This window comes from Pinus tabuliformis, chromosome 4_2 (assembly GCF_031772625.1).
Source record: "Pinus tabuliformis cultivar Carrire ecotype Pingquan chromosome 4_2, CPIR1, whole genome shotgun sequence".
NCBI lineage: Eukaryota > Viridiplantae > Streptophyta > Pinopsida > Pinales > Pinaceae > Pinus > Pinus tabuliformis.
The window spans coordinates 837,967,622-838,039,710 of NC_142304.1; the positions used below are offsets into that span (position 1 = coordinate 837,967,622).

At 40.4% G+C, this 72,089-nt stretch overlaps 1 pseudogene; it reads right to left on the minus strand.

Moving 5' to 3' along the window:
* Window positions 1–3,552: 3,552 nt before the first annotated feature.
* LOC149172281 (uncharacterized) lies at window positions 3,553–40,183 on the minus strand (annotated as a pseudogene).
* Between the last annotated feature and the right edge of the window lie 31,906 nt (window positions 40,184–72,089).

Consider the following 72,089-nt stretch of genomic DNA (forward strand, 5'->3'; position numbering starts at 1 on the left):
TTAGCTTAGGGCCTAGTGATTCGAGTTTGGATTGCGGTAAATCTTGAGAGACAGGGAGACGAAAAATTCCTCAAGGATAGTGATGGATTCCGGATGGAATTCCAAGTTATGTTCGGTTGTGATTGGAGCACCGGTTTTGGTGTGATCATGGTTTGGTGAGAGTGGAGGTGGTTTAACCTTTAGATTCCCTTGGTTGTTCTTGGATTGGTTGTTCTATGAGATCCCACATTCATGCTTGGAATATGGCAAAAAGGTGACTAACTAAAAGAGAGATTTGGTTCAACTATGTCTATGGTCCGGTGGTACATGGAAGTCTCGAACCTGGTCATATTTGCCTATTATTAATAAGAGTTAAGTTATCTTAATTTTGCACTGATTTATATGTGGATTTAATGGGTATCATATCTATGATATTTATATGGTTTTATGCTGGTTATAAGCATGGTTGAATGACTGGTTCATGTCATGGTTATTTCATGTATTTACTTATAACTGTTAAATGGATGGATGCAAGACCTAATTGATGATATAGTTCAATGGAGAAAGAGGTGATCCTTCTGGTTATGTTTCATAAGTTGTTTAAGTCGTTTATGCTCTGTCTTGTATCCTAGACCAGTAGGTTGCATTGATGCCAAGTGTTTGATAGAATGTTAGTACCGGTCGAGGAGGCTCAAGCCTAGTCCTAAGGGTGATTTTTGATTAATCAACGTTGTTATTATGTTTTTAATGAATTCTAAAATTACAAGTTTTGGGCAGAGGCGAGGATTCTGGGTTGAGGCAAGGATTTTGGGCTAGAAAAGTGGCTTAAATCTCGGCGTCGCTGGCACAAAACTAGAAATTTTGGTCCACAGTCGCTAGTAGGCAGGCATGTGAGAGAGACTTTGGGTTTTTGTCTACTTCCTTGCCCATATCATGAGAGCAAATATGGCCTAAGAGCTGCATAGTAGTAGTGGGACCCAGGGATATGCTGTTTGAGTCACTGACTTGTCTCTTGAGGGTTCCGTTAATGATGTTGGATGACTATATGTGATGTAACATCGATTCCACTTCCTTAAGGTGACATAGGAGGTTGAATATGATTGTAGTAACATCTCTCCTCATGTTTACCCTGGTTGGCATGGTTACTTTTGGTAGACCACGGAGGGGGTATTACAGACTATTTCTTCAAATTTTAAGGTATTTGCATTGCTACCTTTGGAAACAACTAGACAATCCCATGAGTCTGGTAGAGAACATAACAAACTAATGCACTTATCCTCATATGAAATCTTAATATCAACATATAATAATTTAATTACCACAGTATTGAAGGTGTTCAAATGCGCTATTACCAATTCTCCATGCCTCATCCTTAGGTTATACAACTTCTTCTGTAGGAACAATTTATTTACTAGGGACTTAGGATAATACAAAATCCCTAACTTGCCCTACAAATATTTTTCTGTAGATTCTCCTGAAAAATTAAATAATACTAAGTCTAAGACACACAACCATATTATGCTCTTTTCCTTCCTATCCAACTTGGTCCTGTCTTAAGTTGACATTGTTGTTGGCTTAGTACCTAGATCTACAATGATCCACTGATCTTTATCCTTTCCGATTCTTAGAGGCTGAGATCCAGGAGTCATAAATGTAGAGAGAAGAGGAGAGAGAACATAGAGATCTTCCATGAAACTTTTCTTAGAAAAATAATTGAATAGAAAAATACACACTAAATACCTAACAACATATGAAAAGCATATAATTATTTATTAAATGGAGAAATCCTTTACACTACATCAAGGTGGACAAAAATGTCCTTTTATAAGGTGAGGCCCATTATTTATAGTATTTTCAGTGCCTTCTTCAGCTACAATACCATGAATAAATACTATGGGTGGACGCCACTTTCCATTACTCAATGCCCCCCTAGAAAGAAACAGTCCCCATTGCATCAATTTCCCTCCTTAGAAGCTTTTGTTGAATATGAGCCGATGAAGAGAAGGGTTTTATGTTGTTGAGCCATAGTGTGGGTTTGTGGATGACCCAAAAGCAAGTGTCGTTGATGTGATTCACCCATAACCATGGATTTGTGGATGACTCATAACCATGTTGAATAAAGGTCTAAGGATAAAGATATAGTAATGTTTATAGGCTAACTATGATACTGATAGTGTATGATTTAGAAAATGTTCGATGGTAAGGGTTTTGTGTGGTTGACTCACAATTGTGGGTTTGTGGGTGACCCATAACGATGATGAATGAAGGTTTGGGGATAGAAATACCCTATAATACTTATGGGCCAACTATGATACTGAAAATTTATGTCCTAGCAAATGGACTTCAAGATAGTTCGTTTTCTGGTATGCCAAGGAATGGTAGAAATATTGTGGCATATTTGGTGGCTTCTCTTTGTAAATTTTCACTATCCAATGAGATGTTGTAAAGGATTCCTTCTAGTACTCAAGTTTCTCATTTTCTATTCCCATTGTTGTGATTTGATAGTCCCACCATCACATTACCTTAACATCAGGAGGGGTATTTCATTGCAGCCATAAGTACGATTCAAGATAGTCAACAAACATAGCCCTATGACCATGGGAACCCCGAGTTGCTAATGACATCACTATAAAGTTATAATATAAAGAGCCAACATGCCATATATAGATTGTAAATAGATAATGTATCAAGAAGCACGATTCCTAAAGAATTATTACTAAACTTCCCACTGCAATATTTGAAAACAACTTGTCACAAGCTTGGAATTTATGGTTATTGAGGGATATTTTGGAGATGCATAAAATTGAAAGACTTCCATACACACTCCCGACTTAAAAAATGTCTCGCAAGCCCTTCTTGAAACCATTTTTGAAGTGATCTATCCACTTCCTTTGATTCTATATCATCTCGATAGCTAGTTTTGAAGTTAGAGGAAAATGCACTATAATTCACATTTTTTTGCATCATCTCCAAGAAATTTAGATTTAGTGTCTACATTTCTAGATGAATCTATAGTGCTTATGGAAATAACAAGAGAAAGATGAATTTTTTTTCTAACTTCCAAACTATTCTTTTCATATTTCTTTTTTGAGGAAACAACATCTACATGCCCATATTGGTTTCCTCTAGATTGCGAGGTAGAGGATGCTCTCAAGGATTTTTTTCCCAATTTCATGGATTATAAGGTTATCGTCTGCTATTTGAGTGATTTATGAAATTTCATTTTGGGAACCTCTTGCATATTTGGAACATAAGGTGTTGGAACTGAGCAAAACTCCATCATAGACAACCTGTGTTGATCTGAAATGGTAGTTTGCATGGCTGAAAATAAGTGGTTTAGAACTGTTTAGCGCTTTATACATCAGATTGAGGACCTAAAGTAAGATCAAGTTGTTGACCAGATGAGAAACTTGGGAAATATATTCATGGATACAAGACTTTTCTGAACATATGTGCTTATCATTAAGTTTTGCAATTTTTTTGAGGTAAAAATCCAACAAGAATAACTTGCACAATTATAGGTACAACATGATCATGGTTGGCCTAATAACAATAATGACTAGTCAATACTGATTATGATGAGATTGAAGACTGCTTCATTTGTATAAATCCTTCCAAATTATTCATGGTTCTTTTGGGAAGGTCAAGAAGAATGTTAATGCTCTTCCTGTATTTTCCATGGGAAATAAAGAGAACAACTTCCATGGTTGGCATAATAACAAGAATAAGTTACACTGGATCTCCCCACGTGAATTTTTTCATGTGGAACGAGAGACAAGACCGAGTAATGATAATCAAAGTTTTAGTGAGTGATGACCTAGAACGTGTTACTTCAAATTAATCAATGGCATATCTCATGAATTTGTCTATAATCATGCTTATAGCTTTATATATTAGACCCACTATGAAGTATAAGGGATTTTTACTCAATCTCCAGCCTATTCGATCGAAGAAGTGAAGACTATTCCATTCCCAAAGTAGCCCCTAGGAAATGGGGATCGAACTTGGCCCTCTTGTCCAATATGAAGAGAATCTTGGCTTCTTGATTAAGTTCCATGCTTGTCTTTACTATGAGACTTCCATATTTGTGTTGATATTGCCTCGAAGGTTGAACACATGGTGAGAAGGCTATCCTCTATTGCTTGCTTATTTAGTTCGTCTAGCTTCTCTGGAGTGAAGTGAAAGGATTTGTACACAAATTATTCCAGGTGGAGCTCGGTGGAGTCATTTGAGGCTTCCTTTATCTCTGCAAATTCCAGGTGCAGAAATTATATTTTTGGAGGAGATCTAGCTTTCATCAAACATTGGTCCATGAATGGTGGTACCGATAATGGCATGTCGTGTGTTGTTATTTCCTAGGATTTGAAAAATTCCATGGCATCGATTCCATCAAACATGTAGTGATTCATCCCTAGCCCCAAGATGAACCTTAGCAGGCTTCAAACATCCACAAAAGCCTCTTTCTTTTTTAACATCAAATTTTCCTCGGGAGAGTTTTGATTTGGTGACATTTGTAGTGACCTTGCATCTTTAATTGAGAGAAGGAATTTGTGATAATTCGGTAGTTTGTATTTATGTAGATCCCAAAATCGAAACCAAATAAGCAACTATGATCACTCGAAGTCAATTACCCCAACATCCCCCTTTTGACCTGAATTATGTGGAATTTGCCTCAGTTGATGCATGTAATAAATGATGAAAAATAATTTCTTGACAAGCACATCCATGGATTTTACTCCACCATATATCTCGATAGAGGGTAAAAGGGTATCCAAAATGTTGTAGATTAGATCCACCATGGAAATCCTTATAAAACCCTAATTTCTATGGATTCATAACCCACTATGATACCATTGATCCATATCTTAGGGGATAAGATCTTGGAGTAATGAATGCAAAGAGAGGAGAAGAGAGAACATACATATTTGCCGTTAAACTATTCTTAGAAAAATCCTTGAAAATAAAATACACACTCAATACCTAACAACATATGAAAAGAAAATATTTCTTTACTAAATGGAGAAATCCTTTACGCTACATCGTGGTGGACAAATCTTTCCTTTTACAAGTTGAGGCTTGTTATTTATGGTATTTTTTAGTGCCTTATTGAGTTACAATATCGTGGGTAAATACTATGGGTGGAAGCCACTTTCCACTCGGTTCATTATCTAGCAACAGATGCTCCATTGTGAGCTTCCACAACCCAAAACTCTATCCATTGAACTTCTTGACCTCTATACTTGCATTGTTTTCCATTTCCTTCTACCACAAGAATCAATCCTGTAGATATCACACTATAACAGGCTCTACCAAAGGCCCGAGAAAAAAACCCTTAGCCAGAAAGGTGTCCCCTTGACGAAAAATCTACTTTGATACCAAATGTAGGTCTTAACTCTATGCAAATAATTCCAACAAACAAAGTCTTAAAACTAACAGAAAATATACAATGGAAATCACAAATAATATACACAAGGATTTTTCTCTTGGAACCCAAAACTAGGAAAACCATATTTATTTTTCATTATGTTCCTTTACCATGTTACAATACATTTTATACATGTTGTAGCTTTCATAAACTCCTAATCCATTAACCCAATATTATAATATAACCATAGTTCCTTTGACAAAATCTACAAAAGCATGGGCAAAACCACCACGCGTTAAAAAACCGTCGATAAAAAAACTACCCAGTTTCTTTTTTTTTTGGAAATTGCCCCAAACCCCCAACCAAGGGGGTGGTTGTTACCCATGTCACCCCCCAATCTTGACTAGTGCATATGTGACACACATGCCACTAGTAATGCAAATAATATATCACATACCCCACATTATCCCACTTCATATTTTTTTGCACATAAGGGACCACTGGAGTACAAAATCACCATTCCAAGGAAGTGATGCCCATTATTTCTCTACACTAATAAAACTTCTTAGTGCTTAATGAATTTGTCAATGTATCTACAACATTATTCAAAAGTGTCCACCTTTACCAACAACACTTTTTTGTCTTCAACCATATCCCTCACAAAGTGATAGTGAACATCAATATTCTTTATCTTCGAATGATAAGAGGGGTTGTCCAAGAATATTGCATTGTGGCCCTCACAATCTATCTTTATAGCTTGTTGTACCAACCCCATATCTAAACAAAATCTTTGTAACCAAACTTATTTCTTGCTTACATGAGTGGCTGCCATGAATTCAACCTATGTAGTTGAAAGTTCCACTGCATATTGTCTCTTACTCATCCAACTAATTGCTCCCCCAAATAGGTTAAACACATACCCACTTGTAGATATTTTGTGATCCATATCTCCAACCTAGTTTGCATCAACAAAGACACATATTTTTATCGCTCTATCCAATCTTGGTATTCCTTGGTAGCACAAACTATAATCACTAGTGCCGACAAATAATTGAAAACCCTCTTTACTATTGTCCAATTATCCTTCCCTAGTTTTGACATAAACCTGTTCAATATTCTCACTGCATGTGCAATGCATGGTCTAGTACAAACCATTGTATACTCAAACTTCCAACTGCACTCACATATGGAATATGGGACATGTCCTCTTCCTCTTATTTTGTCTCAGGACAATGTTTTGTAGATATGTTTACAACTTTACACCTATAGGAATAGGGACCTTCACCAATTTACTTTCCTACATATTATACCTCAGTTATATTGTCTCAACATATTTCCTTTGATTTAACCAGAGTTTCCTCTTTTCCCAATCTCTTTTAAATTCCATGTCCAAAATAAAACTTTGTACCACCATGATCCTTCATGTAAAATTTAGAGGGAAATTAGGTCTTCACATCCTGGATCATTTCTATATCATTTCTAATTAGAAACATATCATCCACATACAATAACAAATAAATAACTCAATTACCAACTAATTTAAAATACACATAGTGATTTTCTTTACTCCTTGTGAAGCCAAGGCCTTGTATATATGTATCAATTTTTTTCTACCACATCCTTGGTGACTGCTTTAACCCATACAAATACTTTTTTAGCCTGCATACCAATTCTTTCTTACCATTCACTACAAAGAATTTTGGATACTTCATGTAGATCTCTTCTTCTAGATCCCCATGTAGGAATGTTCTCTTCACTTCCATATGTTCTATGCCAAAATAGAAAGCAACACAAACAAATATATGTGATCTATTAGAAGATAACTTGGAAACAAGAGAAAAAATATCACCAAAATAAATTCCCTGTGTTATAGGCCATTTTGTCACATCTGGTTAATATGCCTACAAACTGGATCCATTAACATACATGAACACCTTGTCATCATCCCTAGACAAATCCCCAAGAATGACTATCTCAAATCCCTGATTTTCTGGCCTTAACTACTTTATTTTAGTGCTTTTAAGGCCACACGCACCCTGTCCCTTTAGGGACCTGCGTTCAGATACAGGTTTCTCAGTTATGCAATTTCTCTGATCAAAGCAGGTTGTCCCTTACTGGGGGTGCGTTGATTCTAGAAATTTGGGAAAAATAAAAAGAATCCTGAAACTTCCTCTTCCAGGAACTTCCAAGAGTTGTTACAACCATTTATATTGGATAATAAATTTGAGTCCTATCTCATACTACCTTCGATATTTCACCTCTTATCCCTTAAGCTCATCATCCCATCAAGAGTGGATCTCAAGACTAGATTGGTAAATGGATAATAATTCCTAAACTACCATCCTCTCCTATATATTTACAACCATCCAAAAGCTATAGGTTGGATTTTAGAGACTAATCATACACTTATGCTATTGCTTTGATCATAAGAGAGGTATCATTCCCATGCATTAGGGTGGCTTTGAGGTGTACATTATGGCAAGGAAGGACAAGTCAACTTGGAGGGATCTCTATAAGATCATATTCCACTTTTGGTTGTAAACTCTCTCCCTTTCATATCAATACAAAGAGTATACCATTTTAATATATGTGTTATTGTTACAGATCCATTTAGACACAACACTCTCATCATCCAGATCAGTGTTTGAGGTCTCATCAAACCCTAATTTCAGCTGCTACATACCCTAAACAAGTCACCCTTTTGAATGCCTCCTTCCCAGACAATTTCAAGACATGAAGACATCCTAAAATGACCTCTAGATGGACTAGCGTAGGGAGGCCCATGTAAGGGTGCACTGCAGAGCACTTAGGCCTCCTTTCACCTGCGCTGGGTGAGTTTGAGCGAAATTCACATAGGGTTTAGGGAATATTCTTATCTTTTGGAGTCATCTAGAAGGTTCCCTCACTTATCAACTCCTCTGAGCTCGAAAATGGATGGGGAATGAGTTAGGATGCATCCTATCCCCTCATCCCTTCCTCCATGGAACTAATTCTAAGTATGGAAGGCCATTCAATACCACCATTTATGACAAAAACTCCTCCATCTTCCTATAAATTGACCACTCATCTAAGAGATCAGGGGTTGGACTATGTTGAATTGTAAGGAGATAATGTTGCTATGAGAATTGGCTTTGAAGCAAGTATTGTAATGCTACAAGTTTTTCATGATTTTGATGTGATGTGGATGGGATCCAAGCTAGAGGAATGACTTTGAATCAGACACAATGGCTGTAATTCCTTATTTTATTCAATAAAGTATTTGAACCTTTTTCCCATATGTTTGTATTGTTATATGATGCTTATATGTGTGAAATGTATCTGATTCCATTCACTTGTATTCAATAGATCTTTTGCTTTGATTAGTTCTTTGTCTTCTGTTTGTGTTTACAGGTACTTCTCAAGCATGTTAAGTACAGGAAGGAGCGACAGGATCGATACAAAGGAGACAAGAGGAAAGAGGAACTACAAGTAGGTCTTCTCATCTTCTTTGTCTTATCTATTTCTTATAGGAAAAGGCTAAAGTGCTTTAAATTGTTGTTCTAGATATGGCTACTTATCTAGGGAATTAGTATTTATCCATAGATACCAAATTCTCCAAAACAAATTGGCGACCATACTGGGGAAGATCATCCTTCCTAGTAGCTTATCCACCTCCTAGGACATTCTTGCAGACCCTACTTGTGTTCATTGATTGTATTTCAACTCTTTTGCATTGAATTTTGGTCAAAACTGTGTCAAATTTCCTTTTGAAATGGCTCACTGTCACTAGCGCAGGCTTGTGAGGGACACAATGTGTTGCAGAGCACCCTTGGCTTAGGGACAGTGCTCTGAAGCACACTGTCTCCCATTCAGGGCTGTGATGATCCTCCTAGAGTCAATTCCCACCTTTGGAATGAGTTTTTGCCAACTTTTCTCTATTTGTTTATTTTTTGATTGATCAATGAATGTCATGTCTCAGAGAACAAATTTCTATCTCCTTTGCTAGCCCTACTTTTACTTGTTTGATTAATGTTTCTTAAATGTTTTCTTTGTCATTATCGATCCATAGTCAAAGTTAGAATAGAGCTGATTAATCTTTGTTCGAAAGAAAGTGTCATAAAAGTCTTCTTTTCCTTCGAAACAAAACTATCATAAAGTCTCCATTCTTGTTAAATATTGTTTGATTGTATGTGCATAGTTTCCTTTTTGTTCACATTCACATTAAGGAAATCGAAAAGAAATACATGCATGTTGAATTGAAAAAGTTTGTGTGTGCTCATAGGAATAGTGTAGGGAAATTGCATTAGATTGTGCTCTTTGATCTTTGATCGAAAGAAATCTTATTGCTCTATCCCTAGTAGCTAGGATTTTCATTGTTAAATTGAATGGAAAGTATTCTTATCATGATAGTTGCATTACTAGGAATTTCATAATACATCACGTGGTGAACTTGAAAGGCAAATTCCTGAGCAAGATCAACTTAAATTAACATCAATTTACTAATGAGCATTGTCATTAACGAAAAACATTTAGTGGTTCTAGGCTAGAGACGTGTTTCGGCGTCATAAAACAAAGTATCTATCGCTAACTTGTCTGCAATACATCCCGAGTGTGATACCTCATTCCATTACGTGAGTATATCATAGCTCATCCACGTACCTTCGAGTATATAGGGCGGTGTTACAGTACGTAAATTATATGGGAATGCTCTCACTGTGCGGTTTTGCATTAGACAATGCTTATACGGATTGGGCCTTCACGTACCTTCGGGTATATATGGGAGGATGTTGTTGGGAAAAGTATCCAATACGGAATGACCCTATCCCACTCTAAGGGCGATAGTACCTCAGCAACAACTGAATGCAAAGCTATTCAAGATTACTTCTTTATGAGATGAGAGAGAGAAGAGAAGGATGATCCACTAACCGTTATCTTGCGCTAATGGTCGATCCAATCCTCACTCCTTGCTGCTTGCTCCTAACTCCTTGCTCTTTCACCAGCCCAGCTACACAAAAATCCTGTAAAAGCACAAGAAAAGGAAACTACAAGAAGCATACATCCATAATCGATTCAGGGATTAGCATAAATCAAATATACAAGCATCAATTCACCATAGAGACACATGCATATAGAAGAACCTCAAATACTTTATTAATGGAAGAAGCAAAGTTCTGAGAGAGTTACAACCATAATAGGCCCAATCCAGCAACACCTCCCAGCAGAAAGAAATCTCCTCTTCACCTCCTTCAAGAAAATCACCCAATAGTTCTATACTCAAACCAACAGCACTTCCTTACTTGCACCAAATTCCAGCCTCCCTAGACCTCATGAGAGAGATCTATATATAGGGTTTTGGAGAAAGGATGAGTCATCTTGAGACTGGCATGAAGCTGACTAGTGTCCTCTCCCACTTCAGTTATTCTTCAGTTCTTGAGTCCACTTGGAGATTCTTGCTTCCACTTGGAGATCAAGACCCTCTTACTCATCACAAGGCGAATTCCTTGACCCAAGTGTCAGTTTGGAAGCTTCCTGGGCAATTGACACCTTGCAGAATGACTGTGCCACTTGGCCAATCTCGCCCAGCGCAGGTAGCCTTCATTAGATTTGACATTCAGCGCAGGTACAGAGTGGAGCAGTTGACATTCAGCGCAGATGCTCAGTGGAGCAGCTGACATGATCCAGAAATAGCTTGTTTTTGAGTGTTTTCAGGTGGAGAACTGATTTTCAGTGCTGTGGTTTGCTGACCTTGTTGCTCCAGGGGTAAGAACAACATGTTCAGGGACTTTGGATCCCTCAGATTATTGACATTTCATGCTTCATGTTGTTAGGCACAAAAATGTCTATAACAGTTGCCCCCTAAAGTATGAGGTCGTTTATCGGGTGAAATGCTTTATCAGGAGGATCCGAAGTTCATTCAATCGCTGAGAGGTGCCCTGCAATAAAATACAATGCAATACATTATTTTTCATTCTGCTTTCATGATCTAGCTGAGGCGGGCATTCCCATGCTCAGCTTTATAAATTCATTTTGGTACATATAACAGACGACCGTCTGATGATAGACTGATAATTCTCTGCTGAAATTATCATCCTTTGAGTAGGATGATCATCTGCTGCAATGATGTACATATCAAATGTCTTTATATTTCCTGAATATATATCGCAGCCCGGATGGATGAAACTAGATCCGGGGTCTTCAAACTCGTTCGATCTTCACTCTAAGTACAAGTCGATCCATGTGAGAATTGCGCTGAAGTCGAACATGGAAAGACATCGCTTGATTACCGGTCAATAATGTAGGTCGTTAACAAGCGCGAGAGGAATCACCGATAATGATAATGACCCTCAAGGTACTACAGTACAATTCACGTGGTGTGAATAAAGGACTTGGCGTCGAACACCACGCAAAATCTTCTGGTCGAAGGTCATTGATGTATACCTGTCGCCGGAAGTGAGAAACTTGCCATTGAGGCATGCAAGCTTCAAAGTACTGGGGGGGTGTTCCTAGATCAACTTCTTGGATAATGAGCTGAAGTCGACAAGAAGCGATCCGTCAAAGGAGGGCCTTAATGAATCCCACATCAGTGACACGGAACGGAGCTAATGATTTTAGTGGAGGTGAAAACAATCTGTGAGATATGATTCAGGGTGGCGATCATGGGTGGATGAAGGATAATGTATGGCAGTGGATGGGACACGGTTGACTCTTTCTGAACACATCTCTTGAACATATAACGACACTGATGTGATGGATCGGTAGCATTACCCCAAATACGGATGGTTTGGCGAAGACCATGGTGATGAAACCGGTGAATGAAACAACCCAACCCGATGTGATACGGAGGACAAAGTGTCATGTTCAAGAGCGACTTGCTACCATTAAAGCTTTGAGGTTCTCCCAATTTTTCCCCAGTCATTTCTGACCAGTACCTCTTTATTTTTGTCAAGCTTGAGGAGGATAACATATGCTTGTTCTATAACCTGCCCTTCGGGCAAGCCCATCACTATGTTTTAACGAGCCTAGCGATAGGGAAACTTGTTCTCGTATAAAGACAAGTTTGTCGCTATTTAATCATTTTAACGAGTCTAGCGACAAAGACAACTCGGTCCTTTTCATTTTTAGAGAGTCTAAAAAGGTACAGAAAGTTAACTCCAAAATTCCTTTTTCGTCATCTAATCCCTTAAGCCCGAAAAAGTATAAAACAATACAAAAGGGATGAGTTTTCGATAACTTTAACGAGCCGAATAAAACAAGCGCTCGACCTTTTTGTGCAATAATCCCTCAGGTCCAAAAAGATTAAAATCTAGAGGAGGGATAGCTCTTCCGGTCCTTTTAACGAGCTGGAAGGCCAAAACTCGGCAAACTTTTCATATTTTACGAGTCAATTGAAAAGAGCTCAAAGAAGACTCGTCTTTTGAGGAACGAGTGATAAACAGGGATAGCAGCAGATTCCAGGTACAGGTTGGAATTTTCCAATCACGGCAGTGTCACAAGGACGGCTAAGTGAAATCACTCTTCGCAGCTATTCCTCAAAATGGGTAAACAATCATATGGGGGTGAATGATCGGCCAAATGGAATGGAGGTGGCAAGTGCAAACACGACCAAGGCTTTTATGGCTAATAAATTTACGATCACAATGGTTATTTACCGGAATAGGTTCTTTTTTTAGATAAAAATGAGCTTAAACTCTGGAGGAAACATTGCTCACTGCTTTTATTTATTTTTTAACGAGCATGAAGACCGCGTTAAAACTGCTCGGATCTTACGTTTATTTTTTAACGAGCATGAACTTTATGCTAAAACTGCTCAATATACCAGTCATAAGATAAGAATGTCTCCTGAAAGATCCCATTTTTTATAGAGCTTGCGCCTTACCAAAGCTACGCTCCCTCTCATCCTTTCTTCATGCAAGTTCGGAAACGGCTAATCCCAAAAGCAGATAAATAACCGCCCCTAGCTTGCACTCCAAAAGGTTCGCATGCCCCCAGGTATAGAATACAATTTCAAGGCTGCCGCTACTTATCCGATAAAACATTTGTTTTAAAGGGTGAGGCTTGCCTCTTTCTGGTTACCCAAAGATGGTTCTATTTGCTGCCGCAAATGAATCTCTTTCTTTGGCATTGTCTCCCATAGTAGACAATGGTGAATGACTAAAACTCGTCACACACTTAACCTTGACAAAAGAATCCTATTCTAGAACAACCCCTCTTCCAAATACGGACGGGGTACGGACTAGTCATATTTTTTCGCGGAAATTCTACCTTATACCCAGGGTTTCCTCTGCCCGAAGCAGACCAGGATGCATGCCCCCTGGGTTCCAGTCCCATCTTTCCGAATCACTCGCACTCATCGGGAAGGAGGACTGGGGGTGGAGACATTTCTTGAGTGAAAAGACCATTGAGGGTTGGTATTTGACTATTTGCGATGCGTGATCCCGGAAATGAAAGTTGGTCTACGAGTTTGACCACCCTTCCTTCATGTGGAAAACACATTACTCTAAAGAGTGAGGAGACTATAGCTCCCATGAAATATATATAGTCACGTCCAAGGAGTAGGTTATAATCCAAGGGTCCTTGAACGACCATCACGTTCATTTGAACGGTCTTCCCTTTCAATGTAACAGGCACATTGGGGAGGATCCCTAACGGTCGAATGGTTCCTTTGTCAAAGCCCGAGAGATTTCTTATCTCAGGCAAAAGCGCTGGGGAACCCAGTGCTTTCCAAGCAACAGAGGAAAGGATACTCACAGACGCCCCTTCATCAATGATAGTTCCAGCCATCACCATTCTATAAATTTGGACTATGATTCTGAATGGTATACTGGCTGGTAACCGGGGTCTGCCCAGTTGGTTCCAATCAAAGGACACAACCAGGTTGCTTGGTGGTGGGACCGAATACACGGCCGGATATGATCCTGACGATGTTCCTTCTTGCGATAAAGGAATGGGCGCATTGCCCTGATGCTCATCAGAATCTGTGTTGATGAAAAGAATCTGGATGGTGTCATCCTTATTCTCTTCCGTGAGGTTGTCATTTGAAGATGAATCTTCAGTGACGGTGTCATTTGAGGATGAAATCTATGAAGGAAGAACCGGGTCAACTGCCGTATCGACCTTTAGACTTTCATCTGGTCTGGATTCAGTAGGTTCATTTCCAATGACTGACACCTCAGCTGACCACTTGAGCGGGCCAGCTGTGTTTTCAACCAAGGAAGGACTTGGCACGAGTTTTTTGTATCCAGGAGGAAGTCTCAACGGTGAAACCGGACGATCTTCCAAAACTCTCTTCGCTTCGTCTAAGAAGGGACAACGGTGGATGGCGTGATCGCCTTCACACAGTCTACAGGGGGATTTTTCTCCTCCTTTTTGTCTTGAACCTTCGCTTTCGCTGGTTGACGGTAAGCACTCAACCTGGCTATCAGAGGTTGATGCTCCCGAATTGTGCAACCGAGGGGACCAGTCCCTTAGTATCCGGGGAATACAGGGACAATCTCTATGGAAGTGGTCCCCTCTACATATGATACATGGCGATTTAGGCCCGGTCTGTGTTGTGTGTGGGTTTTTGTTAGATGTCTTTTGCTTGCCCCCAGTCGCCTTAGGCTCCTTCTTCTTCTTCTATTTCTTCTTCTTTTCCTTCTTCTCCATGGGAGCTTGGCTTTTGCCGGCTCTACCTTTCGAAGATGAAGGATTGGAGGAAGGATTAGAGGAAGTAGAAGGCTGGTGGGAGGCTCTAGACTCATCTAACTGTTGACTCGACTGCTCAGGAACCATGGTGTTCTGAACTACATTAGTTGAGAACAGCCAAATAGGCAGGCCAATTGTCAGTCCTGGAAGCGACAACGTGGCCATGTGGGGCGCACCAACTTCTCCCCAAGAGGATAAAGGACTAGGATTTCCATCATGTGGAATTCCTTGGTTGGGGCGTTCCATGTTCTCAACCTAAAGATCAACGCGGGAATAGAAGGTGATTATGTTCCGTTTAAAATAAATTTTATAACGACGCTTAGACACAACTTGCTTTTTCACTTTTTAAGAGTCGAGAAAAAGCTAAAGATGACTCTAGTCTCCTTCGATGTTTTAACGAGCCCGAAGTGACAAATGCTCGGATGGACTTTTTCAGTTATAGAGTTTGAAAAAGGCCAAAAGAAACTGCTCTGGAGTTCTAGGCAGAGGGTGTGCCAAACCTTTCGCAAAACCACAGAATACGTTTTACGGTACGAGTGGTCGATCTTCGTGAATGCTGTGTTCACTGCATTGCGATCAGTAGGGCGGCCGACACGGTTTCCTATGGATAAAGGCTTTGATCCTATAGGGGTATCCCAATATATACGCGACGGTACGTGGGAGCACAAGTCCGTATTGATACTTATCGCTTCACCGTGGAGGAATCACCTAACCACTCAACGCTAAGATATCACGTTTAACGACGCCGGAACACGTCTCTAGCTTAGACCTCTATGTGTTTGTATTATGTTTCAATGCGTTGTTATGTAAATTCAATTTATTTTAAGGTTGATCTTGTTTAGCAGTTTGCCTTTATGGATCACCACGAGATGTATAGTAACACTCCTAAATGCAGTCTAAGATGATAAGCAAGCTTTTCAATCTTTCAACTTTGAAAACCTTAACTACTGAGGGAAAAGAAAGATAACACCTTTTCACACAGATCATAGAGCACACACTAATGCATTTTTTCTTAAATCAACATGAAAACTGTCATAATGCACATGCACAATGCAAGTATTTCTTTTCTCTTTCTTAATGTTGGTGAAATGCAAAAAGAAAGTTGTTGTATAACTTTGAATTCAATTTCAAGCGAAAGCAAACAAGTTCGTCCAAAATCAAAAGACACCTTAAGATTTACTTGTTTCGACACTAGAAATATATAAACTCAAACCAAATGACGAAAGCAAAAGCTCAATCAGCTATGAACAGCAAACAAGCTAACTCTTAAGATCAAAACGACACTTTATCACAGGTCTAGATCTAAGAGGTCACAACAAGACTAGTTCACTTTCGTTATGGGAAACTGTAAATGATATAAGAAGTACAAAAGAAGAAACACAGTTTCTTTATACAACCGAGGCAGAATAGTGGCAAGGGAAGTTGGTTTCAGATAGGCACATTGACTGGAAACAAACAGCAAAAACAAGAGTGAAAACAGGGCAAGAAACAGCAGGAAACCCCAGTAGCACAAGGCAAGACTGGTCCAGTGCAGGTGGAACACTGCCTGTTTGACCTTCAGCGCAGGTAGCCCCTTCGGGAACTGCGCTGAAATGCAAACAGCCTTTGTACAGCCTGCACTGAAGAACGAAACTTTCGTTTCTCTTGGTTTCCGGGTCACAAATTGCTCAAAAATTCACAGTTTTTGCTCAAATCAGAAGCTATCAGTCAAGGACACACTAAGGGATGACAAGGAGGATGAAAAGCTATCACTAAGAGCTTATTAGAGTCCTTGTGGATCAGCTCTTCAAATCATAAACTTGCCCAGAAACTGAGCTAGAGTAGCTGCCCTCTACTTTGTATTTGAAAGATCCAAATACAGTTAGATTCGGTACTCCCTTTGTTTATGAAATGAATAGCAAAAAACACAAACAACCAACAAGATACGATCCCCAGCGGAGTCGCCAATTTGTTGTTGGGAAAAGTATCCAATAGGGAATGACCCTATCCCACTCTAAGGGCGATAGTACCTCAGCAACAACTGAATGCAAAGCTATTCAAGATTACTTCTTTATGAGATGAGAGAGAGAAGAGAAGGATGATCCACTAACCGTTATCTTGCGCTAATGGTCGATCCAATCCTCAATCCTTGCTGCTTGCTCCTAACTCCTAGCTCTTTCACTGGCCCAGCTACACAAAAATCCTGTAAAAGCACAAGAAAAGGAAACTACAAGAAGCATACATCAATAATCGATTCAGGGATTAGCATAAATCAAATATACAAGCATCAATTCACCATAGAGACACATGCATATAGAAGAACCTCAAATACTTTATTAATGGAAGAAGCAAAGTTTTGAGAGAGTTACAACCATAATAGGCCCAATCCAGCAACACCTCCCAGCAGAAAGAAATCTCCTCTTCACCTCCTTCAAGCAAATCACCCAATAGTTCTATACTCAAACCAACAACACTTCCTTACTTGCACCAAATTCCAGCCTCCCTAGACCTCATGAGAGAGATCTATATATAGGGTTTTGGAGAAAGGATGAGTCATCTTGAGACTGGCATGAAGCTGACTAGTGTCCTCTCCCACTTCAGTTATTCTTCAGTTCTTGAGTCCACTTGGAGATTCTTGCTTCCACTTGGAGATCAAGACCCTCTTACTCATCACAAGGCGAATTCCTTGACCCAAGTGTCAGTTTGGAAGCTTCCTGGGCAATTGACACCTTGCAGAATGACTGTGCCACTTGGCCAATCTCGCCCAGTGCAGGTAGCCTTCATTAGATTTGACATTCAGCACAGGTACAGAGTGGAGCAGTTGACATTCAGCACAGATGCTCAGTGGAGCAGCTGACATGATCCAGAAATAGCTTGTTTTTGAGTGTTTTCAGGTGGAGAACTGATTTTCAGTGCTGTGGTTTGCTGACCTTGTTCCTCCAGGGGTAAGAACAACATGTTCAGGGACTTTGGATCCCTCAGATTATTGACATTTCATGCTTCATGCTGTTAGGCACAAAAATGTCTATAACAGAGGACAACACTAGGTTGATATCCATCCTTAGGTAACTGAGTCGGCCGCCTTGTACACTGTAATACATCGAACACAATATTCGGGGAGATTGCCTGCCCATACTTCTTGGTTTGCCAGGTGGTATTTTGCAATTCATAGTTGCTTGGTAAACCTTTTGCCTAGCTTACCCCTTTTTGTTTATTTCTTTTTTGATAGTAAAATTAATCAACAATCGTGGAGGAACATCAACCCTTACCCGTCGTTCATGGAGAACAGTGAGTAAACTACCTTTACCACCCAAAGCTACACCTATTCGGTCAAAACTGTCTCGCTTAATTGAGTCAAGTACATCAAGAACTCCTAGTTCTTCATCTGAATTACCTGAATCATTCATTTCGGTAAGTATTGAGACTCCAATTACTCCAACTATTTATGGTACATCCGTTTCTGAAGAAGAAGTTTCACAATTACCTGAGGACATTATCACTGATCCTAGTGAAATAGTAACCGAAGTTGTTCAACAACAAGTTGATCCTCAACTTGAAGTTTCTCAACAAGAAATTACTTCTAAACTTGAATCAGTTCAACCAGAAGTTAATCCAGAACCTATCACAGTTCAAACAGAAGTTACATATGAACTTATAGTTGTTCAAGAACCTCTCCCTAAAACTGTTGTTCTTTTACCCGAACATCTGGACTTCAAATTTGAACATTCAGAAGTTGTTGCTTTACCAGAAGACGATCAACCGGTTACCTCTCAGACATTAGTAACTACTGAAACTTCCACTTTATCAATACCAGAAGTCTTTTACGGACTAGACGGTGAAGTTATTCCACCTGGTTTAATTGATGTCAAGGAAGAATTGGAAGAAGATTCCACACCTGGAACCCCATTCCATTTTGGAACCGGGCTTAATATTTATCTTTATACTCCTCATTTTACTACTCCTTTTGATCCTACTTCTTTTCAAGTACTCGTCGATTCTTTAGGACAACTTTTAGGTCAGTTAACTATGGATGAACAACCGTCAACATCCCAGACTGTATCATTTGATGCAACTACGGTATAATCTTCTATTGTAACCTCTTCGATGTTTTCTACTACACCTGAGTCGCACCTATATGGTGAATCGTCCATCCCGGTTGGTTACCAATATTTATCTGGAACCCACTCAAGGGTTGCTTCTACACCATGGTCATCACCCATGTCCTCAACCAGAATTCTACCTGGTTCTTCTTTAACAGGAACTCAACAGTTTGACCTTGCATATCAATATCAAACTGGGAAATCTAGTCAACAAAGACCTATGTATCCATTACATACTGGATTTCCGCCATATGGAGAGCAATATGCTTATTCACCTTATCCTCCATATCTTGGAGGACCATCATATGGTAGTATCCCGTAGTATTCAGGTCAGCTTGGAATTCGAGTTTGTCAATGGCAACCAACAATGCCAGTTCAACCAAGGCTTGTGTATCCAACACAACCAATGCAAACTGTGTCAGCTATTCCTACTACACTTGTTGTTACCACTGTACCGCAGTCACAAGTTCAAATAGTTGTATCTCAACCTATACAAACTGGTCCTTCTACCTCACAACCACAAGTTTTGGGTTAAGAAGTTCAAGTTTCTCAAGTTGTTATACAACAACCACTTGTGTCTAGGATCCAACAACCTCAGGTTAGTATACCTCTATCCGGAGTGACTCAGGCTTACACTAGTATAGTTTATTCCAACTTTTCATCGCTGGGAAACAACAACCGTTAAATCAATAATAGTTGTATCAACAAGAATAATAGTTGCTTCAACAACTGTGGCAGCCTATATTCTAGAAATTCCAACCCCAATTTGGACCTACCCAACAGGCTCAACCTGGGTTTGGGCAATATCAAGCTTACCAAGGTCCTCGTCAACAAGGCTTTGCTGGTTATGGAAAACCACAAATTCAACTTGGTTATCAAAAATCACCTTATGCCTGATTTTTTCAACAACCATCTTATCAAGGTTACCAAATGCAGATTCCCTATATTGGTATGCAAAGACTTATTGCTTAGACAATTCCATCATATCCTGGGTATGCTCAACTTGACTTGAATCGACAGTTTCCATTTGTAGCAACTCTAGAATTACCAGATTTAAATCGGCTCACAAATGATCCAATCTTATATGCACCTTGGTGGTCGGTAATTCCGCATAAGTTACCTTCTGACATTCTGAAATTCAACGAAAATCCCGGAGAAGACCCATCAAATCATGTCATGACCTTTCATTTGTGGTGTTCATCTAACTCCTTAAATGATGACTCGGTTAGACTCTATCTTTTCCAAAGAACACTTACTAGTCCGACTGCGAAGTGGTACATTGAGTTACCACGAGCTTCTTCCAACAACTTTACAACTTTAGCCACCACACTTTTGACCCACTTCCAGTTACCTATCAGATACAATACTGGAATGGAACTCCTAACAAAATTTAAACAAACTATTTCTACTCATATATCAAATCATATTCATGAGTGGCAGCGTCGTCGTCGAATGGTTAAGACCTATGTTCCTGATCAGCTTTTGGCTGAGTGGTTCATAAAATCCTTGTTGCCATCAATCACCGAGGATGTGGCGAAAGGTGGAGTTGTCACATAAGAGCAAGTAATTGCTCATGCCCAATATTTGGATTTGATTTACACACAATCTGGCACGCTCTATGACAAGCTTCCCAATGCACCCCAATAAACTTTCACTGTTCCTCCTCCTCCACAATCGAGTAAGGACTCTCATGCCGGAAACAGTGTGATCGGTTCTTTGAGCATGCAAACGACAGGAAGACCATCTGGTCAAACTCTTGCCATTACCAATCAAACTATCAATGCATCATAAAACACTCTTTCTTTCGAAGTCAATGCCATGTCATCTAACAAAGGAAAAAATAAAAAGCAACCAGGTGGCAAGAAGAAGGGGAAAAACAAGAAGAAACAAGATAATTCCCCTCAAGAGAAATCATATGATTCCTCTAATTCGGCAAGGAAACCTCCTTATCCATGTCTAATCTTTTACAAGAGATTGTCCACACCGATCATAAGTCTCTAAACTTATAAAGACTTCTAACACATCTTTTGTGTTGATTGATCTGTTTCCAAACCCGGAGACACATTTTGTTGTGACAAACCATGCTTCCACATCCCAAGTACTTATGTTATCCATCACAAAGCCACAAAATGAAGTTTTGGTGTCAACGAGAAATAAAGATTATGGAAATCCACCATCATCATCGAATAATCAGGCCACTGATCAACCTAATCCTTCGACTTCGACTTCATTTGAAAATATTCCACCACCTATTGCGCTAGAATTGACAATAAAACCACCAAATGGAGTTGTTCATAAATTGACATTTAACCCTTGAGCTCGAGTAGCTCAGAATTATAACATAGTAGAAGATCTTGCTCAATCACCTTCTGCTATGTCGACACTCGAGGTGTTACAAAATTGTCCCTCCCAGAAGCAGGCTTTACTATCAGCAATTGGTGGAATAGACCCTACGGATTCCAATCTTGTGGTTTTTAACCATGCGGGATATACACCATAGTTACTAGCACAATTAGATTTCCTAATTCAAGTAAAGGCTCTCAATAAGAATGTTCATCGAACTATTATTGATGAGGGGGCATCTACTTGCATTATGTCTATCGGGTCTTAGAGTAATACGTGAACTAATAGACTCGATCTGACTCGACCTGTACTCGACTTGTTGGGAGAGAGCATCCGAAAGGCAGGCCTACTCCATCACGCTTGTTGGAGTGCCTATTCTTCCCCTTTCCTCTCTTCAAGTAGTTGGAAGGATGAGCTACTGGAAAACACTTGGTTCACTACCGTTGTCACGATCACCAACCACGTTAAAAGATTTTGATGGATGAACATATACTCCTTGTGGGATTTTGAGTAACTTGCAAATCGAACTAGGGGGAAAAACAATTACTGTTGAGGTTGAGGTAGTTGACGAACCCATTGACTACAACATTTTACTGGGAAGGCCATGGGTATATGATATGGCTGCTGTGGTTTCCATGTATTTACGTAGAATTTCTTTCCCTCATAAGGGTGGAATTAGAGTTATCGATCAACTTGCCTTTTTTGCATCTAATTCACAGGCTACGGGAAGCATTCCGTTGGTACATGGATCCCCATTATCACTTCAAAGTGTTGGTGTAGGTCTCTTTAAAGATTCTTCCCTAATGGGTATTGTTAGTGCCTAAATCTACCTCAGGCTGAGAAAGGTAGGATCCAGGGCCAACATCAAACCACGCTTAACTTGGTAGCTAGCCCTACCAGGTCGGGAGAGGGCTCTCTCCGGGTCAATCTCAGCAAAATATGATCACTAAAGGCTTGAGATGACTGATATAACTACTGATATTAGGCTAGGTATGTGTGCAAAAGAGTTTGATTGAATAAAATGATGTTTTTGCTGGCTCAAATGGAAAAGTAGATTTTGGGTGCGGGGAATGAGGCTCAGCTTTGTAGAGATCTCAATGGGGCAAGGTAGGCAACTGATTTTGGCACTTCAAATCGAATGAGGTGGAGGGATTAGACAGGTGAGGAGTTGAAGAGGGCAAGAGAAACCATGGATCCTCTCCAAACAACTGAAAACATCAAGAAACTAAAGCAAACCTCAAGTAGAGCACTGCAATTTCAATGGATTCTACTTACACTCTTGTTTGTTTTAGTTAAGAAGAAACAAGATAGATAATGGCATACATAACACATAAGTAAATTCAAAATTATAGAGAAAATCACTGTACCAAAACAAATGCCACAGGGATCCCAAAGAGTGCTGCAAACCCTGGTCTCAATTCCTTAGCCAAAATGCTGATATGAGTGTACAATGAAGCTCCTTGCTTTCTCAAGAGTCCAACCATGCTAATGACTGAAAAACCACATAATATAGACAAACCATAGCTCATCCTAGCCTCTAGGGGTCGAGCTCACATGTTTAGGAGTTGTTCCAACTAATTCTAAACTGAGAACTAGAAATTAGGTAGTGGAACAGCATGCCTCTAGAAACAAGGGAACTGATTCATTCAGTTTCAAACAACTTTTTAACAGATGAATCTACCTCCATAAGTGAAAATTTGACATATTTACATCATGATCCATCAATGTACATTAAATTACATCACAAATTTGACATTAAGAAGGTGAAAAAGTCAAACTGGCAAAAGCTAGGTGAAAAACAGAGTATACTTGGTCAAACTGGCAAAATTTTCCCTATGCGCCACGCCTGATTTCTCTATGCATAGCGCCTGTTTGGAGCCACTTTTGAAGGCCTTCCCGGTGTCCAAATTCACTCCAAGTGTGCTTGTTGGAAAGGTCTACCTGTCTACTTTCCAACCCAAGTAGAATTTTTCAATTTTGCCTCCATTTTCCCCTCCAAAATTCAATTCTCCCAACACTTCTTCCTGTGTGTCAAAATAGGGGTAGTAAGGTCATTTTTTGAGTGTTTTTGACCTTTTTGAGGGCTCAAAACTTGTCCAAATTTCTTGGCCATTGGTAGGAAAGAATATTTTTCCATGCCAAATCCAAAAATGCTGATTTTTTGTCATATGGAGGCTCCGATCAAAAGCGAGCGCCAAGTGGCACGGCGCATAGAGCAGAAATTCCTATTTTTTGAGCAAAAATTCCAAAAAAGAAAAAAGTGCCCCAATTTTTTTGGGATTTGGGCTGAGTATTCTCCATCAATAATTGCGTTGGGCCAAGGAAGCCTCAGCCAATATCTGAAGTCTATCATGCTCCTTGCGCCTCTTTGATGCCCTTTTCAATTTTTCCTTTAGGCTCTTGATTCTCGCCTTGCAAACTTTGTTTCTCGCCATGTAATGATATGCCATATGTCTCAAAAATGTATTCTCCTTGTTGGCCTTCTCTAGCATCCTTTCCCAAGTGCAAGTTTGTCCTCTCAAGCCAAGATTCCTAGTCATGTTCAATCTCTTGCTCATACCCATGATCACTGTGTCGTTCCATTGTTTTCCTTTGGTTTTGAAAAATGTGGTTGTATATGGATGGTTTTGTGGATAACAGTGTGAAAATATGGTGGAGGAATGAAATGGGTAGTGTGTATGGAAGAGAGTGTAAAAATGTATGTGTGAACAGAGTTTAGGGATGGGAGTAAGAGTTTTAGGGATGTGAGTAGGGTTTAGGGATATGGATAGGGTTTGGGGATAGGGGTGAATGAATTTAGGGATATGGGGGATAGTGAAATGGGTTAACGAAAATAGAAAAGAAGTGAGGGAATAAAAAGCGAGGGAGTGATGGCAACAAAAACAAATTTACAAACCCTAAGCAATCATGTTTTGAACAAAAATTGTAAGGAGGTAGGGTTTTGAAATTTTTTCACTAAATCATCATAAACATCTTAAGACACACTTTCATTGGCATTTGGAGAGTTTTTGACTTACTTTGGACCGAAGGAAACCAAGAAAATTGAGAATATGGATGAATTTGTGGTGAAAATGACTTGCAGCTCTATGCGCCGCGCCACAAACCCAACGCGCCGCGCCCCAAACCCAATGCGTCGCGCCAGCAAACCCAATGCATAACTCTTTTTTCAGGAGACTTTTGGAGGTCTTCCAAGTGTCCAAATTGGGCATGGGATAGCTTGTTCGAAATATTATTGAGTCTACTTTCCAACCCAACTGGAAGTTTTCAATTTTGAGTTCATTTTCCCTGTCAAAAATCAAATCTCCCAAGACTGGTCAAAATGTGCCAAATGAGGCTGCCTCAAGGCAGAGTGCTATTGCAGTCAACGTTTGAAGGTCTTCCTCAACTCCAAATTGAGCTCATGATAGCTCATTGGAAAGATATTTGTGTCTAGTTATTGTTTGACTCATCATGTAAATCATTTGGCAAACCAAGCTAGAAGAAATCCTGATTTTCCCAAGGTCACTTCAGAGGTGCATCAATTCTCCCGAGGCAACTGTATTTTTGACATTTCTCTAAAACCATGACACCTGTGTAAAAAGTGAAGGATATTTTTCTTCCTTGGCCTATTTTAGACAAAAACCTCTCTCAGTTTTCCCAAATTCATCTTTTATTGCTCAGAAACATCATTGGAGTAAAACCTATCCCGATGTGTGGAACAGGGGATTTGTCGAAATGAAGCGAAATGAAGGGGATAAGGGGCTTCTAAATTCTTGAGAAAATTTTGGGAAGTAGGGAGGAATGTTAAGATATAGTGGAAAGTTTAATTTCAAAGATTGAGTGACGGGAAGGGGTCCAAAATGGAAAAACACAGGTCTAGCCTAGAAAATTGCCAAGTTTAGCAAGAAACTAGGGTTTGTGCGAAAATGAGGAATTTGAGGGATATCAGTGATGGGAAGTGTTTAATAAGATACATTAAGGATAGGGGAAGGTGTATGAACATTAGGATACAAGTTTTGTTGATGATTTGACCATCCAAGAGAAATTGCCTTCAAAACCCTAGGAGAGGAAAATGAACCTTACTTAGGCACAACTAAAGCATGAACAAGGTGTAAAATGACCCATTGGAACCTAACATGATGATGAAAACCCTCTGAATGATGGTACACTCAGCTGAATGGTGACATGGACCGACATTTGGACAATTTTGAAAGGAGTAAAAGCAAACCCTAGACCTAATACCTAGTGACCAAATTTTACTTGAAGACTCACTGAAATGACAAAATTTGACCTTGAAATATTAAAATCACTTTGTAAGAGCATGTTTGATCACTAGGGGAAGGCTACAAAGACTGACACTAACATCTACCTTTTACGCTACCATCACCATCTGATTTGGCGGAAGTGGCAAGAGTTGAGACTTGCAACATGGTTTCCTCCACTTCATTTGATTTAAGGAGGATTACCAACAATTATGAAGTTGATAGTAATACTGAGGTTATGCCACTAAGCCCCATTGAGCTAGCATAGCAATAATTTTTTCTGCCTTGTACGACAAACCCAAATCCACTTTCACCAATTGTATGGGTAGACCATTCCTTCGAATATGGTACTTCTTCGGATCCTTTTTCACGTACATTTTCTATGGATGAAGGAATAGTCCAATCAATGATGATAGGAGAAGAACCTTGGGAAGATTATCATCATTGTTTCCATCTTCCAGATGACATCAAAGATTATTCAAATGAGCTAAACCACCCTTTAGTTGTTGATTTCCTTTCGAATTTAGTTTTCATAGACACAGTAGATTCCAAGCGAAACCTGTCAAATATTGAAGAAACGATTTCTATTAATATTTGTACCAAGCCTAATATGGTAGAAAACATTCATGTCAGAAAATATTGTTCTCCATCAGAACTTGATAGTTACAGTACTCTCTTTCATGAATTTCGAGATATATTTGCATGGTCATATGAGGATATTCCAGTCATTGACTCTAGTATTGTTGAACACGAAATCAAAATGTACCCTGATTTTAAACCAGTACAACAACGGCTTTGACCTATTCATCCAAAGAAAGCTTGCCATTAAAGCAAAAGTTTAAAAGATTTTGCGTGCTGGCTTCATTTACCCTGTACCTCTTACTGACTGGGTTTCTGAAATTGTTCCTGTCATGAAGAAACAAGGGACAATTTGAGTGTGCGTCGATTATAGGGATGTAAATCAGGAATGTCCAAAGGAAAACTATCCTACTTCTTTTATCGACTAGATTATTGATGAATATGCCGGATGTGAAATATTCTCATTTATGGATGGTTTTTCCGGCTACAATCAAATCAATATTTTCCCACAGGACCAATCTAAAACTGCTTTTATTTGTCCATGGGGCACATTCGCATATAGGAAACTCCCATTCAGTTTGAAGAATGCAGGGGCTACATTTCAGAGGGAAATGAACTATGCCTTCCATGACATCAAGCACATTGTTCAACCTTACCTTGACGATTTACCTGCTCATTCATGAAAGCGGACTGATCACCCGCAACATTTGAGAGCAATATTTTTACAGTGCCGATACTACAAGATACAACTCAATCTACACAAATGTGTGTTTTGTGTTGGTTCTAGTCGACTGCTTGTATTTCTAGTGTCTAAAGATGGAATTCAACTCGATCCATTAAAGGTTCAAGCAATTATTGACTTGCCTCCTTCAAATATTTTACAGTTATAGAGACTCCAAGGGAAGGCTAACTTTATGAGGAGGTTCATTCCCAATTACACTGAGATGGCTAAAGGTTTTACACGTCTTTTGAAAAAGGGGATACCCTTCCATTGGGATCAGGTTGCGCAAGCTTCCTTTGACACTTTTAAAGATACCTTGATTAGAGCGTCATTAATGTATTCTTCGAATTATCAAAACGACTATTACCTATATCTCGCCGCTGCAGCTACAACCATTGGCATGGTTTTAGTCCAAGAGAAAAATGGGATTGAACATATGATTTATTATTTGAGTCACAATCTCAATGATACAAAAAGTAAGTGCTCTTATGTCAAGAAACTAGCTTTGGCAGCTGTGCATGCTGTTCAAAGATTTCACCATTATATCCTACTCTGGAAGACCACTGTCATTTCGGATTGCAACCCTATTACATACATTTTTTCATGTTAATTGCTTGGGGAAAAATACTCAAAATGGATAGTCATTTTGCAGGAGTTTGATATGGAATTCATCAAGTCCAAATCAAAGAAATCTCTCGTTTTTGTCGAGCTACTTTGTGACCTTCCCTCGACCTCCATTGATTCAACATCTGAACCATCGATTTTGGATGAGTCTCTATTTCTCATATTTCCATCTGACCCATGGTATGGAGATATATTAATCTATCTCCAAAAACAAACTTTTTGGCCTGATACCTCTTTCTCACAACAACGATGTATTCGATACCAAGCCAAAGATTATATGATCATGGGCGACACTGTTTACCATCGTGGTATAAATACGATTTTATGGAGGTGCCTCGCACATGAGGAAGCCGAGAAAGCATTGAATGATTGTGATTTAGGTGCTTGTGGTGGAAACTTATCTAGATATGCTACCACATAGAGAATTCTCTGTGCCGATTACTTTTGGCCAACTATTTTCAAAAATTGTATTACTGCTGTTAGAAGCTGTCACGCATGCTAAATTTATGACCAAAAAACTAGATTACCACCTGCACCATTGCATCCAGTCGTTGCTGTTGGACCATTCACCAAATGGGGCATTGACTTCATGACATGTAACCCCACCTCGGCCGAGGGGCATGGGTATATTATAGTCGCTGTTGACTATTTTACCAAATGGGCTGAGGTGATGCCAACATTAAACAACAGTGGTGAAACAGTTGCTCTTTTATTTTTTAACCATGTGGTTGCTCGGTTTGGTGTACCACAAGCCATAGTTATAGATCATGGGTCGCATTTTCGCAATCACATGATGGCTGAGTTGACTGCTAAGTTAGGACTGTCACATGATAGTTCTACCCCTTATTACCCACAAGCGAATGGACAAGTTGAGGCCATCAACAAAGTCCTGAAGCAAATGTTGCAAAGAATGATAGGGGTTCATAAATGAAACTGGAATTTAATCATGTACTCTGCCTTGTGGGAATATCAAACCTCAGTGAGAAACACAACTGGATTCACACCCTTTCAGTTGGTGTATGGTTTAGAAGCAATCTTACCGATACAATGCGAAATTTCATCTCTCAAACTCGTGATTGACCTGTTACCTGACACTTCTGAAGAAGAAGCGCGTTTCTTGGAATTAATCCATCTGGATGAAACTCGTCATGATGCTGCATTGGCTAACGAAGCACATAAGAAATGAATCAAGGCGCAATATGATAGAAATGTCAAGCCTTGCATCTTCTCAGAAGGAGACCTGGTCTTTCTTTACGATCAGGAAGCTGATAAACTTGGAGCAGGGAAATTTGAACCAATGTGGATGGGTCCTTATATTGTCAAGTGTGTTTTGGCAAAAGGTACCTACGAGTTAGTAGATTATGATGGGATTCCATTATCACAGCCCTGAAACAGGCTGTACCTCAAACATTACTATGCTTTATTAAGTGTAGTAAAAATCATTGTACATATGCTTTCATTGCATGTGTGTGTGTCAGTGTGTGTCTTTTAGAGTTTTTTATCTGGTTAGTAATCCACTTTGCATTTTTTGCAGATGTTAGAATCTTCGAAACCATTTGTTGGTTACGCCGATGGTGCTAGTCATAGTATGCAAAACCTATCTTCTGCAACATGGGCTATTTTCGCTCCAAGTGGCGAGTTAGTGAGTTTTCAAGGGATTTGTATCAATTAATCGATGAACAACATCGCTGAGTATAACGCATTGATTGAACTTCTCTCTGATGCCATTTCACTTGGAATTCACCGAATCACCATTAGGCTGGACTCACAACTCGTTGTACTACAACTAACAAACATTTATACTGTCCGAAATCCAACAATTTTTCGTATGTTCCTTAGAGTTTGTATTTTGGAAAGGAATTTTGAATACATTCAATATCAACATATTTCTAGAAACTTTAACACATTAACTGATTCTCTAGCAAATTATGTGTTAAATAGACATTTGCGACATATGTAAAAGTAATATTTTCAATTCACATCATCAGTTGAATAGGATTGCACATAACCATAGAAAACTTTGGAATTATCTGTTAAACAGACATTTGCGACATATGTAAAAGTAATATTTTCAATTCACATCATCAGTTGAATAGGATTGCACATAACCATAGAAAACTCTGAAAGTAAAATAGATAGGTGTTTTAAAAGTTTTTACAAAATTTGTGTCCAAGACACGTTTGGTCATCTGACCCAAAAAACTCAAAATGCATGCAAAACATCCTAAGTAGATCTAGTGGTGCTCATGATAACATGTCATAGCCTGTGCTATCATGCGCAAAAGCCTTGCCCAGCTGCTAGGAACACCAATAATATGGCGTTGTAACCTCATAGGTAACTCCTTGATCTGGACATCTAGAATACCAAGGGTTAATCCCTCTATGTGATCCTGCAACTCTACCAAGGTTTCGGCCAAATCCAAGTCCTGGAGAACTGCTCTCCTAGTGTTTCTCTATGCTGGCCCACTTACACCCTGTTGGTGCCCCACAAGTCGAACAGTACCCACATCTGCATGCATGAGAATGATTTTAGTTTAGTCTTGGAAAAATTAAAAGCACAAAAACATGTAGAAACTTGAAAAATAAAAAAACACTTTGGTCAAACAATTTACCTATAGCACCCCATTGTGCTCCAACTGGTAGAATCAAATCTGGATCTCCACAGAAATCCATCCTTGAGTATGGATGCTCCTCGATGATGAGATGTTGTTGATTGAGCCAACTGAAGAATGCAGTGGAAAAAATGATTGTTGACTGACCCGCATGTCGAGCCATCAATTCAACCCACCTCTACATACGTGGATCTCTAGGACCAGCTACACCCAGTGATACATGTTTTGGTTGCATCAATGGGATTCTCTCTAAGGTAAAAATGATTAAGATCGAACCATAGAAAAATTTCTTCTTCTTACCACTTTTTACCTTGGTCAGTTGTTCTTTTAGTGAAGAAAGCACAACCTCGCACCAGTTGAATACCTTTGGCTCTAGACACTCAAGTGCATATAGCATATATGATTTGTTCACTTGATGTAGTGTCACACTGCCAACCAATTTTGTGATTGTGAAGAGGATCGTTCTCAAAGGCAAATCACCTACATCCCAGATATTTATTTTCCCATGCTTGCTAGGCTATGTACCTGGTCGAAAAAACTGTTGAATGTAATCCCTCACCGATTCACCTCCACGGGAAAATCCAGAAAGTGAGATGGGGGCACCTTTCCTCGACAGTCTAGTAAGAAAGTAAATATCATCAATGGTAATAGGGACCATCTTATCCCTTATGTGAAATGTCTGATCTGTCGGATCCCATGCATGAACAAGGAATTGCAATAGTTCTATTTGTTGCCTCATTCTAGACAACTTGAAGTATTTGAGTAACCCACAGTTCTTGAGGGCCTCAACTGTACCTAGATTGTTTAGGGCAACCATGTCTTGTTCTTCATGCTCTCTTTCTCACCATGTAATTGACATTCTAATCCGATGAAAGCCTGAAACACAATCATAAGCTTAGTTAGGATCCTTTCCATGCAAAAAATAGGTCAAATTTTGGAGCAAACAACTAAAACAAATTTGGGAAACTAACCCAGTGTAGCCTAGGCATAGAGATAGTGCACTGTAGAGCAGGAAAACTTCTATCTGGGTGCTCTTTAGTGCAGTTTTTGATGTGAAAGCCTGTGCTGATCCCAGGGCAAGAAAATGAAACCCCAGAGGCCCCAAAAAACCCTAAAACTTGCATGAAATGACAAAAGAATGACCTGAAAAGAAAGAGGAGGGGTAGATCTCCTACTTGGTCTGGACGGCACGAGAAATGGTCCACAGAATCTCTCACAATCAGCTGATGAAGTTCGAGGTAAAAAACTAGTCCAGAGCGCAACACTAAATGGTAAGATCCAAATAGTAAAAATGTCATGGTAAAAACTTGTTTTATGTTTATTTCATGTTCATTAATCGAGTAAACATTAGTATTTTCCTATTTTTTCCTATGAAACAGGTATTTTTAATCCATTTGGTGATGTTTTGAGCAAGTTTTACAGCTGACTTACAGAATTTGACATGCTCGATTGTAAATTGTACCTTTGACCATAAAGCATACTTTTATATTTTTTTCGAGCTCTGTTAAAAACAAAAAAGGAGGCCCCTTGGAGTCCTCTTTAATCTCTTTTCAGACTCTCTAAACATGAAAATATTGCTGAGTGTTTGTCCTTTTCAGCTCGTTAACGGATTGGAAACAACATCTCTCTCATATTGTTTTATGCTTTTTCGGGCTTGAGAGATTAATTTATGAAAAAGAACTTGTGGAGTTTTCTTTTTGTCCCTTTTCAAACTCTTTAAACATGAAAAGGACCGAGTTATCTTTGTTGTTAAACTCGTTAAAACATCAAATAGCGACAAACTTGTCCATCTAGACAAGACTGAGTTTCACCTTCACTAGACTCATTAAAACATCACATAGCAATGGATTCACCCGAAGGGTGGAATTATACAACAAGCATATGTTATCCTCCTCAAGCTTGATAAAAATAAAGAGGTACTGGTCAGCAATGACTGGGGAAAATGGGAAAAAGGGGAAAACCACTTTATGGTAGTAGGTCACTGTTGAACATGACACTTTCACTCCATTACCGTGACTATTTGGGTTGGGTTATCAACTTGATGGTTATCATACCATTAGTCTATCATGCCATCCATCACTTTGTTTTGGGTCAATGTTACCAATTCATTTTAGTGTTGTCGACATGTTCAAGAGAAGTCATCCAGTCAAAATTCATCCTTTGCAATACCATAAACCTTCATTTTCACGACCGCCATCCCTGAACTTTGTGTCATCAGTCAAAATCCATCTCCAAAATCACTACACTCGTTTTGTGTCGTTGATGTGGGATACATCAAGACCCTCCTGCGACCAGTCGCTTCTTGTCGACATCAGCACATTATCGAAGAAGTTGACGTAGAAACACCCTTCCATTACCTTGAGGCTTGCATACATCAATGGCAGGTTTCTCACTTCCGGTGATAGGTTGAGATCAATGGCCTTCAACCGAAAGACTTTGTGTGGTGTTCAACATCAAATCATCCATTAACACTATGCATAATGTACTATAGTACCTTGAGGATCAATATCATTATCGGTGATTTCTCTCGCGTTTGTTACAACTTACAGCATTGGCTGGTAATTAGATGGTGTCTTCCCATGTTCGACTTCAGATCACATATTCACATGGTTAGACTCGTACTTGAGTGAATGATTGAACGAGATAGAAGACCCCAGATCTAGTTTCATTCATCTGGGCTGTGATTTCAGGAGTACTAAATCATATGTACAATGGCTTTACATTGATGGTCATTCCGATCATGGGTCTATATCTATAGATGATTGTTTATGTACATGTAATGAAAGTTTATAAGCTGAGCATGGGTATGCCTTCCCTCATCAATTCATGTAAAATACAAAATATCATGATATATGTATTGTAATTGATGCAGGTCACCTTCCACTTCGAAAACTCCTCATCACATCGTAAAGCATTTCATTTGACATTGACATTTTTCAACTTCATGCTTTAAGGGGCAGCTGTTACAGATCCATTTGGACACATCACTCCCATCATCTAGATCAGTGTTTTAGGGCTCATCAAACCCTAATTTTAGTTGCTACATGCCCTAAATAAGTCACCCTTTTGAATGCCTCCTTCCTAGATAATTTCATGACATGAAGACATCTTGAAATGACCTCTAGAGGGACCAGCACAGGTAGGCCCATGTAAGGGTGCGCTGCAGAGTAGTTGAGTCCATGCCAGGGTGCTCTGCAGAGCACTTATGCCTCCTTTCACCTGCATTGGGTGAGTTTGAGCGAAATTCACATAGGGTTTGGGGAATATTCTTATCTTTTGGAGTCATCTAGAAGGTTCCCTCACTTATCAGCTCCTATGAACTCGAAAATGGATGAGGAATGAGTTAAGATGCATCCTATCCTCTCATCCCTTCGTCCATGGAACTAATTCTAAGTATGGAAGGCCATTCAATACCACCATTTATGACAAAACCTCCTCCATCTTCCTATAAATTGACCACTCATCTAAGAGATCAGGGGTTGGACTATGTTGAATTGTAAGGAGATAATGTTGCTATGAGAATTGGCTTTGAAGAAAGTATTGTAATGCTACAAGTTTGTCATGATTTTGATGTGATGTGGATGGGATCCAAGCTAGAGGAATGACTTTGAATCAGACACAATGGTTGTAATTCCTTCTTCTATTCAATAAAGTATTTGAACCTTTCTCCCATATGTTTATATTGTTATATAATGCTTATATGTGTGAAATGTATCCGATCCCATTCACTTGTATTCAATAGATCTTTTTCTTTGATCGGTTCTTTGTCTTCTATTTGTGCTTACAGGTACTTCTCAAGTGTGTTAAGTACAAGAAGGAGCGACAGGATCGATACAAAGGAGACAAGAGGAAAACAGAACTACAAGTAGGTATTCTCATCTTCTTTTTCTTATCTATTGTTGATAGGAAAAGGCTAAAGTGCTTTAAACTGTTGTTCTATATATGGCTACTTATCTAGGGAATTAGTATTTATCCGTAGATACCAAATTCTCCAAAACAGTTCTGCTATGTTTACATTCATATATTTCAATGCTATGCCGATCCATTGAATAGAGTGATTGGATAATGCTACATAGATGTCGTAGATATTTGGCTTGTGTTGTTTGTTTGTGCAGGTTTTAATTATAGTGACTGAAGCTACAGTTGGAGCATACAAGCCAAGAGGAGAGAATAACTTGTGATGAATCACAAGTAAGCGTCTTTCCATTCTCCAATTTCTCTAAGGGGAACTTTATATTATTTTCTTTCTATTGTTCTAGACTAGGCCACTCTAAGGTCTAGGGAAGATAATTCTGTCCATAGTTGTAGATTCTGTATAACAAATTCGTGACTCTAATGGGGACCGATTCATTCCCTTAGTGGTTTCCTTGACTTTAGCCCTTGTTACACCTCTTGAACAAACCTCCAACACCTCACTTAGTTTGAATTGACCCTAGGTAGATCTTTCATTGAGTTGCATTTGATTTTTTGTGTTGGAAAGTCTGTTTTCCTTGATCATCACACCCCTTGGTCTAATAAAAAAGCATCGCAGAGCACCCTACACTTCCTTGAACCTACGTTGCAGAGAACCGGTAGCCTATATACACCTGCGCTAGCCCCTGTTTCATGCAAAAAATTACCTTTTTGTGATTTTCTCTCTAATTAGCTTTGTTCCAACTAGTTCTGCTTATGTCCCTGAGTGTGTCTTGGTATCTGAGAAGCCAATACAACACTTTGTTTTGTGTGAAATTGAGTGAATTTTCCTTTGGTCATTATTCATAGATTTGATTCAGTTTCTTAACAATTTTTTGAGTGTTTTTTTCTTTCATTTTTGCAAAAAAAACCCCCCTTAATCACTAAGGGGGGGCTAAATTATGTATGAGTGGTAATCACTTTTGAGTGTCATCACCTTTTTTATAATATTTTGTTTCATTCTCTCTTTCCTCTTATCAATTCAAGTTTTTATGCATAGATTGATTGTTGAATTTGAAAAGTAACTTTTACATTACAATTAAAGTCTATGTGGTTTCCTTTTGTCAGCAATCAAGTTGCATTCATATGTTTCTTTTCACTTGAAACATTAAAAGAAAAGAAAAGAAAAACAGTTATTTGCATTGCATATAGGATTTTAATTTTGATTGGAATAGTGAAGTTGAGGAGATCGATTGTTGCATCACTTGTTTGTTGCATTGTTGATTTATTTCTTATTCCCCTACTTAGTTAGGCCTTCCATTGTTTTTTTTTGTTTGTAAGGTTCAGCGAGGCTTTAAATTAATAAAATACAAATAGAATACATGATGCAGAGTGGGAGTCGATGGGACCTCCCTATGTCTACCTTTGAAAAGCTAGTAGGTCTAGTCTCTGATTTCATTCTCTCCTCTCTTTTTTTTTTGTGTGGATCTCTTACAACTTAGACAGATGTCAATGAAAGGATATTTGGAAGAATCCACGTAACCTGGCTTTCGCTAAGCTTGCTGGTCTGCCCTGTTTATGGTATAGCATTTCTCTCTGAGTTCCCCCTCCTTCAGGTCTTGCCAGAGGATATGATAGTCTTCACCGTTGGACTGAACGCCCGCATTGGCTATGGTGTCGGCCAACTTGTTTGCAGTTCTTCTGACTGCTTGAAAGGTGATGCCTTGAATGTTGGTGAGATGGACTTGCAGATCCTTCAGAATTGCCGAGAGCCTCCAGCTGGGTGTGATCTTGTCCACCTGCTTGCCATTTTGAAGTTTCCTCATCATCTTGATGATTATCTCCGAGTCTCCTTCCACTATCAGGGGTAGGAATTTGTATTGGTCAGCCAGGGTGATGCCTTTGATGAGAGCAATCAGTTCTGCAGCGTTATTGGTGTTATTTCCCAGATTGCCATGGTAGATGAGCTGGATGTTCCCCAGATGGTCCCTGATTGCTCCGCCGTACCCGGCTTTTCCCGGGTTTTGCTTTGACGCGCCATCGAAGTTTAGTTTGAACGCTGGAAATGGCGGTGTTCCCCATTTGTCCCGCTTCACCGCTTGCGTGGTCTGGTTCCTGCCTGTGTGATTAGTCCGGGCTTGGAGTTTGAGGAGTTGGATAATCCTATGGTCCTTTGGAGACAGGTTCCCCTCTTGCTACTTTATGTCTTTATGTCCATGGCGTGGATTGTTTCTGTTATTAACTGCCTTGATTTTTCCATTAACCTGTCCACTGTCATCGCAGAGTTTTTAAATATTCGAGCATTGCGCTCTTTCCATAGGATCCAGACCACAGCTCCCGGAATAAGGTTCCATGCTCTGTTGATCAGATTATTGTTGGACATGGTTATTCGCCAATTGCTCAAGGTAAGACCGATCGAGTCTCTATTTCTGTCGGTTTTCCTGAAGATAAAAGCCATATCATCCCACAGCGCGCAGGCTATGGGGCATGTATTGAGAATGTGGTTGAGCGTTTCATTTTCATTCTCGCAAAGGGCGCATCTGGAGGGTCCGATGAAGCCCCGTCGCTGTAGATTGTTCCATGTGAGCGCTTTGTTGTGCATGACGAGCCAGGAGAACAGAGTTATTTTGGGCCAATTGCCTCTGTTCCATAGGGCGTGCCATCTGGGGTCCGGTTGCCAGTCTGGTGAAGCAGCGCTAATTTTATATGCTTCCTTTAGATTGAAAGTTCCTTTTGAATTGTTTCCCCATCGCAGGATGTCTTCCCTGGTTGAGGTGAGGATTCTGCGCTGTTCTAGCTGTTGAAGGAGCTGTTCGATGTTTCCATTGTTGTTTTGGGTTGGCCATTGATCTTTGGCTAGCCATTTTTGCCAGGTTGTGGGCACTGTTTGAAGTTGCCAGTAATCTGCTACCTTTATTAGCCCTGCCCCTTGCATTTCATTTTTGAGTGTAGTCCAATCTGGGTGGTCCAGAGGATGGAGTTGCTGCCAGGCATCCTCCCAAAATAGGGTAGTGTTGCCTTGGTGCACTTCCCAGAAGCAATGCTGTTGAACTATGTGTCGATTTTCCCATACTTTGTTCCAGAGGGGAGAGCCTTGAGTGTTGCCTGTGAGTCTGATGAGATCTTTGTCCTGTATTTGATTTGTGTACTTTGCTTTCCACAATGTTCCCCAGAGGGAATTAGGATTCTCTACCCATCTCCACCATATTTTTGCTGCAATAGCCTTGCTAAGGATTTCAGGATCTCTTAGGCCCAGACCTCCTGCCAGCTTTGGTTTGCAAATGTCTGTCCATTTGAGGAGGGCCCATTTGCGCTTCTTTGAATCTCCGTTCCAGAGGAAGGACCGCTGGATGTTTCGAATGGATTTGTAGACTGATTTGGGTGCTGCGAGGGCTGAGAGCATATAGGCCGGCATTGTTTGAAGCACTGATTTCACCAGTACCATTCTGCTGGCCATGTTTAGGGCTCGATGAGTCCAGCTGCTTAGTCTGGATTTCATTTTGTTGAGGAGATCTTCCCAATTTGCAGCTTTGGGGGCGTATTCTGAGAGAGGTATGCCGAGGTATTTGGTTGGAAGGGAGTTCCTCTGAATCTTGAGAATATTGCTGAGATTTCTCTGCACAGGAAGAGAAGTGTTGAAGAAAAATAATTTGGATTTAGCTAGATTGATCTCCATACCTGAGGCTTCCGTGAAAGTATTTAGCACCTTGTTGAAGGTTCGAGCTTCCTTCACTGTGGGGGCTCCCATCAGCATTGTATCGTCGACAAATTGCTGATGCGTCACTGTAGGTCCCTGCTGCGCCGCTTTGATGCCTTTGAGCTGATTTGTTTGGACCGCTTGGGATAGGGATCTTCCTAGGCCCTCTGCCATGATGACAAAGAGAAAAGGTGACAAAGGATCCCCTTGTCGTATGCCTCTGGATGGTCTGAATGGTTGTAAGGGGCCTCCGTTCAACATTATTGAGAAGAAGGCTCCTGAGACCATTTCCATTACCCATTTTATCCAAATCTGACTAAAGCCGAAAGCCTTGAGGATTTCTCTGATATATGTCCAGCTGATTTTGTCAAAGGCCTTGGAGAGGTCAAGTTGAATGAGCATGGCCGGGATTTTTCGAGATTTTATAGAATGCAGCACCTCCTGGTTGAGAATGATGCTGTCAGTTATCTGTCTTCCTTCAACATATCCAGACTGCTCATGAGAAATGATTGAGGGAAGGATGGGTTTAAGTCTGGTGGCCATCAATTTTGAGAGGATTTTATAGATGACGTTGCAAAGTGCTATAGGTCTGAATTTGTCAGGAGAATCAGCATGATTAGATTTGGGGATGAGGGTGAGGAAGGTAGCATTGATAGCTGGCAGCACTCTCTTGGTTCTGTGGAAGTTCTTTATCAGATTGATAAGGTCAGCTTTGATAATGTGCCAGCAGGCTTTGAAGAATTCTATTGTAAAGCCATCTGGTCCAGGGGCTTTGTCAGAGGCCATGGTGAATACGACATCTTCGATCTCCTGCTCAGTGAATTCTCTTAAGAGGAGGGAGTTTTGCTCCTCTGTTACTAGGGGGGGAATAGCACTGGTGATTTTGTTGATAGCTTGGGTTCTATCTTGATTGGGCTCAGAGAGCAATGATTGAAAGTATAGATTTAGCTCTGATCCTATTTGCTCTCTGGTTGAGACTTTGGCACCATCATCCTTTTTGAGAGATAGAATGCGATTGATGGCTCTGTGCTGGATGGTTGATTTATGGAAGAAGCTTGTGTTTCGCTCCCCATGCTTTAGCCACTGCACCCGCGATTTTTGTTTCCATAGCAGCTCTTCTTGTCTTAACCTTTCTTCCCATTGCTTTTGGAGGTTTGATTCCTGAGCTAGTCTGTCCTCGTTAGGCCCATCCTTGATCATTGATTGCTGGAGGTCTGCCATTTTTTCCTCTAGCTCTTTTTTGGCTTGAAAAATGTTACCAAAAGTGTTCTTGTTCCAGCATTTGAGCTTTGTTTTAATGCTCTTGAGCTTTTGCTGAAATATGTACATGATGTTGTCGCTCTTAACAGAGGTTTGGGTCCACCAACTTTGTATATTTTGCATGAAGGTTGGGTGGTCTGTCCAGAATTTTTCGAACCTAAAAGGGCGGTTTTGGGGCTTTATCATATTGGTGAAGTGCAGCTGAACTGGCCAGTGATCTGAACCACCAATGGGCAGAATGTTGGCTTCCATGTCTAGATTCTGGAGCATGATGGATTCCGATATGAGGAACCTATCGAGCCTTGATGCGACCTGTCGATTTCCCCCCTGCTTATTATTCCATGTGTGTAGACCATTGACTGTGGGAACATCAATGAGTTTAGATGCTGCTATGAAAGTGGTGAAAGCTTCCGCATCTCTATCTAATCTTCTTAGACCCCCTTTCTTCTCTGCTAGGTTGGTGATCATGTTGAAATCTCCACCTAGGATCCAGTGGTTGGCCCCATGGTGATTTCTGATTTCGTTCAAGTCTTCCAGCATCTTGAGCTTCTCCTGAATTCGCTGAGGTCCATACACATTGGTGATGCATATCGTTTGTTGGGACTCTGGCATGTTGAAGATCACTGATAGCGAATGCTTTGTGGATAGTGCATTCTGCAGAAAGAACTTGCTTTTGTTCCAGAATATTAGGAGCCCTCCTGCTTGCCCAATGGCTTTTGTGCTTGTGCATTGGAAGCCTTTTGCAAATAGCTTCTTGAGCGTTTCTATGCCGTTGGCTGAGCATTTGGATTCTTGTAGTAAGACCAAGTCTGGAGATTGCGTGAAAAGACGGTTTTTAAGGATTCATCTTTTGGAGGGGCCATTCAGCCCTCTGATGTTCCATGTTGTTATCTTCATTGAGAAACCTTTGGTGTAGCTAGGACCAGAGCCCTCATCTTTCCTTCATTTATTAGGCGCCTGCCGAGTTCTTGTAATTGTTGCTTTGTCGATTTTCTTCCCCGTTTTCTTCCTGGACCTTTCGGCTTGTATTGGTCTAGGTCTAGGTTTTCTTGGATGCCTGTTTGGCTGCTTTCTCCCCATTGCTTTTTAGCTGCATTCTGATTCAGATATTCTAACTGCAAGTATGCCATCTCAATTTTCTCCAGGTGTTCCTGGGGGATGGCGTTCACCCCCTCTTTGGACCATTGCTCATTGACCTCCTGGAGATCCAGGTCACCCAGAATTTCTTCCAGAGGATTGGTGGGAGCGGTTGAGGGCCTCGGATTTGGCTGAGTTTCTGTGCCAGGAGGGGTATGCAGAGGAGCAAGGCTTGTATCGCTATGGTCTGAGTTGGGTTGCGGGACTTGAAGCTGCTCCTCGGAATGGGAATGGTCCGGGCTAGGGGTGGAGGTGGATGAAGGGTTGGATGGTTGCGGCTGCCCGGGTGGATCTTGAGCTAGGGGGGCTTGGGATTTCAGCGGGTTTTCGAAAGGATCATGGTTGATTAGAACTTCAAAGCTGTTTTGATGAGTGGGGAATGAATTGGTGGGGTTTTTCATAGGATTTTTCCCTTTCTGCTCTTCCTGGCGACAGGGATAAAATCAGGGGGTGGGTTGTCTGCTTTATCCGATTAGGGTTGAGAAGGGGGTTGATTTAGAGGGCATCCATGACTAAGATGTCCATGCTGTCGGCATTTCCTGCATCTAAAAGGGATATTCTCATAGTCGATGGACTGCTTCCACTGAATACCTTTGTGGATCAGAGCAATGTAACCTGGGAGAGGTCCTAAGACATCCATATAAACACATATTCTAGCATAGGCAGTGTATTTACCTTGAGATGTGAGATCTGAAGTTTTGATGAAGACACACAACTTGTTCCCTATGGCTTCCAGGATTCGCTCATTCCAATAGTCCACCGGCAAGGAGTATAGCCGGAGCCAGACTAGAACTTTTGTGAAGTCTTCTTACTCTGGAACAAAGTTTGGCTTCCAGTACGTTATGTAGAGTCCTGCCGAGTTGTAGAAGTATGGGCCTCCTTCGAAGGTTCGATCTCTGTCTTCCCTGTGGGTGAAGATGACCGTGAAGAAATTCCTTGCTCCTAACTGTAGTTCATAGTTCCCTTTGGGCTTCCATTTCTGGTTTATCCACCAGCATAGAGCTTTTTCATTGAGTCTCACTCCCATGAAGCGACAGATCAGGGCATGTTTGCTCATGTGATCTCTGTATTCTTCAATCCATGGGTCTTCGATGATTAATGATGGGGTTTCCTCCGCTATCGGTTTGCAGGGGGATGATCTTGTTGCTCCGCTTTGGGTTGGGAGGCTTTTCTCAGCCGCAGGTCCATTGGCTGTTGAGGCATAGGTTGCCGTCGGTTCTTTGCCTCTATCCCTGGATTGGGAGGCGGATGATGTAAAGGCAGGCTCAGGAGGTAGGCTGCCAAAAACGAAAGGGCCGAAGTCTGGGGGGGTCGATCCCCCCCCCCCCCCCCCCCCCCGAAGGTTTCCATCGAGCGCTACTTCTAGGGTTTGGTTGCAGAGCGTTGCAGACCGACGATCCCTCCCAGCCAGTTAGGCCTTCCATTGTTAAAAGGAAAATAAAAAGAGTTTTTTTTTTTCATATTAGTTGCACCATAGGTGTGGTAAGGTGACATCAAGTGAGCCTTGAAATCAAATGATAATTCAAGATAAACTCTAAAATTCACTCAATTAATCTAACTTGGAGCATTTAAAACTTAACGACACACATAGAGGTCTAGGCTAGGGATGTGTTTTGGCGTATTTAAATGTAGAAGCTATCATTCTTTTTCAGCATTACATTCTGGGGATGATATCTCATTCCACATATGTAAGTATATAGAATTGTTCTCCATCTACCTTCAGGTATATTGGATAGTGCTCCACGCATGAAACGTATATGGGAATGATCTCATCCTACGGTTACACATTAGATAACACTACCACAGACTGCACTTCCACATACTATCAAGTGTATTTTGGAATTCCACCATAGGTTTCTATCCTTACCATAGGTAACTTAGTCGACCTCCTTCTACATTGTGATACACCGAACATAGCATTCAAGGATATATCCTACCTGTACGTAAATACTTGGTTCTCCAATGTATATTGCAATTCACAGTTACTTGGTAAACCATTTTTCTTAGTTACCCCTATTTTGTTTTATTTTGTGTCTTTAATTTATAAAATCATTTAATTGACTACAGAACAACATCCTCCCCATGGAACAACTCCTTAGTATATATTAGGTTGAGACTAATGGAAACAGTTAATGAGTCTACCCATAAAGGAAACCCCTCTGACAGGAATCTTGGTCCTTTTCCTTCTTTTGGATATATTGGTGATATGGCGATGTTGTCCCTTCTTAGATTCACCATTGGTTTTCCAGTTTGGTTATTTTTGACCGATTTGGTTATGAATGTCCAAACTGCTTCTCAACAATGTTCTCCTCCACCTGAAAAACATCAACATCAAGTTGATCCTAAATTTAACCCTTTTCCTTCTTCACCTGTTGTTTCTTCATCCCTTTCTTCCTCCTCATCTGGTGAAAATCTTGATTTTGGTAACCAAGAAGCTAAGAAGAAGAAGAAGAAGAAGAAGAAGAAGAAAAATAAGCAGGGGGGAAACAAAGCATCCATTGTTTTCCATGCAAATAGTATGGAGAAACCTTCTAATTAGCCCTGCAAAGTTAAATTCCCTTGCATTCTTTGTAAGGGTGACCACCTTCTTAGAGATTGTCCTGGTATTCCACATGTATAAGAACTGTGGTCCACACGCTCACATCAACCTTTGTTGTCAGCCTCTAGATATCATGTTGGTGATAAACCATCAACTAGTGATATTAAAGTCCATAGGAAGAAGGGTAAAGTTAAGTTTCCATGTAGGTTATGTTAAGGGAATCATCATATTCAGCTTTTTCCTTGTATGGATGAAGCCTCAAAAGTGTTGGGAAACCTTACAACTTCTCACCGTCATCTTCGAGCTGGTTATTAGAATATCTCCCCTAATCCTCCACTAGTTGATGAAGTGATTGATTAGAGTCTATCTCCAGTTAGTCCCACTCTCTCTGAACATGAATTCCATGAGTCTGTTCCCAACCAACCATTGGTTGAGAAAATGGTTGACTTGATTCCACCTTCAGTTGATCGTACCTTTCCCGCAGAGAGTGGACTTCATACCGCTCAAGTTCTTCTTATTTCTTAAGATTCCAATGAACTGGGGGACAATCCTCCCATTCCCACGACATGGGGGAGGGGGGGGGAATCCTCTCGTTCCTATAGAATAGGGGATAAATTCTCCTATTCCCATAGCATAAGGGGTCAGTTCTCCCTTTCCCACGACACCGCCTCCAAGTAGTATGGTCACTTCCTTTGATTGGAGTCGATTGGAAAAGTATCATCTTCCTCCTTATGTGCCCTTCTAAATCATAGTACAAGATTCTAATGTGCCCATACCTGGCACTGTCATAGAAGAAGGCACGATTCTTAGTTTTCCATCCTCAACTACTTGCCAAGATTTCGGTTCTTCACAAATTGTGCCCATTACCTAGAATTCATTGGCTTTTAACAAAGGAACCAATTAGCCTGTGGTTATCCTTCCTCAGTTTCCTATTACTTTGGGAGGAAAGACTATCTATATCAATGTTATGGTAGTCCAAGGACCTTTGGATTTTAATTTACTCCTTGCGTATGACTATGTTTATGACATGGGAGCTCTTATCTCTTCACTCTTTCATGTGATGTGTTTCCCACATTAAGGAAGAATCGTGACCATTGACCAAATTTCATTCGTTATTCCTAATTTGACTCCCAGTCAACCAAATTACCTAAATGGTCCTTATATGCAAGTCATATCTTCATCGATACAGATTAATTATGTGGTAACCTGTTTCATGTCCACACCTACTGATGATCTAGTAGGTGATGTAGTGCATCATTTATTGGGGGCATTGGAGTCTGTTATTTCCATTGGATCCTTTGATACCTTCTAGATTTTTGGTCTCCCATCTAATGAGAACCTCTTGGAAGCTATGGCCTTCTACGTGTCATGATCAAGGTACTTGAGTAGGGTTCCTTTTCTTGTGTCAAGCTCCTTAAGAAATGAAAATAGTTTCCCAAATCAGAGTTTTCTGTCTTGTGTCAAGCTCCTTAAAAAATGAAACAAGGTTCCATGAGAAAAGTTCCTTGTCTTGTGTCAAGCTCGTTAAGAAATGAAACAATGTCCCTTGAGCGTAGTTCTTTTCCCGTGTCCAGCTCGTTAAAAAATGAAACAGACCCCCTTCCAATTCGAGTCTTTGATTAGATCTCATAAATTCCTAGTTGAGTCTTCCACTTGATCTTGTAAATGAACCTTCATTCCATCCACCCGTTAGTAACTGGTGGTCTACTTAGGTGAATGAAATGAATCTTGGGGGGCATGTGCCTAGAATTGAGTCATTATGCTGGGGGCATGCAAAATTATTTCAAGCATAGTTTCCTATGCTTCAAGCTTGTGTAAAAACGAAACCATTCTCATCCTATCCATCGTGATTGACATTTTTATAAGCCTATTTCTTCCAGATGAGCCTTGGTTTTCTAATTCCATCGTAACCATTTTCTGCCTTTTCAGACTCAAGAGAATATCCACAAAAAGGAACCCTCAGAGTTTTCTTTTTCGCCTTTTTCTCACACTCTCCAAATATGAAAAAGATGTCAAGTTTCACCTCTGCTGGACTCGTAAAAACATCAAACAATGATGGAATCATCAAACACGATGGGACAAAACCACTCCTTCTCAAGGTTCATTAAATATACTTGGAGGGATTCATTCGAAGGATGAACTTACATATCAGGCATATGTTATCTTCCTCAGGCTTGTTAAAAAATAAAGAGGTATTAACGACAAATGGTTTGGGAAACTGGGAAAATGGGATACTCCACCTATTAATGGTAGAGAGTCACTCTTGAACGTGACACTCTTCCACTTCATCTCTGTTACTATTGGGTTGGTAAATCTGCTTGTCTTTTGGTTCATCACACCATTTCAAAACTTGTATTTTTAGTTTTGGATTAATGATGCCAACTCCATTCAATCTCACCGATGTGTTCAAGAGAACTCATTCATTTAATATATGCTATGATAATCTTAAGTCTTCATTCCATGTCTACCATTCCTGAATCAATTCCACATCAAAGTCATATGCCTAGAATCATAATACCCATTTCGTGTTGTTGATGGGAGATACATCAAGGCCCTCCTACAATGGGTCACTTCCTATTAACATCAGCTCATTATCCAAGAATTTGAATTATAAACTCTTCCTTTAGTACCTTGGGGCTTGCATACATAAATGGAAAGTTTCCTCGCTCTTGATGATAGGTTTTCATCTTTGGCCTTCGACCGATAGATTATGTGTGGTGTTCGACATCAACTCATTCATTCACACCATACAGATTGTACTACAATACCTTGACAGTCATTAGCATCATCGATGGTTTCTCTCGCATCAGTTAATGACTTACATCAATGGCTTGTGATCAGACAGTGTCTTCCATGTTTGACTTCATCTCCTTTATTTGCATGGCTAGAATCGTATGTTGGACAATCAAGTGAACGAGATAGAAGACCCTGGATCTAGTTTCATCCATTTGGGCTACGATTTCAGGATTAATACAATATGAAAATGTATGATGGATATGATCATACAAGATAATCATCCAACCATGGGTCCACCCTTTGTCATCAGTGGACATGCCTTCTTGATCATTGTACATGTAATGCTAGCTTATGTGATGAGCATGGGTATGCCTCCCTCAACAAAGATATCATGATGAAAATGTATTGTAACAGATGATGAACTGGCCAATTGTTATTGATTTGAAATTGTCACAAGGTAAAGCACTTCAGTCGTTAGTTTCCATTTATGACTTTGCGCTTTAGGGGGCAATCTGTTGTAGGTCATTTTGTCACATATGGTCAATAGGCCTACAAATTGGATCCATAAACATCCATGAACACCTTGTCATCATCCCTACACAAAGCCCTAAGCATGATTCCCTCAAATCCCTGAGTTTCTAACCTTGACTGTTTCATTTTAGTGCTTTTAAGGCCCAACGCACCTTGCCCCTTCAGGGACCTACGTTCAACTACAGGTTGTTTAGTTCTACACCTACTCTGATCAGAGTAGGTTGTCCCTTGCTAGTGGTGTGATGATTCTAGAAATTAGGGAAAAATAAAAAGAATCCTGAAGCTTCCTCTTCTCGAAGCTTCCAGGAGTTGTTACAACCATTTACCTTAGATAAGAAGTTTGAATCCTATCTCATCCTACCTTGGATATTTCACCTCTTATCCCTTGAGCTCATCCTCCCATCAAGAGTGGATCTCAAGCCTAGATTTGTAAATGGATAAGGATTCCTAAAATACCATCCTCCTATATATTTACTCCCATCCAAAAGTTAGAGGTTGGATTTTGGAGACTAATCATACCCTTATGCTACTACTTTGATCATAAGAGACGTATCATTCCAATGCATTAGGGTGGTTTTGAGGTGTACATTATCAAAAGGAAGGAAAAGACAACTTGGAGGGATATCTATAAGATCAACTTCCACTTTTGGTTTAAAAATCTCTCCCTTTAATTTTAATACAAAGAGTATACCATTTTCCTATATGTGTTATGTTATGTTTACATTAATATATTTCAATTCTATGCTAATCCATTGAATAAAGTGATTGGATAATTATACATAGATGTCGTAGATCCTTGGCTTGTGTTGTTTGTTTGTGCAAGTTCTAATTATAGTGATTAGAGCTACAATAGGAGCTTACAAGCTAAGAGGAGAGAAGAGATTGCGATGAATCACAAGTAAGCATATTTCCATTCTCCAATTTCTCTAAGGGGAACTTTATATTCTTTTCTTTCTGTTGTTCTAGACTAGGAAACTAGGTCCAGCGAAAATACTTCTATCCACAGTCGTAGATTCCATATAACACCGTGCACCTTGGAATAACCATTTTCTACTATCTGAGCTTTTTATTTCTTCACTTTTCTTTCTACATTCAACTTCTTCTTAAATACCCATTTGTTTCCAATGGATTTTCTTATAGCACTAGAAAAATCCACTAGATTCCAAGCCTCATTCTTGTCTAATGCTATCGATTTCTTTAACCATAGCCTTTTTCCAGAGTTTTCCATCCTCTGAATCCACTACCTCCCTAACATTTCTGGGATCATCATAAGTAAAAAGTAAAGAATGTTGGGTTGTGTTATATTCTTTCCACGACTAGCCCACAAATTTTATCGGGGGGTTAGAGGGGTGTAGGTAACCCCACTCTATGGGGTCCGGGGCAACGCCCCGAAAATTTTTGTTTTTGAACCCTATATTAGGTTGGGAAGACCTACCTATCGTTTTGTGCATGATTTTTCACACATGGTTTTGGACGCGATGGTTTTCGATCCATGGTTTTGGACGCGATGGTTTTCAGTCCATGGTTTTGGACACGATGGTTTTCGGTCCACGATATTGGATGCTTCAACATGTATAAATATGTATTGTAACATTGAAAGGAACATAATGAAAAATCAAGCTGGTAGTCCTAGTTTTGGGATCCATGGGAAAATATCTGTGTATATGTGTTTTATGTGTTATGCTCTCGCATTGATTATTTTCTGTGTTTTAGAATTCATATGCAGGTAATTTCTGTACGGGGTTAAAACCTACATTTGGTACAAGAGTTGTTCTGGCTTCAAGGGGATGCCTTTGTTTCTAGGGGTTTCACTCAGGCCTATGGTAGACCTTGTTCAGTGGGAGATATACGGGATCGATTCTAGTAGTGAAAGAAGATGGCGAGCAGTGGAAAGATAGAGATCGAGAAATTTAATGGTCAGAGTTTTGAGTTGTGGAAACTGAAGATGGAGGATCTGTTGGTGGATAAAGATCAGTGGATCGTGGTAGATCCAGGTACTAAACTAATGGGAGTGTCTGATGAAGAATGGAAGAAGTTGGATCGGAAGGCAAAGAGCACAATACGATTATGCGTCTTAGATTCAGTATTGTTGAATGTATCAGGGGAAGCTACAACGAAGGCTTTGTGGGACAAGTTAGGGACTTTGTACCAATCTAAGTCTCTGGTGAATAAATTGTTCCTACAGAAAAAGCTGTATAACCTGAGGATGAAATATGGAGACTCGATGACAGAGCATCTGAATGCATTTAATACTATGGTAAGTCAGTTATTGTCTGTTGATATCAAAATTTAAGATGAAGATAAGTGCATTAGTTTGTTGTGTTCTCTACCAGATTCGTGGGATAGTCTGGTTATTACAATAGGTAGCAATGAAACTGCCTTGCAGTTTGATGAAATAGTCTCATCCTTACTAACGGAGGATATGGGACGGAAAAATATGGAGAGCTAGAATGGTGATGCCTTGTCTATATGTGGACGGTCCCAGAATAGAAACAAAAATAAGTCATTGAGTGGGAGATCTAAATCTAGAGGGCTATCTAAATCTCCAGGAAAACCTATAAATGTGGTGTGCTGGAAATGCGGAAAGGAAGGGCACTACAAAAGGGACTGTAAATCAAAAGCTCCTGACAAAGGAAAGGGATCTGATGATGCTCCTTCTAGAGAGGCGAAAACCACCTCAAATGAAGGTGGGGATGTGTACTTGGCTTCTTCAAGTACAGATGTAGATCATGAGGCATGGTTGATTGACTCAGGTGCATCCTTTCACTTTACTCCCCATAGAGAGTGGTTCTGCGAGTATGAGAAATACAATGGTGGTGATGTCTTCTTAGGGGATGATAGGAAGGCTAGAATTGTTGGTCGTAGAAAAGTAAAGTTGAAGTTGCAAGGTGGAAGGGTTAGAACACTTCCGGGTGTTCTACATATTCCTGCATTGGCCATAAATCTAATTTCTGTAAGCAAGCTGGATGATGTAGGTGTAAAAACAGTGTTCGAGAAGGATACCTACAAGATGGTTCAGGGAGCACTGGTATTGATGTGGGGAGTTCGGATTGAAACTCTGTACAAGCTGCAAGGTAGCGCTGTTGTTGATGGGTGCAACAGTTCTGTGGTTCCTGAAAGTGGAGCAGAAAATCTAGTGGTCTCTGGAGAGAATACCATGCTATGGCATCAAAGGCTTGGACATATTGGAGATAAGGGCCTTCGAATACTTCATGGTAAAGGAATAGTAGAAGGTATGAGTAAGAGCTCTCTGGATTTTGATTTCTGTGAAAATTGTGTATATGGGAAGAAGAATAGGGTGAGTTTCCCCTCTGGTGGTAAGAGGGAGAAACAAATATTAGAGCTTGTGCACAGTGATGTGTTTGGACATGTGAAGGTTCCATCACTGGGTAAGTCTATGTACTATTTATAGATGACTTCTCAAAGACTAAATGGATATATTTCCTTAAGAAGAAATCTGAAGTCTTTGATAGGTTTAAAGAATTTAACTCTCTAGTGGAAAACCAGACAGAGAAGAAGATAAAGGTGCTAAGGACAGATAATAGTGGAGAGTTTTGCAGTAAGGAATTTGAAGAATTCTGTAAGAAGTGTGGTATAGCACGGTAGAAGACTACCCCATATAAACCTCAAAAAAATGGAGTTGCAGAAAGAATGAACAAGACGTTGATGGAAAGGGCAAGAAGCATGCTCAGTGGTGCCAGGATAGGATAAGAATTCTGGGCAGAGGCGGTGGAGACAACATGTTACCTGGTCAGCAGATCACCTTCATCAGTGTTGGAGGATAAGACTCCATAAGAGGTATGGACTAGTAAGAAATCCTCTCTTTCACATCTGAGGGTATTTGGATGTGATGCATATGTACATGTTCCAAAGGAGAAACGAACCAAGTTGGATAGCAAATCTGAAAAGTGCATCTTTATTGGGTATAAGGATGGTTTAGATGGTTATAAGCTTTGGAACCAGTAACAAGGAAGTTTGTGTACAACCAAGATGTGGTGTTCAGAGAGGTAAAATATGTTATTAAACATGAAGTCCAACCAAAGGAACCTAAGAAGATAGAGTTTGAGCTAAAGGAGGTGTTATACAACAAAATGACCTCCTCATCAACTCAGAGGTGAAAGACATGATGACTGAAGCAAAGACCACAATTGAAAGCCTTGATTCCACACTAACGCTGGTTACAAACTGGAAACCTGCTTTATAAAGCTTGTTACCAAGCCTAAGGGTGCGTTAGTGACCCTACTAACTCAAGTTGTTAGACTAGGGGCAGCGTTAGTGAAACTAAGGGAAGTTCCAAGGGTCAAACCAACGAATTGAATCACAAATATCTAGATATTTATCCCTAAATTTGCTCAAGAAAAGCAAGGAAACATCCAAAATCGAGATATTTGGAGGATTTCTAATCTGAGAAAAGGAGGCGAATGGGAAAGAACTGAAAAGCAAAGCAAGTTCATTGCTTTTTCCCTAGTTAACTCTATGAGGAACTTGGAAACCCTAAACTAATTGCTATATAAGCAAGGTGAGGGTCATTGTTAAAAGGGTCAGAGCATTTGAAAGGATAGCCTACTAAGTTATTGTGAACTATCACATACTTGAAGAAGTGAGCTAGAAGAGAGAGAGAGAGAGAGAAGCGGAAGGGGCAAAGGAAGTCTGATACAATAGATGGTTGTAATCACTCTTCCGTTATTAATACAGAACTGCAGTTGTGTTCCCTATTCCATGGTGTCGGTAACCTTGTTCATTAAGTTGTTCATCGATACTTGTTTTAGATGAGTAGTTTAGTTGTATGCAAATAGATGTTCATTGTGCATTCATATATTGGTTTTCAAGGTTGTATGCGGTGATTGTGTTTGCCTTTCCTTTGTGCAGGAATTGATTTGGAGCTGGCTTTGAAGGATTTCTTCTTGGCTGCATTGAGATCTCCAAACAAATCTAGAAGGAGACTTGAGGTAATCCTCTTTCCATACTTTATTAATTGATATTGATAGATGAACATGTGTATAGCTTGGTAGCATCTGCAGATAATCTTACAGTCTGTCGAAGGTCCCGGGAAGGCCTTTGAGGGTAGTTTTCATTCTCCATACACCGTGAATTTTACCCCATAGCAGAATTGGCAACTCCGCTGGGGACTATACATCTAGTTCCCGATTTACCTAGACTCTTCTTTGTTCTCTCTTCCTTCCAAGAGCTCCCTATTCTTCAGCAATCCTTTTTCTGATCCACCAAATATCTTGCTGCATCATACTAGAATACATTTATCTCAGAAATTGATCTTGTAAACCCTCTTTTTGATAGATTTCCCACACTAATGCAGGTTAGCAGGCTACACAGAGCTTTATAAAGAACCGTGCCTTGTACAGGGAGCGTTAGTGGGCCTACTAACTCTTTGTAGCCACTGTTACAGAGCATTAGTCTCCCATTTCCTTAATTTTTAGTAGTATCTGTGGACCAAAAGGGATGGAAAATCTTCTCATGGGCTGAAATAAGATCTGTAACTGTATTATGTCAGCAAAATTGGTGTCCTAGAAATTTATTTTTAGGAAAAAAATTTTGGTTTTTCTCTCTTAAAAATATATATATATATATATATATATATATATTTATTTTTTCTGAAAGAAAGACTGACAATTTGTATTCATCCTTCTGTTTAAATAGTTATGAGTTGCTTCATTTTGGTTTCAAGTAGTTGTTAGGAAATATTGGAAAATAATATTTTGGTTATGCATGTGTTGAAAGACTATAGATGCACAGACGAGACTATGAATATGTGAAAAATATGAATATGTAGAATACAACTTGAATGCATCAAATTGAATTTTTTTTTCAGAGCATTGTTTTTGCATGATTTATTGAGTCAAGAGTCTCACCATATTTCATATGTCAACACCCCTACCAAAGAAAATAATCAAGTACACATAAAATTTACATTAGAATCAATCAATTACTCTTTTGCGCAAACCAACATTAGCTAGGCTAGGATCTTGGGATAAGCATGTGAGTGAACTGCCAAGGTTGAAAACCAAACTAGTGTCGTTAACGAGTGAAAAATTCCTTTTGCACTCATACTACCGGGACCACTCTAGTAAAAGCGGAGTAAAATACGAGACAACATCAGACTGTAATTGAAGGTAGCCTGCCTTCTCTTATAAATCCTTTGGGCATTCTGTGTATTGGGGGTCCCTTCGGGGATTTCAAAACTGAGTCGGGGACTCAGGTATCTTGCCCACACAACGTGCTGTCTATGACTATGTCCCCCCTGGTGGTGTCTGTGATCTGAGGTATCTCTAGTGGCCAAACTTATAGGGACTTACACAAGGTGACTGGGACGGGCTATCCTGGTACCTAACACAGACGAATCTACTCTGTCTTCAATTTTTGGGAGGGTGCTCGTCTTCACGAGAGTACTTGGCCCCTCAATCTAAGGTTCAGGCAAAGCTCTAGAGTAACCGTAACCGTACATTTGGCCATCCTTCTCTGTTATTCATTGAGATACTGGGTTTCATCTCTGGTGATCAGTGCTTATCAGACGAGGTAATTTCCCTCTGTTTGCTGATTGATCCATTTAGTGTATTTTTTATATATATTTTTAGGTACTTGAGTGCTATCATTTGAGACTTTAAAATAATATCACAATAAAATTTATTGATAAAAATTAACGGTCACCATGGCTACATCCGACCCTCGTTGTCACTCCAGACGATTGTTAGGACTTCCTCCACTCATTGTGGAAGATCCGCCGAGTTCCACTGAACCAAATTCCCCATGTTTGGGGGATCAGTCTCCTAGATCTCACACAGGATCTGTTTAGACTACCGATGATTCAAGTTTGCCAGAGGATTTCTTTATCGAGGGATTTCTTCCCCCCTTTAACCCTCCGCTCAAGAATTCGTTGGAACTTGTCTTGGCTCTCGTGGTACTTGTACTTCCAGATTCGGTAGTTGGAACATTTCCATCTATCCAGTCAACAACTAATGGGTTCTGGAACTTTAGGGACACTTTTGGTCCTTCACCACTCCCCTAGTCAACAGTCATCACAACACTGGTAATGGCAAATCTCGCTATCCCATTTGTCCTAGGTATAAACACTAACATAACACCCTCTATGAGTGGAACCCAACAGATGCCAAGTTCCACCCCTATGGTGCCAAACTGCATACCTTTGACAAGTGCCACATACAATGCTCCCTATAACACTTAATGTGGCACTATGGGCGCGGTTCCCGTTTACCAACAACATGGTTTGCTGCTAATGTACATTTCAAACCCCCAGATTCATATACCTGGGGGGGTTCCAAATATGCACATGCTGGTAGGGAATGTAATAGTTCCGCATCCATTCTTAGGCATGTATGGTCAGTAGCTAACTGACATGATCGTTCCCTCTGTCAATGAAGCACAAATGGCTAGTTCTGTGTCAGGCGGGAATCCTCAAGGGGTTCCCAACCAGTCCATGGGGGCACCCTACTCACATATTCAAATGAGTCAAGGGGGCACCACTTATACTGGGGGAAATTCCATACCCCAGTATCAAAATCCTCATGGAAATCCACTCTACAACACCATACCTCAAAGCAACTGCTACACCACACAACCCATGTATAATATGGGGAACCAAACGATGGGAGGAGCGCAAAGCTCCTCAAGTCATCCATCATCACCATGGTCCGAGTCAGGGGCACCTAACTCTCTACCTTTCTTGGCAACGTTGGATATACCCGACTTATACAAGTTGACAAACAACCCCATCTATCACAACTTACAATGGCCACCGATCCTGCATAAAATACCAACGGACATCCCAAAGTTCGATGGAAAACAAGGGGAGGATCCGGGCACCCATATCACCACCTACCATCTCTGGTGTGTTTCAAACTCTATGGTGGATGATAGTGTCCGGTTACATCTTTTTCCCTGCACCCTCATTGGCAACACAGCAAAATGGTATATTGAGTTACCACGCACGTAAGTAAACACCTTTGACACTTTAGCGATGGAATTCCTAAAGCACTTTCAGTTACCTATCTGCTATGAGACTGGGATAGAGCTCCTCACTTCATTTTGTCAGGATACTGCCACCAACATCTCCTATCATATTCATGAATGGAGATGTAGACGGAGGTTAGTAAAAGCTCCCATCCCAAACTTTCTCTTAACGAACTGGTTCTGCAAGTCCTTACTCCCACAAATCGCTAGAGATGTCGCTCTAGGTGGTGCAGTCACAGAATACCAATCCATACATCATGCCCAACACTTAGATTTGATATATTCACAGTCTGGCACTCTTTATGACATAATCCCCAATGCTCCTGGTAACCCCAATGCTTCCGCCACTCAGCACCCCGGAGTGCACACCGACAGGATTGTCAGCGCAACCTCTGGGGCTACTATAAAACAACTCAATGGTCACATTTCCAAGCTGGCAGTGGACCCCTCTACCAATACGACTGCTCTTCCTGCCACTGCGATAAACTCTGTGCAGTCTACACAAAAATCCGGTGGCAAGAACAAGAAGAATAAGAAAAAGACCGCTCCTTCTGAAGAGCAGTCACCAAAGCAGCCCAACCTAAAACAGAAGGCCGCTATGCCTACTGACAAGGAAAAGGATAAACCCACCAGATATCCATGCAAACTCTGTGCTGAAGACCACACGACTTGGCATTGTTCGCGGCTTCAAGAATGCACAAAATACCTTGCTAAAAGGGATTCTGGTAAGGCCCCCGCTGTCCTTAGAAATCCTTTTCCCACTCAACAGTAGCAAAATATTATTGCAAACCAACCGCAACCCCTACAAGGGGGCAATGATGGTTCGCAACATCCTTTAGTTGGTGAAGGATCTTCTACCATTTACACATTTGAAATGGTAGAACTCGCCACAAGAGCCAAATCATATGGAGCTCCTGTCGCTCCTGCAGCAGAACCATCCTTAGGTCAAAACCCACCACTGCCTAACAATTTTCATATCGAAAGGCTAGTTGAGGACCTTGTAATTTGACCCCCAAAAGGGGCACTTCAATGCACAACACATAATACATCTGCACGTGCCACCCAACACTACAACATTGTAGAGGATTTGGCGCAAGCGTCGTCGGCTATGTCGGTGCTCGAAGTATTACAAACATGCCCGACGCAATGGAAAGCTTTGCTTTCAGCTATTGGAGGTATTGACCCAATGGATTCCATGCTTGCTATTTTCGACATGGACAAGTGTAAACCTCCCCTTTCTCACCAGCTTGCATTCTAGGTGCATATCACTTCGAAAGGTAAAGGTATACACAGAACTGTCATCGATGAAGGTGCTTCAACCTGCGTCATGTCGGCTTCATGTTGGCTCACCCTAGGTTCTCCAACCCTATCCCCACCATCAAACTCCCTGAAAGCTTTCGATAGCCACACCTTTATCCCAAAAGGATACCTAGCTAGTTTCCCCATCACTTTGTATGGGAAAACCGTAATGGTGGACATAGAAGTCGTAGACAAAAAACTCGACTATAATCTCTTGCTGGGTCACAGTTGGATATATGCCATGATGGCTGTCATATCTACTGTCTTTCACATCATCTTATTTCCATTAGATGGAAAGGTAGTTATAGTAGATCAGTTGTATTTCTGCACCCCTGATTATTCACCATTACCAAGTGGCTCTGTACCCCTAGTAGGAGGTGAAACTGACTCTTATGTCAGTTTAGGTACCAGTCTACTAAAGGCTTCTTCCCTCATGGGTTGTTTCCCTCTTCAGCCGTTGAAGGTTTCACAAATGTTCAACATGATTTCATCTATTCCTCATGAATTGACCGACCCATGGATCCTACCGGTTCCGTCAGACCTTGATCCATTTGGAGAATAGATGCCACTGTCACCAGCTAAATTGGCCTACCAAGCCATTCAATTTGCATCCGCATCTCCAGTCATGTTGGTTACTGCCGATGGTACCACCACCTCTCCCATAACCACTCCTCCTTTCGATCCACTCAATCAAGTCCTACCTACGGATGAAGCTATTCGAGAAGCCATGAGTTTAGGAGAGTGAACTTGGGAGGATTGGCACCATCGTGTTTTGATATCTGATTTGGACACGATGCCTCTTCAAATCATGTCCCCTGACATACTAGAAATCATTTACTCACCCTAGACGACCATCCAAACTTTGGAGGTGGAAGGAAACATGGGCAATATTTCAAATACATTGCTCATCAATATTTTTTTCACAACAGGCATCGTGGAAAACATCCAGATTGGAGCTGATTACAATCCTGAGGAAATTGCAAGCTTCACCTGCCTATTTAAGGAATTCCGCGACGTATTTGCCTGGATATTATGAGGAAATTCCCAGCGTAGATCCTTCTATCTTCGAGCATGAGATCAAGCTTTATGATAATGCAAAACCTATCCGTCAAATACTTCGATCGGTCCATCCTCGCAAAACGGCAGCCATAAAAATCGAAATGGAAAAATTGTTACATGCTGGTTTTGTCTATCATGTTCCTTTAACAGAATGGGTTTCCAATATGGTTCTGGTCGATAAAAAACAAGGAACCCTCCGTGTATGTGTCGATTATCGAGACTTGAATGCCGCGTGTCCTAAGGATAATTATCTGACACCGTTCATCGACGACTGCGCTGGTTGTGAATCATTTTCATTCATGGATGGATTCTTAGGTTACAACCAGATTGCTATAAAACCCAATGACCAGCATAAAACTACCTTCATCTGCCCATGGGGTGTCTTTGCCTATTGAAAAATCCCATTCAGATTGAAGAATGCTGGAGAAACCTTTCAAAGAGCCATGGAATATGCATTTCATGATATCAGACATATCGTTCAGGTTTACTTGGATGACCTTCCAACCCATTCCAAGCAACAAATGCAACACCTAAACCATTTAAGAGCAATATTTCTAAGGTGTCGGTTTTACAGCATCTGCCTGAATCCACATAAATGCATTTTCTTCATCAAGTTTGGACGCTTACTTGGATTCATTGTCTCCAAGTACAGGATTAGGGTTGATCCCGATAAGGTAAAAGCAATTGTTCAATTTCCAGAACCACAATCCGTTCTTCAGCTCCAACATTTGCAGGGGAAAGCAAACTTTTTATGATGATTCATCGTAAATTATGTTGAATTGACGAAAGGCTTCATGCACCTACTTAAGAAAGGAGTTCTATATCTATGGGATGATCAAGCTCAATGATCATTTGATGCCTTGAAAAAGGAACTTATATCAACCCCACTCCTCAGCGCTCCCAACTATAGCCGTGACTTTCTTCTTTACCTGGCAGCCTCACCATCCTCTCTCAGAATGGTCTTGGTTCAAACGCATGATGACCAGAGTGAACATGTGATCTATTATTTTTCCAAAGGCCTGGCTGGGCCTGAGCTCAGATATTCGCATGTGGAAAAGTTGTCATTGGCAGTCGTCTTTGCTGTCAATTGTTTCCGACATTACATAATGCTGCGAATGACTACTGTCATCACCTTGGAGAATCTCATGAGACATATTTTGTCTCATAAAGTAATTGGAAGAAAATATTCGAAATGGATCGTGATCCTCCAACAAGTTGATGTGGTTTTCACAGCTTCCAAGGAGAAGAAATCCTTAGTCTTCGCCAAACTTTTGTTGGAACTTCCCATCGTCGATCCAAATGAGATAGCCCATGATCCTCTCCCGAATGAAACTATCTATCTAATCGACACCACTGACCCTTGGTATGGAGACATTCTTGTCTACCTCCAAGCACAACGGTTCCACCCCGAACTCACGTCAGGCGACCGTCGTCGCATCCATCACCGAGCGTGACACTATGTAGTGATTAACGATATGTTATATCGTCGCTGTGTGGATATAGTTCTTCAGCATTTCCTCACTCATAAAGAGGCGGAGCATGTTTTAAATGACTGCCATGCTAGGGCATGTGGCGGTCATCTTTCTGGCATATCTACTGCACAGAAAATCTTGCGCGTAGGCTATTACTGGCTGACCTTGTTCAACGATTGTGTCAAGGCCGTTTGGCAATGCCATCCTTATCAAGTCTTCACAAAGAAAATGCGAACCCCTCCGACCCTACTGCACCCAGTGATCTCCGTTGGCCCATTTGCCAAATGGGGGATAGATTTCATCACCTGCAATCCCATTTCCTCTGCTGGACACAACTATATTATTGTAGTTGTGGAGTATTTTACGAAATGGGCCGAAGCCCTTCCTACCTATAGTGTCGATGGAGAAACTGTGGCACTATTCCTATTCAATCAGGTCATCTGTCATTTCGGTGTACCCTGCACAATCGTTATAGACCATGGATATCACTTCCAGAACCATATGATGTCTGAATTAACGTCGCTGCTTGGTTTTCGTTAGGATCAATCATCCTTCTACTACGCCCAAGCTAATGGTAAAGTGGAAGCCGTAAATGGCGTCTTAAAAACCATGATCCGGAGGTTGGTAGGAAACCATAAAACTAATTGGCACCGAATGTTATATTTGGTGCTATGGGCATACTAGACTTCAGTAAAAACTGCCACGGGCTTTACACCTTTCCAACTAGTGTACGACCTAGAAGCAGTTCTACCCATTGAGTGTCAGATCCCTTCCCTGAAACTAGCCGTTGTACTCCTACCTAGCACTACTGCCAAAGAAGAATGCTTACTATACCTTAATCAGCTAGACAAAACCCGTCGAGATGTCGAATTGGCACTCGAGGCTCACAAGCACGGAGTAAAGTCCTAATATGACAAAAAGGTTAAGCTTTGTTCTTACCAAGAGGGTGACCTTGTGTTTCTCTATGATCAAAAACATGATCTCTTGGGGGCAGGCACGCTTCAACCCTTATGGCTAGGTCCCTATGTCGTCAAGAAAGTCCTCTCCAAAGGGGCATATGAATTGCAGGATTGGGAAGGAGTCTTGCTCAAGGAGTTTAGAAATGGACTCTATCTCAAAAAGTATTACGCCTAGTATTGCACTCGACATGTGCTTTGTAACATTATATAAACATTCCAAAACCAAAAAAAAAATGCTATAGAGCACTTTTTGAGATATTTTATTGCTCTTTAAAAAATATAAACATCTCCGAGTTTTCATCGTTGAGCTCGTTAAATCTATGCGACGATGGTTAGAGAACTTTTTGAGATATTTTATTGCTCTTTAAAAAATATAAACATCTATGATTTTTCATCGTTGAGCTCGTTAAATCTATGTGACGATGGTTAGAGCACTTTTAGAGATATTTTATTACTCTTTAAAAAATATAAACATCACCGAGTTTTCATCGTTGAGCTCGTTAAATCTATGCGATCATGGTTAGAGCACTTTTTGTGATATTTTATTGCTCTTTAAAAAATAAGAAACATCTCTGAGTTTTCATTGTTGCACTCGTTAAATCCATAAGACAATGCTCTGAGCAACTCTTTTTTGATCTTTTTCTAGCTCATTAAACAGAAAAAGACCAAGGTAGCATTCTTTCTAGGCCCTTTTTTCTCACTCTTTAAACTGAAAAAATCCCGAGCTTTGGCTTTAGGCTCGTTCAAATTTATAAAAATAACCCGAGCATTCTTTTAGGTACTTTTTTTACTCGTTAAACTGAAAATTCCCAAGTTTTTGTTACCGGACTCGTTAAAAATATACGGTAGTAGCAAGAGAACTTTCTTTTTTGGGACCGTTTCTTACTCTTAAAATGAAAAATCCCCGAGTTTTTCCCCTCCTTCAAGCTCGTTAAAACTATGAAGAAGGGATGAGCCGTTCTTTTCCCTCTTTTTCTCACTCACTAAACTGAAAACGATACCCTGAGTTTTATCCATTTGACTCATTAAAAATTTTGATGAAGGTATTGAGTTTGTTGTCGCATGACTCATTAAAAATTCACGATGAAAAATGAGTTTAGTCCGTCGCCTCGTACTCGTAACAAAATGAGGTCGACATCTATTGAAAATAGGTCTCTCTTTATCCGGGTTCAATAGATTAACTTATGGAAAAGTAACTGATTTGGGTATACTATTAACCTTTTGTTGCACCTGGTTAACAACTATGACAAAGGGACCACCATGGAGTCTCTCTTTACGATATTTTCACTCTCTAAATATGAAAAGACCACTGAGTTGTCTAGCTTGGACTCTTTAAATTACACAGACAAGATATAGAGTCGTTATTTTTACGATACTTTTCAGAATCTTAAAACATGAAAAAATCGACGAGTTTACCTATCTGGACTCATTAAAATAATCAGATAGGGCAAAGAGTCACTCTTTAGACTCTTTAAAAATGAAAAGATCGATGAGTTTACCCATCTGGACTCATAAAATTAATCATACGGGGAAAGTGGACAATACAACTATATTCCGTATTTGAAAGCATGGTTTGGCAACAATCGTTCCCTTGAACATGGCACTCCCTCAGATAAACCTCCTTTTGATGGCCTCTCAATATGAACCCTACCATCCTATGCGTTTTTAGCCTATCTACCCTGATGTAATTGCATCTCTGTATCCTAAACACTCTGTAGTGTTCATGAGTCTAGTGTTGTCTGGTTAAAACCGTTGTCGTGCCTTTTATTGTTCAAGGGTTACCTATTTGTTTCCTCCATCAACTGATCAAACATATCCTTTCATCATGCCCTCCATTGTTTAGACCCAAATGCTCAAAAAATTCCTCAAAAAACAAAATCATTCTTGTCCCATTTCGTGTCGACTGATGTAGGACACATCATTGCCTACCTTTCAACATGTTTCTTCTTATTGACTTGAACACTCTATCTAGGAAGATAACCCAGAAACACATTCAGTGCCTTGGTACTTGCAGACATTAGTGGCAGGTTTCCTTGTGCTTGGTCAGGGGTTCTCATTATTGGCTCTTGATTAAGTGATTCTATGGGTGTTCGATGACAAAGACATCTTTCACACTCGCTAGATTGCACTGTGCATCTTGGAGACCATCACCATTATCGGTGGCCTTCCTCACATCTGTTAACGGTCTCCATTATTGACTGGTAATCAGATGATTTCATGCATGTTCGATGTCAATGCATATATTCGCATGTATCGATCTATGTTGTTCGATGAAGCGGAAATCAAGACCTTGGGTAGAGGCTTGCATCATTCAGCCTTGTTTCCTCTCCCAAGCTGCGGATATTGTTTTTTGGAGACAATTGTTTCAGGATGATTCTATTATGACATTGGATCCGCATTGTGCTTATTGGTAGCTAGTATTGTCATATCTCTTTTGAGAAGATTACTCTGACATAGCTACTGAGCATGGGAATGCCCGACTCAGGACATGATTTTAGCAGTTATATATATATGTGTTGTATCAGGTTTCCCTTGCCGCCCAAAGCTTCTCTCTCTCTACATTTTGACAAGAAAAATTACAGTTTCAGTAAAGTATTTCAGCCATTGTCTCTGCCTTTGATCTCATACTTTAGGGGGCATCTGTTATACAACAAAATGACCTCCTCATCAACTCAGAGGTGAAAGACATGATGACTGAAGCAAAGACCACAATTGCAAGCCTTGATTCCACACTAACACTGGTTACACACTGAAAACCTGCTTTATAAAGCTTGTTACCAAGCCTAAGGGTGTGTTAGTGACCCTACTAACTCAAGTTGTTAGACCAGGGGTAGTGTTAGTGAAACTAAGGGAAGTTCCAAGGGTCAAACCAACAAATTGACTCACAAATATCTAGATATTTATCCCTGAATTTGCTCAAGAAAATCAAGGAAACATCCAAAATCAAGATGTTTGGAGGATTTCTAATCTGAGAAAAGGAGGAAAATGGGAAAGAATTGAAAAGCAGGGAGTTCATTGCCTTTTCCCTAGTGAACTCTATGAGGAACTTGGCAACACTAAAATAATTTCTATATAAGCAAGGTGAGGGTCATTGTGAAAAAGGTCAGAGCATTTGAAAGGATAGCCTACTAAGCTGTTGTGAACTGTCACATACTTGAAGAGGTGAGCTAGAAGAGTGAGAGAGAGAGAGAGAGAGAGAGAGAGAGAGAGAGAGAGAGAGAGAGAGAGAGAGAGAGAGAGAGAGAGAGAAGTGGAAGGGGCAAAGGAAGACTGATACAACAAATGGTTGTAATCACTCTTCCATTATTAATACAGAACTGCAGTTGTGTTCCCTACTCCATGGTGTCGGTAACCTTGTTCATTAAGTTGTTCATTCGATACTTGTTTAGATGAGTAGTTTAGTTGTATGCAAATAGATGTTCATTGTGCATTCATATATTGGTTTTCAAGGTTGTATGCGGTGATTGTGTTTGCCTTTCCTTTATGCAAGAATTGATTTGGAGCCGGCTTTGAAGGAGTTCTTCTTAGCTGCATTGAGATCTCCAAACAAATCTAGAAGGAGACTTGAGGTAATCCTCTTTCCATACTTTGTTAATTGATATTGATAGATGAACATGTGTATAACTTGGTAGCATCTACAGATAATCTTACAGTCTGTCGAAGGTCCCGGGAAGGCCTTTGAGGGTAGTTTTCATTCTCCATACATCGTGCATTTTACCCCATAGCAGGAGGAAGAATCAGACTCTACAACATAGGAGGAATCAGAAGATGAAGAGCCACAAACTCCGGGTGTGAGAAGATCAGTTAGAGAAATAATGTAGCCAAAAAGATATAGTCCATCTTCTTTCTATTCAAATTTTTCTTTATCTATTACTGATGATGATCCTAGAACTGTGAAAGAAGTAGTAGATTTAGAGGATGGAAAACTCTGGAAATAAGCCATGGTTGATGAATTGGCATCTTTGCACAAAAATGAGGCTTGGGATCTGGTGGAGTTGTCGGTTGGAAGGAAACCCATTGGAAGCAAATGGGTGTTCAAGAAGAAGACAAATGCAAAAGGAAAGGTAGAGAAATACAAAGCTTGGTTGGTAGCAAAAGGTTATTCCCATGTGTCGGGAATTGATTTTGGTGATATTTTTTCTCCTGTTGCCAAGGTAACTTCTATTAGATTATTAGATTACTTTTATCTATTGCTACTGCTTTTGATTTTGAGGTAGAACAGATGGATGTGAAGACAACATTTCTTCACGGGGATCTGGAACAGGAGATCTACATGAACCAACCTGAAGGTTTTGTGGTGAAGGGTAAGAAAGAAATGGTATGCAAGTTAAATAAGTCTTTGTATGGGTTAAAGCAGTCACCAAGGATGTGGTATCAAAAATTTGATACATTTATATGGGGACTTGGCTTCACTAGAAGCAAAGCAAATCATTGTGTGTATTTTAAATTAATTGGTGACCGTGTTAGTTATCTGGTCTTGGTTGTGGATGATATGTTGCTGGTTGGAAATGACAAGGAAATTATCGAGGATTTGAAGACCCAATTGTTCTCCAAATTCGACATGAAGGATCTTGGTGCTGCAAACTATATTTGGGCATGGAAATTAAAAGAGTCTGGGAAAAGAGGAAGCTCTAGTTAAACCAGAGGAAGTATGTCGATACAATACTATAGAGATTTAATATGTAGGATAGTAAATCGGTGAAGGTTCCTATTCCTGTAGGTGTGAGGTTATCTGCTGAACGATGTCCCAAGGCAGAAGAAGAGGAAGAGGACATGTCCCATGTTCCATATGCAAGTGCATTCGATAGCCTGATGTATGCAATGGTCTGTACTAGACCAGACATTGCACATGTAGTGGGAGTATTAAGCAGGTTTATGTCAAAACCAGGGAAGAAGCAGTGGACAACAGTGAAGCGGGTTTTCAGGTATTTGCGTGGCACTAGTGATTATGGTTTGTGCTACCAAGGAAGACCAAGATTGGACAGAGTGTTGGATATTCATGGATTTGTTGATGCAGACTGGGCTAGAGATCTGGATCATAGAAGATCTACAAGTGGGTATGTGTTTAACCTATTTGGAGGTGCATTCGGTTGGATGAGTAAGAAACAATCTATAGTGGCACTATCAACTATAGATGCAGAATACATGGAAGCCACTCATGCAAGCAAGGAAGCAGTTTGGTTGCAAAGATTGTGTTCAAGAATGGGGTTAGTACTGTTACATAGTATTTTGTCACCAACCCCGCATCTCCTGCTCCCCAGTGGAGTTGCCAACTTGTGATGTAGGTAATGTTCCCTCTGCAGATAGAGGAAACTCCTCTAGCCCTAGTGTGGGTCTAGTCACAGCAAGACAAAACAAAAATTAATTCCTTAAACAATCATTGTTGCAAGAGTCTACCTTATGCCGGTGTTCGATGGAGATTTCACTACGCTGCTTCATCTATCATTTCCTTCTCCTCCAAACCACCTCTGCGAGATTTTTCTTTGCTGTAGACATTACCATATTCGTCTCAACCCACATAAGAGTGTCTTCTGTGTCAAATCTGATAGACTTCTTGAGTTTTTCGTCTCTAAATAGGGCATTCATCTCGATCCCCTCAAAGTTGAAGCTATATTGAATCTCCCGCCCCTACTTCTTTGCATCAGTTACAGAGTTTGTAGGGAAAAGCTAATTTCCTACATCGTTTTATCCCTAACTATGCCAAGATTGCTAAAGGTTATACACGTCTCCTTAAGCGTGACACTCCCTTTGTTTGGGATGACATTGCCCAAAAGTAATCTGAGCAACTCAAGACACTTCTTGTTTCTACTCCCTTATTGTTTCCACTTGACTACCATCGTGACTACACTCTTTATCTCGCTATTGCCGACAACACTATTGGCATGGTTTTGGTTCAAGACGACGACGATGGTTCTGAGCACGTTATCTATTATCTTAGCCGCAACCTCCTTGACACTGAGACTCGATATGCTTATGTCGAGAAGCTCGCCTTGGCAGCCATTCAGGCTATCCAATGTTTTCGTCATTATATTTTGTTGCGTATGACGACAGTGATTTCCGATTGCAACCTGATGACATACATCTTGTCACATCAATTGCTGGGGGGAAAATACTCAAAATGGATTGTTATCCTTCAAGATTTCGATTTGGAGTTTACTACCGCTAAGTCTAAGAATTCACTCATCTTCGCTAAGTTGATTTTCTTGTTACCATCTCCTACCGCTCCCTCTTGGATAGAGGATTGCATCCCGGATGACACTCTTTTCTTGATTAGTACCCTCGATCCCTGGTATGGTGACATTATTGTCTATCTCCAGATGTCTTCTTTCCATCTTGATTTGTCTAAGGATGCTCGGCGACGTATTCGTCACCATTCTCAGCCTTATCATATTATTGGAGACACTTTGTACCATCTCGGCATTGATTCAGTTCTCTGTCATTGTTTGACGTTCGAGGAAGCTGAAAGGTCTTAAATGACTGCTACTCTGGCGCATGTGGTGGTCATATGTTTGGTTATGCTACTGCCCAAAAAATCCTCCGTGCTGGTTAGTTTTAGCCCTCTATTTTTAAATATTGCATTCTCGCTATTCGTTCCTACCACACGTGCCAAATTTACCAACGGAAGATGTGTGCGCCACCATCCCCTTTGCATCTTGTCATTACCATTGGCCCTTTTGCTAAATGGGGCATAGATTTTATGACCTGTAACCCTCACTTGGCCGGGGGGCATGGGTATATTATTGTTGCCGTTGACTATTTTAAAATGGGCTGAAGCGATGCCTACATTGTCAAATGATGGTAAGACAGCTGCAAAATTCCTATTCAATCATGTGATTACTCATTTCGGATTCCCTCGGGCTATTGTTACTGATCACGGTTCTCATTTCCATGGTCATATGATGACTGAGTTAACAACCCAGTTAGGCTTGTGTCACGATAGTTCGATGCCTTATTACCCTCAGGCCAATGGCCAAGTCGAAGCCGTCAACAAGGTGTTGGTTACAATGCTTCAGCGTACCATTGGAATGCACAAGTCTAATTAGCACTTGATGTTGTTTTCCACCTTATGGGCCTACCGTACCTCAGTGAAGGATGCAACTGGATTCACACCGTTTCAACTCGTTTATGGTCTAGAGGCTACCCTTCTGATTGAATGCGAAATACCTTCTCTCAAGTTAGCCGTTGAATTACTCCCGAATACTACTCCTGTAGAAGAACGTCTTCTTTATCTAGAGCGGCTAGACGAGACCCGTCGACTTGCTTCTTTAGTCATTGAAGCATAGAAGAAGAGAGTGAAAACTCACTTCGATCAGACTGTTAATCCTCGTTCTTTCATTGAGGGAGATTTAGTCCTACTATATGATCAAGTGAATGATAAGCTAGGGGTAGGAAAATTCGAACCTATGTGGCATGGGCCTTATATTGTGAAACGCGTTTTACAAAAAGGGGCCTATGAGCTAATTGACTTTGAAGGAAACCCTTTAGATAAGCCTTGGAATGGGCTTTGTCTTAAAAAATATTATGCATGAGTCTTTCGTGCATCTGCCGTGTACATAAGTGTGCTTTTCATTTTGTACATGTTTGGCTTGGTGTGTAAGCATTTGCCACTTATTGTGTCTTTTTACTTCTTGTGCAGATGTCTGTTGCACCTTATATCGGTTTTGTTGATGGTGCCTATCGTAGTACCTGGAATCATTCCTCCGTGGCATGGGTGATCTACGATCCTCATAGTGAGTTAGTAGACCTTCAAGGTGTTTGTATAGGGTATACCATAAACAATGTCGCTGAATATAGTGCGCCATTGAGTTACTAGCTAAGGCTGTTGACCTCCATATCCGTGCATTGATTGTGAAGCTGGACTCCCAACTTGTCGTTCTTCAGCTTAACGGGAGTTATTTCGTCAAAAATCCTAAGATTTTAAGATTATATTTACGTGTTTGCTTACTAGAAATAAATTTTGATTGCATTACATATCAACACATTCCTAGAAGGCTAAATACGTTAACTGATGCATTGGCAAATCATGTATTAGACAAACATTTACGTAATTTATAAAAAACATTATATGAAAGTATTCAGATGCAATAATAAAACATAGATAGCTGTATATCATGTGTTGTGCACCGTGGCACTCAAAAAAATAATGTGTATGTCCAAAAAATAATGTATATGTCAAAAAAATAATGTATATGTTCAACTTACAATGCTAGACACGTGTCTCTCAAAACACTAGAAAAGGAAACATACGAGTCTACTGTGGGTGCTGCTCTTTATAGCAAAACACTACCCGAACTACTCATCTGAGTAGTCTGTGAATCCTGTTCGACATACCCGCGGTGTGTCGTTGGTGCTGTCTCGGGATCTCCTTGAACCCTTTGTAATCAGGGACCCCCTTAGTCAAGCCCTCCAAGTTCCAAGCTATCTCCTCCTTTGCATCTCCACCTGGAGGTGGCAAGGAAACCTCTCTATTGTCCCTCTGAGCCGTAGGAGCAAGACCGATCGGTCTCTCAGGTCCAATATTTTCAAAAGTTGAGCGTAATTATTAGGAGATATACATTTAAAATCCAAAAACAATAAAAAACCAAAATACAAAAAGTTCTATGGTCAAACCAAGTATATTACCTCTCTCATCCCACTATTCTCTAGGAAGAAGCAACATGTTTGGGTCTCCCCTAAAATCCATCCCTGTGTAAGGCCAATTCTCAACCACCACCTGCTGATGATGTAGCCACTCCATGAAGTCAGGACCCCAGGATACTGGTTGGTTGCTGCCTCCTCGCAACATCACATGAGCCCACTGAGTTATTCGGGTCTCTCGTGGTCTGGGTTGCCCTACTCGCATGTCCTGTAACTGAAGTATGGGTACCTGCTCCAGCATGAGCGGTATCAAAATTGAACCATACCCAAACTGCTTCGTCTCGCCTCTCTGGCATTTGGTCAACTACCTCTTCATGTTTAGAGACACTGCCTCTGCCCAGTCAAACATAGTAGGATTGAGGCAATCTAAAGCCAACCACAGTTGTGTTTTAGTTGCCTCATGTTGAGCCTGAGAACCAGCTGCCCTCATGATCATGAACAAAAACACATGCAGTGATAGATCATTCACTGTTGGAATCTGTAACTTACCGCTAGTGGGTGATTTTCGTGCCCCTGGGCATGCTCGTGCAATCAACATGTCTAAGGACTCTCTGGTGATTCGCACACTGCCCATGCAGGGTCTCTCCCCTCATCGTGATAAACCAGTCAGAAAATATATATCTATGGCGTCAAACTCAACCTCCTGCCCTCGGATGATGAGTTTACCCTCTGTTGGATTCCATGATCGAATCAAGAATTCTAGGAGGTCTAATTACGCTCTCAATAGCGACATTAAGAAGAATTTTAGCAGTCCGTAGTTTTGGGGGACATGCAAGCACTGAGGATCGGCTACCCCTCTCTCCTCATCTTCATCGTGTGTACTTTCTTGCTAGGAGAATGCCATTTGTACCCTGCACACACAAAAATTCTCTTATTAGAAGTCGTTTGACCCATTTTCAAATGCCACAATGGTGTAAAAATGATTTTTTGTGTTTTTTGCGCTCGTCGTAGCTGTTTCTAAAACAACTGTGATGGTATTATTAGAACAATTCACAATTTCTCAGATCGTCATAGGGGTACATCACTTTCCTGCAACGATCCCAATTTTGGCTCATTTGGAATTCGCGGTTGGTGCAACCTCGAGGGGAAAACCTGCGACGACTGAAGCGAATTTTTGAAACAAAATTTCTTCCCAAACTCAACCAAAACGTTGAAATTACAGTTAAAATGAACTCAAAACACAAAGGAAAAGGAAAAGTACTTACTTGGAGAAGGTTTGTAATGCAATGAACCACCACAGCTCCAGAAATCGACAACTCAATTTTGCAAGGTATGCGTTGTTTGGAGTTTTACCACAGTTAAAATTAAAACAAAGTGAATTATGTTTTACCATATGCCTTGTTATAGCCCTTTTTTTTAAATTTAGGGATTTGACTATAGATTTTGAGTTTTTTACTATGGTTTTTAGGGTTAGGTTTGAGAATTAATCGTGTATTCTTGTCGAACAGGTCTTATGCTTGGATTTCTTTGTGCAGTAACAGGTGTTCCGGATGTGGGAGATGATTGATACATTCTTGGTGAATATTGCAAAACATTTGACGAGTCACCTTTAAGATCTTTTTTGACTCGTAAAAGATGAAAATATTGCTGAGTATTTTTCCCTTTTTAAATCGTTAAAGAGAATAAAAGTGGGGGTCTGCTTTCAGCACTTTTCTGACCATTTAAAAACGAAAAGATGGCCAAGCCCTTGTTGTTTCAAGCTCGTTCATGGTTGCGAAATGTCATGTCTCCAATAAGTTTTCTACTTTTTCGGATTGGAAACACTATTTACGAAAAGTACTCCTTGACCAAAATGGTCAAGCGATTCTCTCGAGTATCATTTTCTATCTTTTCAGGCTTGAGAGACACAAACTTATGAAAAGGGCCCACCTGGAGTTTTATTTTCTGTCTTTTTCAAACTCTCTAAAAATGAAAATGACTGCAAGTTTTACATATGTCAGACTCATTAAACCCTGATGACATTAGACTCATCACCATGATGAGACTTGAGCTTCTCGTCCCTAGGGCTCGTTAAAATTTCACTAGGTTGGATTTGTCCGAAGGACGAACTTATATTGCAAGCACATGTTATCCCCTTCAAGCTTGTTTTTTCAAAAATAATTGGGGTACTCGCCAGCAATGGTGGGGAAAAAGTTTTGGAAATATTCCATTGGTTACCTACGGCAGCTAGTCATTCTTGAACATCGACACTTTTGATTCTCGCCGGGTTTGGGATATCCTCATCATTAGCCTTCCGGGGTTTGGGTTTGTCATTTTGCCTCATTCCATTTGATCCTTTTTTTCTCCACCAGACCTTCAATCCCTTGGTACCAAAATGCTGCCACATTCCGGAATCGTGTCACTGATATGTTCAAGAGTTTAATCCTTATACAATTTTCACCCTTACATCCTCCTCTGATTCTCTGTTTCATCCATCTTCATCTTGTTCCTTGTCTCGTGTTATTGATGTGGGAAACATTATGGCCCTCCTAGGATAGGTCGCTTCCTGTCGACATCAACTCATTATCCAAGAAGTTGATCTAGAGACTCCTTTTGGGTACCTTCGAGCTTGCATGCCTCAATGGCAAGTTCTTCGTACTCAACGACAGGCTTGCATTATTGGTCTTTGATCAGGTGATTCCACAAGTGTTTGACTCCAGATCATTCTTCACACTTTGTGGATTGTACTGACAGTACCTTGAGAACCATTGACATTACTGGTGGTCTCTCTCACACTTGTTAATGGTTCACATCATTGGTCGGTAATCAAGCGATTTTCTAGTATGCTCGACTTTAACACTTCTATTCGCATGTTAGAAATTGTACTATGATCGGGTTGGATTCAAGAACCCGGAATAAGTTACATAAGTTTGAGTTGTGTGGATTAGTTCGTGATTGCATACATGACTCTTTGATTGGATGGCTATGACCATACCTGAGTCTTTCTGGATGGCTGCGACCATACCTGTATTTTCATATGGTCTTATTGATTGGATGGTTGCGTCCATACCACAAACCAATTCTATCTGTCTTTTGGATGGCTATGCCCATGCCTAGACTACATGTATTTCTTTCACTGTCAGACATATCAGTTGTACTTGCGTCTACAGGTTCTCTGTGATGGTGTTCTATTTTAGTTATGGTTTCGTAAATCATTTCACCCCTCCCACTCTCTCAGCCTTCATGCTTTAGGGGGCATCTGTTACATAGTATTTTGTCACCGATCCCACATCCCCTGCTCTCGGGTAGAGTCGGTCCCTAAATGGCATCTGTTCTGTGTCATACATCAGCAAAATGTTTCCACATCTTCCAAATCATTCAAGAATATTAACAATGCTCTTTAATCCTAAAGATTGACCCTTTTTACCCATGTTTCAAGATTGTCGCAAGTAAACCTCGTTCTACCTGCGATGATTTCCTTTAATGAAATAGAACGTCACGACATCATCGCAGGGGTACATCTGTTCTCTGTGACGGTTGGATTTTAGGGCTCATCGCAATTCCTTAGTATCCTTCTTGCGGTGATAGCTCTAAATACACTGTTTCCCTGTGACGTTGTCTCTGAGTCCTAGTGTTGCCCTATGGCGAATTAGTTGAAAGAGAATGCTTCTGGGTGGTTCTGGAACGGGTTGTTGGGTCAAGGGAGTTCGCCTTTCCTCCTTTGGGATGGTGGTTCCACCTTTTGAGAAACCTCCCTTGGAGATAAGCTCCCTCTCCCTCATTTATGGAGGCTCCTCCTCTTATAAAAGCATTCCCTATTTCTATGATCAACTAGTTTTTGGTATTGAGCAAATTAGCTAGTTTTGGTGTGAGATTGATAGTTTGTAGTGTGAATTATTGATAGTCTAGCAATTGGTTGTGGATTGCCTTAGCCTTATACTAGTGCTTTTGAGTGAGAGAGAGAGATTTATCAGCCTTTTGGGAGACCCTTTTGAGAGTGAATGCTTGAAGATACACACTGACTAGACCCTTTGAGGAAGCTTGCGACGTCAAGGCTTGGTTGTAAGCTTTGCTTTTGCTCTTATTAATACAATCAATGTTGATTTCCTATGTCATGTGTAAAATATATTTGATAGCTTATGGTTCTTTGACTCTATAAGTGAATAGTTCAGTGTTGTGCTCTATTATGTGTTTTGTTGTTCTCTTTTTTTTGTTTCAGGTGAATCTCTCATTGAGGAGAAGGAAACGATAGCTGAAGCAGCGTAATGAAAGCTCCATCGAACACCGACATAAGGTAGGCTCTTGAAACAATGACTGTTTAAGGAATTAGCTGTTGTTTTGTCTTGTTGTGACTAGACCCACTCTAGGGCTAGAGGGGTTGCCTCTGTCCGCAGAGGGAACATGACCTACATCACAAGTACAAGGAGCTATAAGGATATACTGTGACAACCAAATTGCAATTTTCTTGGCAAAGAAGCCTGCATATCATTCAAAGACAAAGCACATTGATGTTTAGTATCACTTTGTGAGGGATATGATAGAAGACAAAAAGTTGTTGCTGGTAAAGGTGGACACATTGAAGAATACTGCAGATGCATTGACAAAATCTGTGAGCTTTGAGAAGTTCTCTTGGTGCAGAGAAACAATGGGCATTGCAGGGGTGGATAAATGACTAAGCTCTCTTGTGGCCCCCTGTGGAAAGAAAAAAAAAAGTGTGAGAATGTTGGGTTGTGTTATATTCTTTCCACAAATAGCCCACGTAGTT